Source organism: Grampus griseus (genome assembly GCF_964374135.1).
Source record: "Grampus griseus genome assembly, chromosome: 20".
Classification (NCBI taxonomy): Eukaryota; Metazoa; Chordata; class Mammalia; order Artiodactyla; family Delphinidae; genus Grampus; species Grampus griseus.
Genome location: NC_139014.1, coordinates 44,092,845 through 44,164,132, shown reverse-complemented (window position 1 = coordinate 44,164,132; position 71,288 = coordinate 44,092,845). Strand labels below are relative to the sequence as shown.

The 71,288-nt window shown below is 46.8% G+C and overlaps 1 protein-coding gene across 1 annotated transcript; it reads right to left on the bottom strand.

The window, feature by feature from the left end:
• Positions 1–30,723: 30,723 nt before the first annotated feature.
• On the bottom strand, positions 30,724–51,815 carry LOC309838815 (myosin-3). The gene is made up of 39 exons (XM_082680150.1): positions 51,609–51,815; positions 49,742–49,885; positions 49,142–49,298; positions 48,029–48,056; positions 47,554–47,662; positions 46,875–46,967; positions 46,134–46,197; positions 45,953–46,051; positions 45,008–45,111; positions 44,783–44,921; positions 44,043–44,161; positions 43,810–43,959; positions 42,927–43,097; positions 42,494–42,800; positions 42,309–42,379; positions 41,644–41,731; positions 41,442–41,559; positions 40,931–41,054; positions 40,706–40,842; positions 40,364–40,619; positions 39,935–40,177; positions 39,666–39,842; positions 39,411–39,556; positions 39,241–39,331; positions 38,460–38,849; positions 38,235–38,361; positions 37,046–37,164; positions 36,678–36,874; positions 36,124–36,307; positions 35,345–35,510; positions 34,933–35,057; positions 34,117–34,425; positions 33,798–34,001; positions 33,596–33,721; positions 32,551–32,721; positions 32,354–32,458; positions 32,093–32,188; positions 31,855–31,992; positions 30,724–31,371 (listed from the first exon to the last, which is right to left on the bottom strand). The coding sequence occupies exons 1-39, from the start codon at positions 51,810–51,812 to the stop codon at positions 31,345–31,347; spliced, it is 5,823 nt and encodes a 1,940-aa protein (XP_082536276.1). The 5' UTR covers positions 51,813–51,815; the 3' UTR covers positions 30,724–31,344.
• Positions 51,816–71,288: the final 19,473 nt, after the last annotated feature.

Sequence of the window (71,288 nt, the reverse complement as noted above, 5' to 3'; positions counted from 1 at the left end):
GTTTTCCCAGCACCACTTACTGAGGAGACTGTCTATTTTCCATTGTATATATTTGCCTCCTTTGTCATAGATTAGTTGACCATAGGTGCGTGGATTTATCTCTGGGCTTTCTGTCATGTTCCACTGATCTATGTTTCTGTTTTTGTGCCAGTACCATACTGTCTTGATAACTGTAGCTTTGTAGTATAGTCTGAAGTCAGGGAGTCTGACTCCTCCAGCTCCGTTTTTTTCCCTCAAGACTGCTTTGGCTATTCGGGATCATTTGTGTCTCCATACAAATTTTAAGATGATTTGTTCTATTGTAAAAAATGTGCTGTTGTAAAAAATGCCATTGGTAATTTGATAGGGATTGCATTGAATCTGTAGATTGCTTTGGGTAGTATAGTCATTTTCACAGTATTGATTATTCCAATCCAAGAACATGGTATCTCTCTCCATCTGTTGGTATCATCTTTATTTTCTTTCATCAGTGTCTTATTGTTTTCTGCATACAGGTCTTTTGTTTCCCTAGGTAGGTTTATTCCTAGGTATTTTATTCTTTTTGTTGCAATGGTAAATGGGAGTGTTTCCATAATTTCTCTTTCAGATTTTTCATCATTAGTGTATAGGAATGCAGGAGATTTCTGTGCATTAATTTTGTATCCTGCAACTTTACCAAATTCATTGATTAGCTCTAGTAGTTTTCTGGTGGCATTTTTAGGGTTTTCTATGTATAGTATCATGTCATGTGCAAGCAGTGACAGTTTTGCTTCTTCTTTTCCAGTCTGTATTCCTTTAATTTCTTTTTCTTCCCTGATTGTCATGGCTAGGACTTCCAAAACTATGTTGAATAATAGGGGTGAGAGTGGACATCCTTGTCTCGTTCCTGATCTTAGAGGAAATGCTTTCAGTTTTTCACCATTGCGAATGATGTTTGCTGTGGGTTTGTCGTATATGGCCTTTATTATGTTGATGTTCCCTCCATGCCCACTTTCTGGAGAGTAGTTATCAGAACTGGGTGTTGAATTTTGTCAAAAGCTTTTTCTGCATCTATTGATATGATCATTTGGTTTTTATTCTTTAATTTGTTAATATGGTGTATCACATTGATTGATTTGCGTATATTGAAGAATCCTTGCATCCCTGGGATAAATCCCACTTGATCATGGTGTATGATCCTTTTAATGTGTTGTTGGATTCTGTTTGATAGGATTTTGTTGAGGATTTTTGCATCTATATTCATCAGTGATACTGGTCTGTAATTTTCTTTTTTTGTAGTATCTTTGTCTGGTTTTGGTATCTGGGTGATGGTGGCCTCATAGAATGAGTTTGGGAGTGTTCCTTCCTCTGCAATATTTTGGAAGAGTTTGAGAAGGATGGGTGTTAGCTCTTCTCTAAATGTTTGATAGAGTTCACCTGTGAAGCCATCTGGTCCTGGACTTTTGTTTGTTGGAAGATTTTTAATTACAGTTTCAATTTCATTACTTGTGATTGGTCTGTTCATATTTTTTTTTCTTTCTGGTTCAGTCTTGGAAGGTTATACCTTTCTAAGAGTTTGTCCATTTCTTCCAGGTTGTCCGTTTTATTGGCATAGAGTTGCTTGTAGTAGTCTGTTAGGATGCTTTGTATTTCTGCGGTGTGTGTTGTAACTTCTCCTTTTTCATTTCTAATTTTATTGATTTGAGTCCTCTCCATCTTTTTCTTTATGAGTCTGGCTAATGGTTTATCAATTTTGTTTATCTTCTCAAAGAACCAACTTTTAGTTTTATTGATCTTTGCTATTGTTTTCTTTGTTTCCATTCCATTTATTTTTGCTCTGATCTTTATGATTTCTTTCCTGCTGCTAACTTTGGGTTTTGTTTGTTCTTCTTTCTCTAGTTCCTTTAGGTGTAAGGTTAGATTGTTTACTTGAGATTTTTCTTGTTTCTTGAGGTAGGCTTGTATAGCTATAAACTTCCCTCTTAGAACTGCTTTCGCTGCATCCCATAGGTTTTGGATTGCTGTGTTTTCATTGTCATTTGTCTGTAGGTATTTTTTGATTTCCTCTTTGATTTCTTCAGTGATCTCTTGGTTATTTAGTAACGTATTGTTTAGCCTCCATGTGTTTGTGTTTTTTATGTTTTTTTCCCTGTAATTCCTTTCTAATCTCATAGCATTGTGGTCAGAAAAGATGCTTGATATGATTTCAATTTTCTTAAATTTACTGAATCTTGATATGTGACCCATGATGTGATCTATCCTGGAGAATGTTCCATGTGCACTTGAGAAGAAAGTGTAATCTGCTGTTTTTGGATGGAATGTCCTATAAATATCAATTAAATCTATCTGGTCTATTGTGTCATTTAAAGCTTCTGTTTCTTATTTATTTTCATTTTGGATGATCTGTCCATTGGTGTAAGTGAGGTGTTAAAATCCCCCACACTATTATCGTGTTGCTGTCAAATTCCTCTTTTATAGCTGTTAGCAGTTGCCTTATGTATTGAGTTGCTGCTATGTTGGGTGCATATATATTTACAATTGTTATATCTTCTTCTTGGATTGATACCTTGATCATTATGTAGTGTCCTTCCTTGTCTCTTGTAACATTCTTTATTTTAAAGTCTATTTTATCTGATATGAGTATTGCTACTCCAGCTTTCTTTTGATTTCCATTTGCATGGAATATCTTTTTCCATCCCCTCACTTTCAGTCTGAATGTGTCCCTAGGTCTGAAGTGGGTACCTTGTAGACAGCATATATTGGGTCTTGTTTTTGTATCCATTCAGCAAGCCTGTGTCTTTTGGTTGGAGCATTTAATCCATTCACATTCAAGGTAATTATTGATATGTATGTTCCTATGCCCATTTTCTTTATTGTTTTGGGTTTGTTTTTGTAGGTCCTTTTCTTCTCTTGTGTTTCCCACTTAGAGAAGTTCCTTTAGCATTTGTTGTAGAGGTGGTTTGGTGGTGCTGAATTCTCTTAGCTTTTACTTGTCTGTAAAGGTTCTGATTTCTCCATGGAATCTGAATGAGATCCTTGCCAGGTAGAGTAATCTTGGTTGTAGGTTCTTCCCTTTCATCACTTTAAGTATATCATGCCACTCCCTTCTGGCTTGTAGAGTTTCTGCTGAGAAATCAGCTGTTAACCTTATGGGAGTTCCCTTGTATGTTATTTGTCATTTTTCCCTTTCAATAATTTTTCTTTGTCTTTAATTTTTGCCAATTTGATTACTATGTGTCTCGGCGTGTTTCTCCTTGGATTTATCCTGTATGGGACTCGCTGCACTTCCTGGACTTGGGTGGCTATTTCCTTTCCCATGTTAGGGAAGTTTTCGACTATAAGCTCTTCAGATATTTTCTCAGGTTCTTTCTCTCTCTCTTCTCCTTCTGGGACCCTATAATGCGAATGTTGTTGTGTTTAATGTCCCAGAGGTCTCTTAGGCTGTCTTCATTTCTTTTCATTCTTTTTTCTTTATTCTGTTCCGCAGCAGTGAATTCCACCATTCCGTCTTCTAGGTCACTTATCTGTTCTTCTGCCTCAGTTATTCTGCTATTGATTCCTTCTAGTGTAGTTTTCATTTCCGTTATTGTATTGTTCATCTCTGTTTTTTTGTTCTTTAATTCTTCTAAATCTTTATTAAACATTTCTTGCATCTTCTCGATCTTTGCCTCCATTATTTTTCCAAGGTCCTGGATTATCTTCACTATCATTATTCTGAATTCTTTTTCTGGAAGGTTTCCTATCTCCACTTCATTTAGTTGTTTTCCAGGGGTTTTATCTTGTTCCTTCATCTGGTACATAGTCCTCTGCCTTTTCATCTTGTCTGTCTTTCTGTGACTATGGTTTTGTTCCACAGGCTGCAGGATTGTAGTTCTTCTTGCTTCTGCTCTCTGCCCTCTGGTGGATGAGGCTATCTAAGAGGCTTGATGGGCGGGACCGGTGGTGGGTAGAGCTTACGGTTACTCTGGTGGGCAGAGCTCAGTAAAACTTTAATCCACTTGACTGTTGATGGGTGGGGCTGGGTTCCCTCCCTGTTGGTTGTTTGGCCTGACGCAACCCAACACTGGAGCCTCCCTGGGCTCTTTGGTGGGGTTAATGGCAGACTCTGGGAGGGCTCATGCCAAGGAGTACTTCCCAGAACTTCTGTTGTCAGTGTCCTTGTCCCCACGGTGAGCACAGCCCCCCCACCCCCGCCTCTGCAGGAGACCCTCCAACACTAGCAGGTAGGTCTGGTTCAGTCTCCTGTGGGGTCACTGCTCCTTTCCCTGGGTCCCGATGTGCACACTACTTTGTGTGTGCCCTCCAAGAGTGGAGTCTCTGTTTCCCCCAGTCCTGTCGAAGTCCTGCAGTCAAATCCCACTAGGCTTCAAAGTCTGACTCTCTAGGAATTCCTCCTCCCGTTGCTGGAACCCCAGGTTGGGAAGCCTGACGTGGGTCTCAGAACCTTCACTCCAGTGGGTGGACTTCTATGTTATAAATGTTCTCCAGTCTGTGAGTCACCCACCCAGCAGTTATGGGATTTGATTTTACTGTGATTGCGCCCCTCCTACCATCTCATTGTGGCTTCTCCTTCATCTTTGGATGTGGGGTACTTTTTTGGTGAGTTCCAGTGTCTTCCTGTCATTGATTGTCCAGCAGCTAGTTGTGATTCTGGTGTTCTCGCAAGAGGGCATGAGAGCACATCCTTCTACTCCGCCATCTTGGTTCCTCTCAGAAGGAAGGTTTTTATTTGCCCTTTTTTTTAGTGTCCTTTAAGCTGTGTTAAATGGCGGAGTCAGTTCTCAGAAAAGAAAGCTCCCTGGTCGCCTACTCCTTGTTAAGTCCAGGAGCTGCCGGTAGGTTTAGAGTCCTTATGTACTGAGTCTGACCCTAAATGTGCTGTGCATGCCTTTGCCATGAATGCCTTCCACATGGGTTCTCTGGGGAAGCACTTTGAACATTCTCTTTGCCCAGCGCAGATCCCTACCGCTCCACACACCGCGGCAGGTTTGGGAGAGCCCTGGAGAAGCCGGCTGTGGCTGGATTTATTCATCCTTTCCTTAGCTTCTCATTGATTTACTTGCATTCTAAGTAGGAAACGAGAGGCCTAAACACTGTGTAGACTTTTTTAAGAAATGTGACTTTTTAAGGTCACTTCTTTAAAATGACAGCAACAGCAACAGCAATGCACTGTGGGCTTTGTTCAGTAGGGATGCAGCTGAATATTCTTGAGTCCCTTCTCCTCTTGGAGAACGCTTTCTGCACCTGGCATTGAAGGCTCTCCATGGGCTGGTCTGACCTGTCTTCTCAGGCTCCCTGCTTGCTTCCATGAACTCTTGGGTCCAGCCACTCTTTTTTTTTTTACTTTATTTTTCTTCCACTTTTATTGAGGTATAATTGACATACAGCACTGTATACGTTTAAGGAGTACAGCATAATGATCTGATTTATATACATCATGAAGTGATTACCACAATAAGTTTAGTGAGCATCATCTCATATAGATGCAAAATGAAATAAACAGAAAAAAATTCTTTCTCTTGTGGAGAACTCTTAGGATTTGCTCTCTTCACAACTTTCATATGTAACATACAGCAGCATGAAGTATATTTATCATGTTGTACTTTACGTCTCTAGTACTTATTTATCTTATACCTGGAAGTTTGTGCCTTTTGACTGCCTTCATCCAATTGCCCCTTCCTCCAACCTCTGCCTCTGGGAACCACAAATCTGATCTCTTTTTATATGAGTGAGTTTGTTTGTTTGTTTCTTTTTCTTTTTCTTTTTAAAATTTACTTTATTTTTGGCTGCATTGGGTCTTTGTTGCTGCACAGGGGCTTTCTCTAGTTAGGTGAGCAAGGGCTACGCTTCGTTGCGGTGTGCGGGCTTCTCATTGCGGTGGCTTCTCTTGTTGCAGAGCATGGGCTTCAGTAGTTGTGGCTCGTGGGCTCTAGAGCACAGCCAGCCACTCTTTAAAAAACCCCTTCCTGCTTCTGAGTCTTTGCTCATGACTTTCTGACCCTCCCTCATATGGCCCCAGACACGTCTATCTTTTCTTTATTCATCGTGACCCAGATCCCAATCTAAGTTTTTCAGAGAGTGTTTGCAGATGAACCCAGATGACCATTCTCATTTGAGTGTTTACAAAACTTCCTCTTTTCTACTCACAAGGGACTTCTCTGTGGAATGTTTGTTGTGTTGTAGCTGCTGCTTGACAAATGTGTGTTGTTCGGTAAGATGCTTGGGAGGGTTTCTGTGAGGAGAAAGCATTTGAGTTGAAGTCTGCGTGATCAAAGGTACCAGCCATGCAAGAACCAGAGAAAGAGTGTTAGGTTGAAGGAACAGTAGGTGCTGAGGCCTTGAGGCAGGAAGGAGCTTAGCATGTGGGTGATCATAGGTTTCCTTTTAAAAAAAAAGGACTTTTATAAGAGGACTGCATTTCCCTACAGCATCTAGCATATAGTAAGGCAATCAGCTGCTACACTGTCATCTCCATGAGGGTCGATTCCACACCTGTCTCACTTTCCATGACCAGGACAGCGATTGGCACATACCAGACACTCAAACTGATGGAGGAATGGATGGCTGCTCATTGAGTAACTGAATGACTTATCTCTGGTCTGATGGCAACTTTGCATCAAAGCCAGAATGGACCAAAGATCTCCTTCACACCTAAATGTGGGCCCGTGCTGAGCCATCTCCCTTTAGCTCTCTGGGTGGTTTAGTGTCACTGTGCACTCAATGAAATAAGAACAGGGCACTTACTTCCTTTCTGGAGGAAAATTGTCCACATGAGTGAGATCTCATCTACTGAATGTTTGGGACTTTTGGAAGCTGCTCAGTAAATTCAGGCGATTCCTACAGTGTGGCTTAGCCGGTGCGCAGCCAGAAGTCACCATATATGAAGTTTTACCCCAGTGGCAGTGGGAATATGCTGCGACCAGTCCCTGTACTCGCCCCTGTAGGATTCCGAGGCTCGCACCTCTTTTAAGCTTTTGCAATGTGGATAAAGCATTCCGTCATGTTAGCAGGGCACTCTTACCTTCCGTGCTGCTCAGTTTATTGTTGTCCTTCCAAGGCTCCTTTCTGTCCCTTGTCTTGCATCCTCTCAAGGAGAAGCCTCTGCTACAGTCAGTCAAAGTAATCCCTAGTGGTGGTTTTTAGCATATTGAGGAGACCACCCATTCATAGAAGCAATACTGTAGTAAGATCAGTTTCCAAGAGCATCTGGTCTAACAAAGAGTATAATCAAAAGCTTTGTTAATAATGAGCCTCCCTGATACCTTCTCTCTGAAACAGCAGTAGCAACCACAGCATTTGAAACTATAGGCCTACGTCAGCATTCGGTATAAGGGTGAGGAGTGTAAAGTACTCTAAACATCTTTGAAATGCTAAGTGCAATGTATTCTTCCAGTGCTCTACTTTTCAGTATTACTCTATAGGATTATAAAATAGTAGAGATAGTGGCCACTTGTCCAAATAGGGAAGTGGGTGAAGCGCTTTGATGCTCTTCTTCCAATATATCAAGACACACCAGTTCACCCTACCAAGGGGTCAAATGTTTTCTAAACAGCAAAAGTAGGTACCTTTGGAGTGATATTTTTTGGAAAAAATTCTTAGCCCACTCCTATTTGCAAACCCATTCTGCTGCTATTACCACTGCCGATGGCCGGCCAGACCTGAGTACAAGTGCAGAGGCCATCTTTATGCTCACGGCCTATCCTGTGATTCACGAGCCAAGCTAAACTCATGGCTCAGCTTTATTTTTGCACAGCAACAGATGACCCAGGCTGAGTATTTCTCAGCCCACAACCTAGTTGTTTTCACCATTCAGCTTGAAGTGTCAGGTCCGACACTGACCTGGTAGAGTGGTCAGAGTTTCATGTTGTATGTATACTAATATATAACCGATGAGGGTGGGAAGAAGAGACAGGTTAGAATGGCAGGGTCCCTTTTACCAGCTCACAATTACTATCCAAGAGGACAGTGCCTGGGATGCAGTTTGACCTTAGACAGAAACATGGTAGCACTGGATCTACCATGTAGAGGTGAAAGACAAAGGGTCTTCACTTAGTCCAGTTCTGGACACTATGAAACAGGTAAACTGCTAGTAAAACCTGAAGGGCTCTCCCACACATTTTTACCCATAATATTACTGAGACCCAGAGAGCAGGATTGAAGAGGTAAGAGCATGGACCTTGGTGTGTGTCAGACGAGCTGTTTTTCTTCTTGGCTCCAAAACTCACTGTTACTGTGGTTTTAGAAAACTGTTAATGCTCCCTAAACCTCAGTTTCATTATCTGTAAAAGAGGGTAAGAGAAGCACCTCCTTAGCAAGGAACATAAGGAGCAAGTTGGAGAATATATAACACAGTCAACAAATGCCGTTGACTGGGGCACTGTGTGTACTCAGCAGATGTTGAGTTCGTGATGATCCAAGTATACTACCTGGTAAGTAACATATGCTGGATGATAACGTTTCCTTGCTCGGGTCAGCACAGAAGCCTGGGGTCGGGTAGATCAACTGAAGTTAGATGATCCCACCACTTGGTTTTTGAGAACAGCCCCACGGGGATTTACAGCTTCGGCCCCATCTCTCAGCCGGATTTGCAGTGTCAGGCGGACACTGAGCAGGCTCATTCTGTGCTCAGGTTTCTTTCCCTGTGGGGATTGAGGAGGGGGAGCCCAAGCCTTGGATCAGGAAGACATTCTTGCCGCTCCCTGTGTAAGATGATAATGCCAAGGGTGCCTGGCCCCAAGCAAGGGAACGTGTCCTCCCTCCAAGACTCCTTGACCCTACGCGATTACTAGGTGCCTGCTGGTATTAGACCCTGGGGACTCTCCTGAAAACCCGTGTTTCTCTCCCCTTTTTTCTTTGTTTAATTAGCTGTGTTGTACAGTGGGGTACGGGATGCATTTCTGCTTCCTGGCAGTGATTGTTACCGTAAACAATTTTTCATAGACTTTTTTTTTGGAGCAATTTTATGTTCATAGCAAATTGGGCAGAAAGCACAGAGAATGCCCATATACTCCCTACCCCTCAAACACACACAGCCTCCCCACTAGAGGGTACCTTTGTGACAGTCAGTGAACCTACAGTGACATGTCATTATCACCCAGATTCCATAGTTTACTTTAGGGTTCACTCTTGGTGTTATACCTTCTATAGGAGTTGTTGACTTTTTACCCCAGAAATTGTCCCAGGAAAGCCTATTCCAGTCATTTGGGGCAAGGCTGGTGATGCCAATCTGTTTTCAGATAACCTGTTTTGGAGAAGAACGTTTAAGATTGAGTAGAAGTAGAAAAGAAAGAAAGATACTATGGAAGGAAGGAAAGAGAGAGAAGAGAAAGGACCTTCCACTTACCCAGGCAAGTCCCACCCCCAATCTCTGAAGCTCATCACCAACAGCGGTTAATGATTGTTCTTACCTAAAATGTCCATACTTTTCCCCTGTTTCCTAAATCTGTGTCTAGCATCTCACAGTGTCTCTGGGCCTTCCTCTTCCTGGAGAGAGAATTCTACCTTTGAATCTTTTCCTTGAAGCTTTTTCCTGCACATCCTCCAGGGCTCCATGATGAGGGCCCCAAACTGTGAAAGGGGAAAGTTTTATTTTGAAATAGAAGGCTCAGAAATGGACGGGGGCAATTCTGCAGTCTTTTTCAGCACGTAAGATAACTTATTTTAATTGCTCTTGTAAAGTTCTTATAAGGAAATCTAAGTCAGCCTCCTGCACTGACATGAAACTTTGTGGGAAGTTGGCTGCCCCCGGAGCCCCGGGCAACGCTGAGATGTTCTTCCAAACAGGGACCCGGACAGCTGGAGGGCTCCAGTTACCCAAGACGTGAGTGACATGGACACTTGGGCAGTTGGAGAAAGGGAAGGAGGAGGGCAGGGGAGCTGGTGGAGAGGAGGACAGAGGAGAAAGAAGGGCAGTGACATGAGGGTGGGAGTGAGGAAGGAGGGAAGCAGGGCCGGCTGAGCCATGGCGGTCAAGCAGCCTGGGGGAGGAGAGTGAAACGTCCTCTTACCACACCCCCTGCTGGACTTTGGGGGACAAGGGTGGTGCCCTGCCTTGAACCTGAGGGTATGATTGGTGGTTTACCAACCCAAATCACGCCTGAAGTGGAAACCACTCTGGCCATCATCATTAAGGTCCCCTTATGGCAAGCGACTGTTGTAAACGAAGCTGGCCATCTTTGAGCTGGCAAGTGGAGTTTGTCCTAAACCTTTGATTCAGTGTTTAAAGATGTATTAAGATTTTTTCAAACAGTGAGTTAAAATGCACACCCATTTCCGTGTTTTTATTCTATGTCCTTTCTGCTCTTTTGCACTTCCTGTACTCTTCTAAAATAATAATGGGTGGCATTGGCAGTGATAAAAATTAATTATTTCCCATTATAAACATTGAATTGGTTTGAAAAAATTCACAAAATAATTTGTAAGATATTATAGAGAAAGGGGCGATAAATCAAAATTTTAACCTTGGTTAATGTGCGAGACGGAGGTGGAATTGGAAAAAGAGATGGGACTTACCAACTTTTTAAACTGTCTCTATATTGTTCGACCTGTTAAAATGAGTGTATATTACTTTTGTCATTTTTTTTTAAAGTAAACTGAAAATAATTTAAAAAATTTTGCCATGTGTTTTTTTTTTTAAAGCCTGCTTCATTAAGTGAAAACCTTTTAATTCACTCACTCTTTTTAATTGTATAACATTTTGTTAATTAAATGGTATTTTCTTAACTATTTAGCAAATCCTTTTGGCCATTTTTTTTTATTTATTTATTTTTGGCCGCATTGGGTCTTCGTTGCTGCACGCGGGCCTTCTTTAGTTGCGGCAAGCAGGGGCTACTCTTTGTTGCGGTGCGCAGGCTTCTCATTGCGGTGGCTTCTCGTTGCGGAGCATGGGATCTAGGTGCGGGGGCTTCAGTAGTTGTGGCACGTGGGCTCAGCAGTTGTGGCTCTCGGGCTCTAGAGCACAGGTTCAGTAGTTGTGGTGCATGGGCTTAGCTGCTCCGTGGCATGTGGGACCTTCCCAGACCAGGGATCTAAGTCGTGTCCCCTGCATTGGCAGGCAGATTCTTAACCACTTCACCAACAGGGAGGCCCCTTTCTGCCAATTTTATATGTCAGCCCCTCTGACAAAAGTTGAATTTGGCATTTGTCCCTTATATGGGCCATATAGGCCTTTCTGTCATGAGCAAATGTTCAGTGTATGAATTCATATGTGTGCATTTACTTCAGAGCTTCAATAGCTTAAATAACTTCTTTTCAACTATGAAGTTTCAAGCTGACAGAAAAGTCTGGAAAATAACAAATATCCATGATCCATGATTTAGATTTAACAAATATTTTTCCATATTTGCTTCAGATCCTTAAAAATAATCACAGTAGGGACTTGCCTGCTGGCATAGTGGTTGGGAATCTGCCTGCCAGTGCAGGGGACACGACTTAGATCCCTGGTCTGGGAAGGTCCCACATGCCGCGGAGCAGCTAAGCCCGTGTGCCACAACTACTGAACCTGTGCTCTAGAACCCGTGAGCCACAACCACTGAGCCCATGTGCCACAACTACTGAGCCCATGTGCCACAGCTACTGAAGCCCACACGCCTAGAGACCGTGCTCCGCAGCAAGGGAAGCCACCGCAATGAGAAGCACGCGCACCGCAACCAAGAGTAGCCCCCGCTCGCCACAATTAGAGAAAGCCCGTGCACAGCAACGAAGACCCAATGCAGCCAAAAAAAAAATTACAGTAATAATAATAATAATAAAATACTACAGTTATTTATCCTCTGCTTTCATCTCAGCAGCAGCTGTTTCCCTGAAGTTGGTCTGTATTTTCCTGTCCAGTGTTTTACACTTTTATTTTATGTGTGTATCCATAAACAATATGTACCATTATTTTATATTTTTAAATTAAACCAAAATATTTTGGTGCTGTATACATAATTACTTTTTGCTGTTTTTCGTCAACTTTTTTTTTTCTGATTTGTCCAAGTTAATTTATGGGTCCTTCACTTTCATTGCTGTATAGCTATTCCATTGTGTGACTACTACAGTTTATTTATCCATTTTGTTATTGATTCAAGACATTTCTGATTTTTCCCATTGTAAAAAATGCTGCAATGAACATCCTTGTCTGTGTCTTGTGCACTTGAATCAGAGTGCATCCCTGGGTTGTCCTAGCAGTGGAACCGACGGGTCCTTGAAACACCTTTCAGAATTTAAGAGGGAGAGACAAAGAGAGAAATGTGCAAAGTCTTAGGTTTTCTTCTGGAAGGTTGGTTTTAATAATGATTCTGGGTCATCTCCTCTCAGCTGAGGATGAATTCTCCACTTCCATTCACCACTTCTCTCCCAAATTTGAAAACTGGGAAACCTCTTAATCAAAGTCCTGATTATGAACAATATGTCAGTCAGAACTCAAAGAACTGGGAATTCCCTGGTGGCCCAGTAGTTAGGACTCCACGCTGTCTCACTGCCGAGGGCCTGGGTTCAATCCCTGGTCAGGGAACTAAGATCCCACAAGCCATGTGGCCAAAAAAACCCCCCAAAAACAAAAAAGAAAAACCTCAAATAACTAACTCATCCTGAAGCTGAACTAAAGAGGAGACTGGTGAATAAGTTACTTTTTCTTTCGTTTCTCCCAGAATATTGCACATCAATTTGGAATATATTAAAGAAGACACCAAGATCAATGAGCTTATTCAAAAAGAAGATAAATCTTGGTAAGTAGGATGATGAATTTAAAATCCTGAGTTGTTATGAATCAGACTGAAGGATGGCCCTGTGCTGTTACTTGACGGGCATCCCATGATGGTATTTTCCCCTCCTTCTAGATCAATTTCAGAGTGTGGGCATCATCAGATTCCAGGTGATGGATAGGCAACTTCATTTTAATAGACTGTTGGTTCCAAGTGACCTGTGGCCTTTCCAGGAGAGCTAAAATAAAACCTCTGGTCTTTGCCCCCTTCCTGCCTCATACCAACCCTGTCATGAATCAGGCCTCCCAATCTGAGTGCACCAAGGGCTGACAGACCCACGAGGACCAGCTGCTGCCTGGTACCTTTGCTCACCTGAGGTTTCTTCAGCCCCGTCCCCCCGTGTGAGCACCTGCTGTGAAGGTGTACAGCACCTGTTCCAGACCTTCCCAAGGCTTCCCAGTGCTGCCAATAACTCAGCCCTCTGGGTCCCAAAGAGTGCCACATGCCCTAGGTGTGCTGCAGCGTGGACTCAGCTGGCCTATGGCTAAATGTGCTGCATTACAATTATTAATTTCCAGGCATATTTCACAAATCTTACTGCTGAGGACAAGGCTGAAATAACACTTACATTTAAAAATCGTTAGTAAGTACATGAAAGTGCATGTGTCTGTCGCAAATACTATGAAGAGCATACACAGGTAACTAGATTTAAGAGACATCGCCTGGCCAAATAATAGTCTGGAGTAAGGGCTATAGCCCCTGAATTTCCATGGGCATCACAGTCGTGTGCGTGTTGGTTTGGGCCTGTCTCTTCAGTTCTTTGAGTCTCTTTTTATCCAGCAGGAAAATACGGGAGTTGGACTAATTTGTGATTCTCAGCCCGGTCTTTACCTTTGAATCCCCTGGACAGATTTTTTGAGCACTGATCCTGGCGTCCTCTCCAGGCCCACTCAGTTAGCATCTCTAGCTCACTGCTGTCTATGAGGTTCTCCAAGTAGTTGTAGGCAGGCAAGACTGAGACCCACTAGATATGATGATGTATGAGGTTCCTCCAGGTCTAGGATTAATTGATTTTCTGATCCCACGGATAGAAAATAAATACAAAGTAAGTGCTGATTCAGTAACAGTAGAGGACACTCATTGTCCCCTCAGTCTCAGCCACAGCAAGTGGGATTTTTAGCCACTGTCCAGGCCTGGGTCGCCACTGGGCTGGAAGGTCCCTGAGAGCGGGGCAATGCTGCTTTCTCTTCTCTCCTTTCTCTGGGTTTCACCAGTTCCTGCCACAGCACTTGGTGTGGAGGAGACGGTTAATAGATGTCATATGAAGGACTGAGAAACTGAAGTTAAGGAATGCGACTTTATCCTGGCCTCTAGGATTGGTCACGTGGTCAGAGATGAGTAACCACACGCACAAGAGATGATTTTTGTCCCAGAATTCCAGTCTATCAGTTTCTCAAGGGATCTCTCCTGGATCCAAGAAGTGGAACCAGCCTTTGTCCCAGTGTGGTCTCTTCCTGGTGAATGGGATCAGAAGGTTACTTGGTGAGCACAGAACCAAAGTTGGACCTTCTTATGTGCCTTTTCTCTCCAGTTCTGATGACCCAGTGGCCTGGCCTCCATTTCTTTAAGGCTATCTTTGTGTAAAGGGTCCGGATCAATCATCCAGAATCAGAGTGCCTGTTGGACCTGCTGGGGACACACTGATAGGTTTTCTTCTTCTATTTTCCCTTTTCGAATACTCATGCAGAGCCCCCCACCCCACCGTTTACACTCGTTTGTTACCACAACAGCGTCTCCTAAGTGTCAGATTGTTTTGCGTTGAGCTGGTCTGCTTGCTTATGACATACTTCGGACAGGCTCTTTAATCTCCTCAGTATGGCTGCTCAGATCACTCTGCAAGACAGGTTACTTCTGGAAAACTGTCCTGAGACAGCTAATCCCATCCTTCTCGCAGGCGTGACTTACGGGAGTGGCATGTGCTGACCTTACGTTTTGAGAGCTGTCGTAGTTTGAGGACTGCAGTGCTTCATCCACCTTCTACAATTACCACGACTAAAAATACTTCGAGGGTGAAGAGTCTTCAAGGGAACTTTGCAGCCTGGCCTGTCCTCCTTGTATCTTGATGCCATGTTATAAGGCAGTCGCCTTGTTACTGTGCTAAGCTGCATATTACCTGCTAGAGCAATATTTCAGGTGACAGTTGATTGTAGGCCAGCCCTTACACTGAGCTTTCTGATCATTTTGGCTTTTCCCTACAGACGTACCCAGTAGTCATGTTGCTGTGATGTTCTTGATTGCTGTAGTACCACCATTTGGCCTCCACATGCAGCATTAGCCACCTCCCCTGTGCCTCATGCCAAGGCTTCACTTTTCTCACACAAATGTGAGCTTCCATGCATGTGTGTCAGCCATGGTCCCCTACATGCCACCTCCCTCTCCCACCACCAATAGTATAACTTGGGGGCTTCCAGATAAACCTAAGACCAGAAGAACAAAGATGTATGTGTGTTCACAGGTGCTGGAGTTTTCTAGAGAAAAGTATGAAGCGTGCTGCGGCAGGTCCAAACTGAACTCTGGGTATGTTTACACGTTTGTTTGCCATTGATTCTGTTACTGAAAAGAACTTGGGTCAGCTCTCCTGACGTGCAGCAAACCCAATCTACTGCCACTGGGTTGTGCTGAAGGAAAGTACGGGGTGCCGAGCAAGGAGAGTGGGCAGCTCATGGTCAAAAGACCCGAACTCCCCGAAGGCTTTCAGGGAAGGGTTTTTAAAGACAGTGTGAGGGACGGGGCTGCAGGTGTGTGACCGGCTTGTGCATAGTTCTCTGATTGGTTGATGAGGAGGTAACAGGAAGATGTTTTGGGAATCTCAGTCTTCTGGTTGCAACCAGTCTGGGGTCTAGGTGCTGGTGGTCGGCACGCAGTGAATTTCTTCCACCTGGTGGGGGTTTCAGTATCTGCAAAACTGCTCAGGGACACGGCTCAGGATGTTATCTACAGCCCTTGCGGAGGAACTAAAGATCCTTGGCTTTGTTTTATGGCTAAACTATTATCGTTTTATCTTGCTTGACTACTTTCCTTTGTTTCTGCTCTTGTCACTTCTCTGATTAAACTCATTCTTTCAGACTCAGGGAAGGCCTAGGAGGCTAAAGCTTTTCTGCAAACAAGAGGTGGGGGACATGGGGGAGTCTGTCCCTGGGAAGGCTTCAGTCTGATGAGCGGTGTGAGTGTCGCTCAGAGTCACTCACATGCCAGTCAGTTGCCGGTCCTGGATTTCAGGCATATATTTGTCAGGCTCCACCCCTGGCCGCCCCTGTTTGTTAGTGTGCTTGAATGAAAGCAGGTGCTTCCACTGTACAGAAATGGTAGAGTAGCTTTAAGGACTTGCTCTTGTATTAAGGAAGCTCTTCCTTAAAATTAATTTCCATTTTTCTCCCTGCACTCACAGTCTAATTGCACTATAGGGTGTGCATGTGGTGCGTGTGTGTGTGTGTGTGTGTGTGTGTGTGTGTGTGTGTGTGTAGGTACTTGCACATGAATAGAACATTTACGGAAGGATATATAAGAAACTGGAAGCAGTGATTACTTCAGGGAAGAGTACTGATGAACTGGGGTAGGAAGAGATATCATTTTTTATTTTTAACCTTTTGTACTATTTTAGACTTCTTTATTCATTAAATAAGACATTATCTGAATGATCGTATGATCTCCTGAGTCCCTCCGCTAAGAGTCTTAATCCTCTTAGAGGGTATATTTTGTCCTTTCTTTCTCCAATCTCTTTACTAAATTCAATTCTGTTGCCTATATAGAAACCTCATTTTTCCAGCATTGCCTGAGAATGAAATTTTGCACACTGTGAATTCTCCTGGTAAGTGGTTCTAATTCCTTTATATTGTTGAAGTTTGGAGCAATTACTAATGGAATCTTTATAAGTTGTATTACATCATACCCTCCTGTCCTCTCCTTAAACAGCTTTACTGAGATACATTCACATACCACGACGTTCACTGAACGTTAAAGGTTCAGTGGTAGTTAGCACATTCACGGAGGTGTGCAGCCATCACCAGTCTGATTTTAGAACATTTCAACCCTCCAGAAAGAAACTCCGTACCCACGAAGCTCCTGCTAATCTAGTTCTGTCTCTGTGGATTTGCCTATTGGACATTTCACATAAATGAGATCATATAACACGGGGTCTTTTGTTCCTGTCCTCTTAAACTGAGCAGAGTTAACAGTGTTTTACCTTTTTCTGATCATTTAGGCTTATTATTATTGACAGTATGCTTATGATGACCTCAAGAAATACCGAGGCAGGGAGGCTGCTTGCCTTTGCATTCCGTGGTCCATTAGGATGTACATGACTCTCTCTGTTGCCCAGGCCATTAGGCGACTTCTTGAGTACCTTGTCTTTTGACTTTTTAACTCTTGTTTTAACCATCATTTCTGATTCTCCCATTTTTGCAAAGTTGGACCATTAGTACCTAAAACTAGATGAGACCCACAGTCTCATGCCTTCTCTTGACCCAGGCTTATAACATAACTCCAGTGTGAACCTCTTTCATGTGTTTCTCTCCTTCTGGAGTGATTAAACAGGCAGACACCTCCCCTTCTTTCACTGCTATCTTGAGCATCTTGTATCATTCAGTCAGCTAAATTCCACCTTAGCAATAAATCCCCCACAAGTATTTTATGATCTCTCTGGTTTCAGCGGTGTTAAACCCTTTGATTCCTTGTATGTTTCCTCTCCCTTTTCTTCAAATAGTTTGTAACCCTCATGTCAAGAATTGTGTCCACTTCCCTTTCTCTAAAATCGCCTAATTGTAAAGGAACACCTTCCTTTATTTCCCTTAAGAGCATGCATAATCAAAACATTCTTGAACGAAAACTTCCAGGCAGGGTGGGGCAGAGCAGCCCCTAAGTCAATGGGGCACTTGTCTGCGGAAGTCCAAGAGCATTTGCATGTTTGACAGGGAGAGAGGATATTTGACATCTGAACTGACCTGGGCAGTAGAGTCTCTGTAAGTATTTTCTTTATCTTTCGGTAGGATGGCGTGAGGAGGGGGAGTTTAACTTGGGGCACTATTTCTGGTCTGGGTCAGACTCTTACAGGGCTGTTTGGGGCTTGAGTCAGGGTGGCAGGGAGGGAGTTGTCACCATTCTGAATTTAGCCAGAGGAGCATGACAGTCTGACCAGGAGTATGTCACAGGAGTTTGAGATTTCGTGGCTTCTTATCTTTTGCTCGTTGTCAGGATAAGCCCAGAAGTTTGGGGCACCCTTGCTGACAGCAGTTCTGAGTCACATTGAATCTGGAGACCCAAGAAAATTCAGTCTATGTCAGGGAAACCAACCTTTCATCGGGCCTGACTTGGGCAGGGAAAGGATGACAAGTTGAAGAGTGCCTGGCACAGAGCAGACTCAGGAAGTATCTGCTGAATGACTGAGTCTCAGGTGTCAAGTGTGAGCAGTTGGTAGCGACTTTCTGACATGAGATGCTGAGAAAGATCTTCAGGCTAGGTTCGGTGGGAAATGCTGTAATTTAGGGCTGATCTGCCAGGGGTGCAGGTGAGCAAATGGAGAGAAGCAAATGTGCGTGTTAAGTCCTAGCATGGGAAGAACAGAATCCGAGCTTGAAAGCACTGAGGAGACCCTGAATTGCGGGGTGGCCACCAGGACGGAGTCTGGGTGCATCCAGCTCTGGCTGATCTGATAGCAGGGTACCCTGCTCATCTCAGACCTGGACAGAGAGGGCACGGTGGCTCAACCCGAGATAAGCAGAGTCCAGGCACTCCCCAGGCCGCTGTGCTTGGTGGGCTAGCATTTGACGGACCAGGAAGCAATCCCTCCATAAGTCACCCAGCACTCCCTCTGGCAGTAACCGCCATCAAACGCCCACTGGCTTAAACAGATTCCTTTGGGAGCCTCTTCTATTTACAGCCTCTTAGTGGATGCTCTCAGCATTTGGGCTTTGGCACTTACTTTGCTGACCTCCATGAACCCAGTCCTGCTGTGATGTGAGTATAATAATCAGGAAAAATGATGTACTTCATGCCTGGTTCCACCAATGGTCTGAGATAATTCAGTTAGCCCTTAAGAGCTCCCACCTAGTAAACACTTAGTGTGTGCTTACAGGATTGTGCTGGGCCCTTTACTTGTGTCATACTAGTTTGTAATCTCTAGGAAGGGCGCGCTAATTATTCACATGTTGCCGATGAATCACCTGAGCCTAAAGAGGAGCTCTCGCTCTTGCTGCAAGTATATGACCTTCAGTTCTGGGTGCTTCCAACCTCTGAACCACGGTAGCCGCACACAGCCCTCCCCCCCCCCCCGCCCCCAGCACAGGAATGAGAGGGGAATGGAGTGGCTGGGGACACTTGTATTTGACGTTTAGCTAACATATTTTTATAATGAGTATGTATTACTTCTCTATATATATTTTTAAATTTAGACTGAATTCTGGGTGTCCCGTGATGAAGGGATGTTGCCAGTCTAGCAAATCCAGACGAGGACAGCCAGGAAGAAGGGGCAGGAAAAGTAATGGGGCTCTTTCGCCTTGAGAGGCAGGGATCCAAAGGAGTTTGGCATCTGTTTTACGACCCCTGGAGAGCCGGGGTGGCGGGGTAGGTTTATTCTGTGTGTGTCTCCAGGGTGCAGACCCAGGGCCAGGGGAGCAGAGTTCTCAAGGCAGGTTTCAGCTGCATGTCAAAGCACGTTGCTAACCTGTAGGGGCTGCCCCACGCGTGAAAATGGTGGCTCTTGGAGGTGAGACACCTTTGCAAGGGCTTTGACTGGAGGCCACTGGGAAGTTTATACGGGAGACTCCTTGGTGGGGCAGGGGAGACTCATTAGAAGGTGGGCTCTCAGTCCTAAAGCCTCTGCTGTCTGTCTGCCCCTCCCATCTGCCCTCTTACCACTGGGCAGCAGTGCGCGCTCTCGCCTGTAGATGGCAGCCTAGGCTCAGTAGGGGCCCAGCCTGCTCCATGCAGGGGTTCTCACCCTTGGCCTGGTATCTTCTCACCTGAGAGGGCTTACAAACTCCTGATGCCTGGAGGGTGAGAGGTGGGAGAGGGGAGAAGGGCTGCACCCCCAGAGTGTGATTTAATTGCTTTTGGGTGTGGCCTGGGTCTGGGGATTTTTAGAGCTCCCAGGTAGCTCTAGAGGGAATGACTGAGTGCTTTGACTCTGCCATTTCTGTGGGTTCAATGGCTGGTTTGTTTCACATTCTGTGCTTTCACTGTACTCTGCAAGGGGTGCCTGGGTGCCCATGAGAAGAGGTGTCACCAGAAGCTATAAAAAATAGAGCTCATTACAGGAGAGAAAATAAAAAGATCCCCCCCCAAAACAAGAGGGAGAGAGGAAACAGGAGCCCACACAGTGCACAGGAGGGAGTGATAGGCATTTGATTCCCTCAGGAAATGAATTCAGCCAGGCCACGCAGGGGGCAGGGAACCCTCTGGAAGGCAGGTCTGGGGCCTGGAGACTGGTCTCCTCCAGTAGCAGGGGCTTTGGCTTGTGGCCAGGCGGTGGCATTTCTGGGATTCAGGACTCTATGGGAACTCGGCAGAAGTGGATTCACAGGGAGTTTGAGGGGCCTCCTGAGGCAGACCTTAGCCTGGGAGGAACTGGGCTCCCGCCATGATGGTGAACTGACCCCAGCGTCTGCCCTAAGATCTGCCGCAGCCTGGCGTCGGGATCCACAGAGAAGGTGCCCTCTGTCCATAGCAGCAGATGCAGCTATTTCCATAGCGCCTCGGGATACTGGGGCATAAACCACGCTGCTCTGGCCCAGGCTGGGACTACGGTGAGGCGAGTGAGTGCACAATTTAAGGAGGCAACAAAGGACTCGATCGTTAATGAGATTAATAATATTTCAATGCAATATTTTAAAAATCAAAATTAATGCAAAAGAATGCATGATGAACAAAATAGCAACATTTTAAATTAAGACGGGATGGGATTAGTGGGTCTTCTTTTGCCTTGGTTCCACTGTGGCACGGCTTTTCTCTGGGCTCTCTACCGAAGCGCAGGCAAAGGGCAGAGGGGGAGGCTTCTCCCACTTTCCACCTGCACTTTGCCAGAGCCACCCATCAGCTTTGGCCCCTGGAGAACTTTAGGTCTTTAGTCCTGCTGGGGACTGTTGTGGCCGGCAGAGCAGTGGTGCCACCTAGCGGGGACTCCAGGTAGAGCACCAGAGATGCCCAGATGCTGTCCACAAGAGGGCTTGTCAGGCATGTGGAAGACATGGCTTGGGGACTGGCACTGGTGGCAGTGGAAGCGGGTCAGCCGGGGGCATGGGAACAGATGGACCAGGAGGTGGGGAACTGTGAAGCAGTGTTGCTGAGATGCTGTTAGTTCTTCCGTGCTGGGTACCCCTAGGGGAGGGTATTCCCATTACACAGCACCAGGAATCTGAATTTTAAAATAGCTGCTTTAAGAGTTTACCTTTAGGGAGATCATTAGAATGAACAGGGGAGGCTTAAAAGCAGATCCCCAGGCTCTAGCCCAACCTACTGAATCAGACTCTCCAGGCAGAACTCTAAATTCTGTGTGTTTTAAAAAGTACACCAGGCAGCCTGATGTCCAGCTCGGTTAGGAACCCTGGGGTCGTGCGGATCGTTTGTTTCCCGGGTGAGGACCCGAAACCTGGAGAGTGAGCTGACCAAGATGATGAAAGAAACTGGAAGCAACGTTAAGACTGGAACTCATACTACCCAAAGCAATCTACAGATTCAGTGCAATCCCTATCAAACTACCACTGGCGTTTTTCACAGAACTAGGACAAAAAATTGCACAATTTGTATGGAAACACAAAAGACCCTGAACAGCCAAAGCAATCTGGAGAAAGAAAAACGGAGCTGGAGGAATCGGGCTCCCTGACTTCAGACTCTACTACAAAGCTACAGTAATCAACACAGTGTCAAGACTGGCACAAAAACAGAAATATAGATCAATGGAACAGGATAGAAAGCCCGGAGATAAACCCACGCACCTGTGGTCACCTTATCTTTGATAAAGCAGGCAAGAATATACAGTGCAGAAAAGACAGCCTCTTCAGTAAGTGGTGCTGGGAAAACTGGACAGCTACATGTAAAAGAATGAGATTAGAACACTCCCTAACACCATACACAAAAATAAACTCAAAATGGATTAAAGACCTAAACGTAAGGTCAGACACCACCAAACTCTTAGAGGATAACATAGGCAGAGCACTCTATGACATACATCACAGCAAGATCCTTTCTGACCCACCTCCTAGAGTAATGGAAATAAAAACAAAAATAAACAAATGGGACCTAATGAAACTTCAAAGCTTTTGCACAGCAAAGGAAACCATAAACAAGATGAAAAGACAACCCTCAGAATGGGAGAAAATATTTGCAAACGAAGCAACTGACAAAGGATTAATCTCTAAAATATACAAGCAGCTTATGCAGCTCAATGTCAAAAAAACAAACAACCCAATCCAAAAATGGGCAGAAGATCTAAATAGACATTTCTCCAAAGAAGACATACAGATGGCCAAGAAGCACATGAAAAGCTGCTCAACATCACTACTTACTAGAGAAATGCAAATCAAAACTACAATGAGGTATCACCTCACACTGGTCAGAATGGCCATCATCAAAAAATCTACAAACAGTAAATGCTGGAGAGGGTGTGGCGAAAAGGGAACCTTCTTGCACTGCTGGTGGGAATGTAAGTTGATACAGCCACTATGGAGAACAGTATGGAGGTTCCTTAAAAAACTAAAAACAGAACTACCATATGACCCAGCAATCCCACTACTGGGCATATACCCTGAGAAAACCATAATTTAAAAAGAATCATGCACCACAATGTTCATTGCAGCTCTATTTACGATAGCCAGGTCATGGAAGCAACCTAAGTGTCCATCCACAGACGAATGGATAAAGAAGATGTGGCACATGTATACAATGGAATATTACTCAGCCATATAAAGAAATGAAATTGAGTTATTTGTAGTCAGGTGGATGGACCTAGAGTCTGTCATACAGAGTGAAGTAAGTCAGGAAGAGAAAAACAAATACCGTATGCTAACACATATATATAGAATCTAGAAAAAAAAAAAAAGGTTCTGAAGAACCTAGGGGCAGGACAGGAATAAAGACACAGCCATAGAGAATGGACTTGAGGATATGGGGAGGGGGAAGGGTGAGCTGTGACAAAGTGAGAGAGTGGCATGGACATATATACACTACCAAACGTAAAATAGATAGCTAGTGGGAAGCAGCCGCATAGCACAGGGAGATCAGCTCGGTGCTTTGTGACCACCTAGAGGGGTGGGATAGGGTGGGAGGGAGGGAGGAGATATGGAGATATATGTATACGTATAGCTGATTCACTTTGTTACACAGCAGCGACTAACACACCATGTGAAGCAATTCTACTCCAATAGAGATGTTAAAAGAAAAAAAAGATGAACTGGAATTTTCTTACTCCTAGTTCTCACCCTAGTACTTCCAGTGACTAAGCTCGTGTGTGTGTGTGTGTGCGCGTGCATGTGCGTGCACGTGTGTGTTTGAAATACAAGGTATGGGGATAGGAACTGTGATACAAAGATGAGGAAGACAGGAAGTCGCAACTCCTCCTTAGGGAGAGCAGAGGGAATAAAAACGTACCCCTGGAAACGTGTGCCAGGTCTCAGGTCATGACCGCTGGTGGGTGCAGAGGACCAAGAGGGCCCGAGATAGGTTAGGGTTTCAACACGTGGAGGTGGCCGGGTGGGAGGAGCACGTTTGTGGGCATGTGGGGCATAGGCAGGGCGTGTGTGCTCAGCTGGTAGGCAGAGGGGAGCACTGATGGTGTCTGGGCAGAGCAGTGACAGACTGGAGTTGGGTTTCAGATAGGAGGACTCGGGAGGATGAAGCCCTATCGAGTAATTTGCGTGGACTTGGCTGTGGCTTTGGTTGCCTTGAACCCTATCTTTTGGCCACATGACTTGTGACCCGAGTGAACCTCAGATCCCACATCTTCACCTCACCAGCCTTCACAACTCAGGAGGGGTTTCCATGCAACCATGAAAGGCAGGAAGAGACAAAATTGCTTCTTCCTTTGCTGTAATGATTAATATTCAAACTGTCTTTTTATCTCAGGAGCTCACGATGATTTAAAACATGGAACTACTATTAATATTTCCTTTCAGAGATGGCTCGGGCCACAAAAACGGCCCGTGTTCATCTTTAACCCCATATTTCAGAGGATGAAATGACGGTAGTAGACCGCTCAGGATTACAAGGCAGGACAGGTCGAGCGAGCGTGAACTGAGTGTCAGCACCGAGCCACTCAGGCAGCGGAAATGTCCCTGGGACCAGAGCTGGGAATTCGAATCCCAGCTGTAGAGCTGTCTGGGGTCCAGAGGTTTGGGGGTCCCTCACGGCTGACAGGACTGATTGTAGGCCTGGGGGCAGCCCCGTGGGTGCTGCCACTCTGCCCCCTCCCTAGGGCGATACGGACGAAGGGGGAGAGGCAGGTGGCAGAAGACGCTATTCACGGCCCCTCCGATTGCACCAGGACCAGCTGATCCTCCCGGGGGGCCTCCCAGCGCCTGTGCTGCCGTATCCCTCAGAACCACTCAGAAGGCGAGGCTGGGCCCCGTGGGCTGCACGCTCTCGGCCGTGGGAGGTTGCTTGTGGCCACGTCACACTGACTCAGTGTATGTCTGTTGGTCACTCGTGACACTAGACCTGAGACCCTCTGTGGTCTGGATTTACCGTGGGACTGGAGGCAAGTCACTTAAACAGAGAAGAACTCGTGTCCTTTATTCTCCTTTCCAAAAGGGACCACCCCGCCTTCGCTGCCTCTGGGCTGCTGTGGGAATGACCTGGAGAGCACCTTTTAGAACAGAGCCTAAATGGTGTCCAGCCCCAGTCATGTTCCCCTCATCCCCACCGCTGGGCACCGGGACGTGACCACTGGGGTGGCTGGCGAGAAGGGTCCGACTTCTCTCTGCCTCCCTGACTTGACTCCACTTGGTGGGCGTCTCAAGCCAGCCTGGGGGTGGAGGGGAGACAGGCCAGTGGGCCCCTAGGGAGACAGAAGGAGGTGTTGGGTTTCTAGCTGCGGACCTTTATGTGAAAGGCTGGCTCTGACCGCTGGGCATGAGGCCAGGAAGCCCCGAAAATAAGCCCACGTAAATGCCTTCTTCCTCATGTCTCCACACCTGTTGCCCAGGGGACAGAGACCCCCCCAGGCCCAGAATAGGTGCAGCTGCCGCGATGCTAACCCCGCCCCGCGCTGGGGCTGCGCCGTATTTGGAAATGTTCGTGCCGCCAGACTTGGGACCTCAGAGCAGGAGGCCTCTCTCCCCTTTCGTGGTCTGGCTTTCTTGGAGACTTCTGTCCGCCCCTTTCCTGTTCCTGGGCACGTAGTAGGCAGCTGGTAAACGACAGGTGAATGTGTCAGTGTGTGAGACCACAGACCTGAGACGGGTGGCGGCAAAGCGTGGGGCGATGCCGGCTCCACACTGGGCACGGTCTTCACACGGCAGCACCTCGCCCCCCTGGGCCTCCTCGGGGGTACTTGACTCTTTCTCCAGGCTTCTGAGCCAGTGTGAGCTACAGATAGCCGTGCCCACAACCGTCGTTTCAGGAAGCCAAGAAATTCAAGTGTATGGTCAGGATTGCTGACAGATTGGTAAAGACCAGCTTCTGGGTTATTATTGTCTTTATTAGTGACAGGAGAAGCAGAAAATCAGAAGAACTGGTTTTCCCCAGGCACACAGAGTCCCCCACTCTTTTCCCTTCTTACTAGGAATTCAGTTCAGCACATGCGTTGAGCACCTGCTGGGTATAGAACACTACTCACTGCTAAGGGGATTGACTTTCTTTTGGTTTCTGATTATAAAAGCATGTCACCCGCTCACCTTCCTCAGTCTCCCATGCCTCTGTGTTTGGTTTTGATTTGTTTTCCATCATCATTATTTGAATACTTATATTTCCTTGACGGTCCTTGCGGTTCAAGGTTCTGTCTAATTTATTTGTGTATCTCTGGGTCGCTGAGTAACCCTCTGCTGATGACAATGGTCCATTTTCTTTATCTGAGATGCTCCTTCTCTCCACAAGCTGGTGTCAGGTTCTGACGAAGGTGGCCTAAGGGTGACTCTCATCTGCTCCCTGGACCTCCTCAGGGCTCCTCAGGACCACCTCTAAGTTGACAGAACGTGGAGAAGGCCACCAAATGCCCAGGCTTCTTGCCGCTCACTGCCGTGGAAAGCATGAAACATCTTAGCTAAAAATAATCGGTGCCCTCCTGGGCCGCAGCTGCTGCACCTGTGGGCACAGGGGCCTCCGGAATGTCTCGGCCTTGCTCAGCCGTAACCGGATCACGGCTCAGCCCCAGCAAGCAGCCTCGGGACCTCTCAGCCTCAGATGTTTTTAGCAGTGGGATTATTGGGAGGGGTGGAAATAGGCCTCTGTGTTCTGGGCAGCTTCCTCAGCCCACATTCCCAGGCACACTTTGCTTTATTAAAGCGCTCAGCTGTCGCGGGGACCAGGCGTGGAGGAAGGGAAGGCTGCCCTCCCCAGCAGGAGGAGGCTGCAGGCTGCAGCCAGTTGCTCCCCATGAGGACACGTTGCTCTTATTAGAAGCTGAATCCCTTGCATGTTGTTAAGAAGGGGGCCCTCTGCAAATCGTAAATCAAGATCTCATCACTTCCAAATAAAGGAGTCCTGGCCCGCGGTCTCTTTAGAGTTGACATATATGTTTTTTAAATCCTGTGTTGAGCACATATTTTTTGTATAATTAAAAAATTATAAAAGTAATAAAAAATAGAAATGTACTGCCAAGAGATTCGAGGCTCAGTAAAGAATCCAGGAAGAGTTTTCTGGATAGTGTAAGAATTACAGGGGAAAAAGTAAATTCTATGTCCAACTACCAGGAAAAATACAATAGAAGAGAAAAGTGAGTCTATTTAGAAAAAGGAAAAGTAACTTGAACTGGCCCTTAATCTGGAGGTCGTGGGATTCCACCCAGAGAACTTATCCAGAAGGGGGCACCTTCACCCTTTTTTGCCATCCTGTTTTGGGATTCATGTGCAAAAGGACCAGGAGATACTGCAAATGAGCTAAGTCACCCAAGTTCCTACTGAACTTGGTCTGTCTGAGGGGAGACTGTCTGAAGACGGGGTGGGCTGGGTTGGTGGTCGAGAGAAGGGCTATAGTGGAGGCCTGGAGGAAGTTAACGGAAATAGTCTAACAGTCAAAAGGAAAAACATTACACTGTGAGTTTATCCATCCAATTCTGATGGACCCTCACCCCTGAGCCCACCTCCTCAAGCTATTATATTTCTTGCATCTGTTTCCCAGCTGCTCAGGTAGGCGGCACTTTGTAGTGTAAAGCAGTCTTGGGATCTAGAGAGAATCCCAGCTCTGCCATCTTGACCTCGAGCAAGCTACTCTGTGGTTCCGTTTCTTCATCTGTAAAGCAGGGGCGGGACGATAGTCCTGTCTTGTCATCACTGAGTCAATATGCAGTGCTGAGAGCCCGGGGAAGGAGTTCAGGGACAGGGCCTGAGTCCACCCTCCTCCTCTCCGTTCCCAGACACACCTGCTCCCACGTGTGTCTATAGATTAAATAAGGCAGGGCCTTATTTGGAATGAGATTCGTGCTTTCTCTCCACAGTAACAGGGCTTATATTTTCTATAGTCACAGGCATCCTTTGCTTCATGGAATAAATGAACACTGGCACAGTTGGTCACAATATGAACTCACAGAAAATGAATTTTTCCATTTTATCCTTCACAAAATCAGAGCCTAAAAGAGATAGTTATGGATCGCTTCCAGAACCCATCTCCTCATCTTCTCCTTCATGGGAAATACTGCACTTTGCCAGTGTGTGGACGTGTCAGGTCCTACAGTCTCAGAGGTTTTCAGGTTTGTAGCCCAGTTCTGCATAAAATGCATCAGGGACCTCTTTTTTTTCAATCCTTTGTCTGAAATTCTGTGAAACAAGTTCACTGCAAAGGTGGCCATTCCTGCTTACCTGCCTTCTTTTTTTCTTTCTTTCTTCCTTTCTTACCTGTATTTTTTTTTTATATTTATTTATTTGGTTGCGCCGGGTCTTAGTTGCAGCAGGCAAGCTCCTTAGTTGTGGGAAGCGGGTTCCTTAGTTGCAGGCAGCACCAGCTCCTTAGTTGCGGCACTTGGGCTCATTAGTTGTGGCAGGTGGGTTCCTTAGTTGTGGCATGCATGTGGGATCTAGTTCCCTGAGCAGGGATTGAACCCTGGGCCCCCGCATTGGGAGCTCGGAGTCTTAACCATTGCGCCACCAGGGAAGTCCCTCTTACCTGTATTTTATTATGTATTTTTTAAAGATAAGGACTATTTTAGAAATCATAATCACAATATTACCTTGAAAATGAACAATAATCCCATATCATCGTTGAATATCCCGTCAGTATTCGAATTTTACCAGATGGGATATGCATGTGTGTGTCCTAACAAGGTCCAGGCAGAGCAGTTTGGGGGGTAGGTCTAAGTCTCCTTTAATCTATAGTGTCCCCCTTCCATTTCTTTAATGTATTTCTCCTTGCCATTTATGTATTGAAAAAACTAGATGTTGTGTTCAGTTGAGTTCCTCGTATCCTGGAGTTTATTGGTTGTATCTTGGTCTGTTTCTGCTTTTCCTGTAAGTTGGTGGACACATTTAGGGTCTTGATCAGACCCCTGTTAAATTGCTGGCAGGAATTCTTCCTGGGCGGTGGTGTATATACTTCTGTCAGGAGGCGTGTCATGTCCGGTTGTCTTATTTTTGTGACGCTAGTAGCCATAATTCATCAGGGGTTCATAATTCATATTACAGTGGTGACATACCAGGTCTTTCATTTTCATTCTTCATCTGCCAGTTTGAATACCTCTGTAATGAGAAGCTTCATTTTCTTTTTCTATTCCCCACTTTCCCCAGAAGGCAGCTTATAGCTGTCCTTGTACAGACTGAGAGGCTCTGAGCAACTGCAGCCCTTTGGGCCCAGCCTCAGGCCAGGGTCGGGACCAGGCCTGTTCTCATTGCTGTGATTTCCTCTCAGTAACAGCCACCACCAGGAGGCCACACCACTTTCTAGTCACATTGTTGCCAGAAAGCATTGAAAGCACATCAAAGAGATGTGGTGTTTGAGGTAAAATTATCTGAAATCACTGATAGGCCAAATCTGACATCCATAGTGACCTTCTTCCTGTAGAATGACAAATCCCAGGAGGTGCTGAACTCCCCTAGGCCTTGAACTCCTCCTGAGTCAAGCTGGGTCATCTAATCACCTAGAATCAGATAAAGAAGGGAACTTGACAACTATTTCTGATAACGACGAACAAATGATTCTACGTTTGAAGATGCTGTTTCCGGTAGTAGGTCGTCCAGGTAGTTTTCTGACTTCCTGCTGTATTTTCCCTTATGCTAAAGACAGTTTTACCCTGGATAAAGGGTGAGATTTTCTGTTGCGTGGCTTTGAAACAGTGGAGACTGAGCCAAGAACTCAGTAGTTTTTTAAAAAATTTTTTTAACATCTTTATTGGAGTATAATTGCTTTACAATAGTGTGTTAGTTTCTGCTGTATAACAAAGTGAATCAGTTGTACATATACATATATCCCCATATCCCCTCCCTCTTGCATCTCCCTCCCACCCTCCCTATGCCACCCCTCTAGGTGGTCACAAAGCACCGAGCTGATCTCCCTGTGCTATGCGGCTGCTTCTCACTAGCTATTTTACATTTGGTCGTGTATATATATGCCCATGCCACTCTCTCACTTTGTCCCAGATTACCCTGCTCCCTCCCCGTGTCCTCAAGTCCATTCTCTACTTCTGCATGTTTATTCCTGTCCTGCCCCTAGGTTCTTCAGAACCGTTTTTTGTTTTGTTTTGTTTTTTTACATTCCATATATATGTGTTAGCATATGGTATTTGTTTTTCTCTTTCTGACTTACTTCACTCTCTATGACAGACTCTAGGTCCATCCACCTGACTACAAATAACTCAATTTCGTTTCTTTTCATGGCTGAGTAATATTCCATTGTATATATGTGCCACATCTTCTTTATCCATTCATCTGTCGATGGACACTTAGGTGGCTTCCATGTCCTGGCTAATGTAAATAGAGCTGCAATGAACATTGTGGTATGTGACTCTTTTTGAATTATGGTTTTCTTAGGGTATATGCCCAGTAGTGGGATTGCTAGGTCATATGGTAGTTTTTAGTTTTTTAAGGAACCTCCATACTGTTCTCCATAGTGGCTGTATGAATTTACACTCCCACCAACAGTGCAAGAAGGTTCCCTTTTCTCCACACCCTCTCCAGCATTTATCGTTTCTAGATTTTTTGATGATGGCCATTCTGACTGGTGTGAGATGATATCTCATTGTAGTTTTGATTTGCATTTCTCTAATGATTAATGATGTTGAGCATTCTTTCATGTGTTTGTTGGCAATCTGTATATCTTCTTTGGAGAAACGTCTCTTTAGAGCTTCTGCCCATTTTTGGATTGGGTTGTTTTTTTGTTTTGTTTTGTTTTTTGCGATACACGGGACTCTCACTGTTGTGGCCTCTCCCGTTGCAGAGCACAGGCTCCGGACGCGCGGGCCCAGCCGCTCTGCGGCATGTGGGATCTTCCCGGACCAGGGCACGAACCCGCGTCCCCTGCATCGGCAGGCGGACTCTCAACCACTGTGCCACCAGGGGAGCCCGGGTTTTTTTTTTTTAATACTGAGCTGCATGAGCTGCTTGTATATTTTGGAGATTAATCCTTTGTCAGTTGCTTCATTTACAAATATTTTTTTCCCATTCTGAGGGTTGTCTTTTCGTCTTGCTTATGGTTTCCTTTGTTGTGCAAAAGCTTTGAAGTTTCATTAGGTCCCATTTGTTTATTTTGTTTTTATTTCCGTTTCTCTAGGAGGTGGGTCAAAAAGCATCTTGCTGTGATTTAGGTCATGGAGTGTTCTGCCTATGTTTTCCTCTAAGAGTTTTATAGTGTCTGGCCTTACATTTAGGTCTGTAATCCGTTTATTTTATTATTTGTGTGTATGGTGTTAGGGAGTGTTCTAATCTCACTCTTTTACATGTAGCTGTCCAGCTCTCCCAGCACCTCAGTGGTAGATTTACCGCGAGTTCTTGGAGGGACCAGATGCTGTTTTACTCATTTGTGTATTCCTAGTAGTTAGTTAGCACGGCACTGTGGGGAGCTGCCTGACAAACTTTTGTTAGATTCCAGGGTAGTTCTCTGAGAAGATGTAGGGGGACTCTGGCCTCTGCCTTAAAACGCTATTCAACTTGAGACGGGGCTTTCCTGAACCAAACCTTCGTGTGTCCCCCTTGTCATAGTTGGGAGATGACTCTTTGGACAATCTCCCCCTCCTCCCACCAAAGCAGTGGTTAACCTAGGAGTACTTTTTATTTCTGCCCTAATCTCAAATTTAAACCAAAAGCAGTCTCTCCCTGTCCCCACATACATGCACCTGAAAATAGGCCAAATGACTTTATTGAGTCATCTGCATACCGAGATTTCAACATTGGGCATAAATACCACCAACGAACCATTTCCACACCGGCAAGAGAAAACAAATACAATGACACAGCCCCAAATTGAAAACAAAGCAAAATTTATTGCATGTGAAAAGCAATCACATGGAAATTAAGGGTCAGGAACCATGAAAATACATATTTCGCATATTTTCTGTCCTGTTCCAGCGTAGGATCACTCACTCTTCGCTCTCATGGACCACCATCTGGGGAGAAAGTGGGCATCTTGAGTTCTGTCAGATGGCAGAGCCGCATTTCCGGCCACGCCCCCTCCCAGCGAGCATCTGGGGTTGCTTGCTTGTCTGTTTCAGCGGGACACGGGATATTCCTTGGATCGCAGGCGGATACACGAGTGCAGACGTGGCGGCAGTCACCCCACAGCCTGAGAGCCTGGTCCTCAGAATAGCCCAGGGATCTAGGAACCTACAGCTACAGTGGGCGCAGAGACGGCGGGCGGCCGGCAGAGGGCGCCCGAGCCCACGCAGGAACCGCTCGCTGCTTTTCAGGACGGTGTTCTACTGGGACTCACAGACCGGGGTTTAGCCGGGCTCTACGCCAGCTACGTGGCTTTGACCAGTTCTAAAGTCGAAGGTTCTCCAAGGTCCCGTCCATCACGGCGCGTTCCTCCCCGGGGGGGCCGCACCTCCCGCTGCATCGCCCTCCCCACCCAGTGCCGCAGGGCCACCTACTCGGCTGGAGGTGAAGTCTCTGGTCTTCGCGCGGAGCTTATTGACTTGAGATTCGGCAATATCGGCCCGTTCTTCAGCCTCCTCCAGCTCATGCTGAGCTTTCCGGAACTTGGTGAGATGAGCGTTGGCTTGTTCATCCTAAAAGCAAAGAGCCGGGGCGGGTACGATCAGCGAGCGCCTCTCTGGGGCTCGCAGGGGGAAACAGGCCAGGCGCTGTGCTGGGGTCCTGCGGACTTACAGCCTCCTCGGCCTGCCTCTTGTAGGACTTGACCTTCACTTGAAGTTTGTCCACCAGATCCTGTAATCTCACCACGTTCTTCCTGTCCTCTTCGCACTGAAAGAGAGAACATGGGACAGACTTAGCCAGGGGCCGGCAGGGATGCAAGAGGTCCCAGTTCTCTCTGGGGCTAAAGGATTTCTCCCTGTTTTCTGGAGAGAGGACCCGGGATGGTGTTCGCACTTCACAGAGGAAATGCCCGTGGGGTTTCTTTCCACTTGCCTGGTAAGTTAACTCCTTGACCCGCCGCTCATACTTCCTCAGGCCCTTGACAGACTCGGTGTTCTTCTTCTGCTCCCCTTCAAGCTCAAACTCCAGCTCTCGGATCTGGGGGAACGTGTGTAAATTAGTCTGGGGCTGGAGTACGAACGGGAGAGGCCAGAAAGCTCTGTGTAGGCTGGGGCCTGTCCTGCAAGTACCCGCGCCTCCAGCTTCTGGATCTGCTTCTTCCCGCCCTTCAGGGCCAGCTGCTCAGCCTCGTCCAGGCGGTGCTGCAGGTCCTTCACCGTCTGCTCCAGGTTCTTCTTCATCCGCTCCAGGTGGGCGCTGGTGTCCTGCTCCTTCTTCAGCTCCTCAGCCATCATGGCTGCCTGAAAAGCACATCATCCCACTCAGATGCAGACCAAGGTCAAGTGCTTGGAGCTGTTGAAATCTGGGTACCCGGAGGACCAGAGCCATGCTGATGACAAAGGACAATAGGTAACGGGATGACTGAGCCCACTGTTCCACCATGGGATCTGAGAAGAGCTGCACCAGGCGTGTAGCATAAACTAAGAAGTGAAACCTTCAAGGGCTGGATGGGAAATAGTTTCTTCCCTTTCTTAAACTGGCCTCCTTGGGACCTCCCTAGCTCCAAGGAGATTCCTTCTTTCCTTATCACCATTATCACCAACCCGTGACTTAGAGAATTCTGAGTTCATAACCTAGCATCACGGGTGTGGGGTAATGGGGCTAAGGGAAGGCCTCTAGGGAACTGGGGGTGCCTGAGCAAGCAGGGAGGAATCGTCACGAGGTTGTGCCCTCCATCGAGCAGCAGGTGGCGCTGTGGGGGCCAAGAGCCCAGAACCAAGGCCTCTGGAGCAGGAAGGCTGGGTGCCGGTGGGAGGGAAGCCAGCTTCCTGTAAGGTGACATTTGGTGGGATCCTGACGTCTGAGGGTCTCATTTTTATATTCGGAATCAGTCATACGTTGAAGGAAAGAAGAGCATACCTCTCCAAGGGCATAAGAAAGGAATATAATTCCTTCTGGTCTTTTTTTATCCACACTCCCTTATTTCTCATGTCCACTATTTAAACGTGTGGGAGGAGACATGCTGACTGTCCGGGGAGGTGGGGAGTGCTTCTGGAGCAGAACTCACACCACATGTGCCCTGGGAAGGCCCCACCCTGTCTAATGGGTTGGAGAGGAAGGGGGCTTGGATGAAATGCAATCCTGGCAGCCACGCAGGGCAGGGAGGAGCCTCACGTCCGTGATGGCCTTCTTCGCTTTCTCTTCAGCGCTCCTCGCGTCCCTGCTGGCATCCTCCACCTCGCTCTGGAGCTGCAGGAGGTCTGTCTCCAGCTTCTTCTTGGTGTGGATGAGACTGGTGTTCTGGGACGGGAGGAGGGGGTTTAGCCAGGCGCGCCCGAGCGCAGGGGCCCCGCCCCGCCCCCCTCCCCTCCCCCACCTGGGTGTGCAGGAGCTGGACGCGCTCGCTGGTGTCCAGGAGCTCCTGCTCCGCTGTCTTCCTGCTCCTCTCCGTCTGCTCCAGGGTGGCCCGCAGCTCCTCGATCTCGGCCTGCAGCAGGTTGGCTCTGCGCTCCACGATCGCCAGCTGCTCCTTCAGGTCCTCCTGGCCCCGGAGAGCATCATCCAGGTGGAGCTGGGTATCCTGGCCAGACAGTAACAGAAACGTCCGGCTGAAGTTGAGGCCTGAGGACCATGAGCCCAGGCGACAGCTGGCGTGTCTGAGAATGGGAGAGGTTTCCCACCGGGAGTGCGCAAACCTTCAGCTGCCCCTGGACGCTCCGGAGGTGTTTGAGGGTCTCTGCGGCCTGGCGGTTGGCGTGGCTCAGCTGGATCTCGATTTCGTTCAGGTCCCCCTCCATCTTCTTCTTGATCCTGATGGCCTCGTTCCGGCTCCGCACCTCGGCGTCCAGGGCGCTCTGCATCGTCTCTACTGCTCTCTGGTAGTTCCTCTTCAGCTGCTCGATCTCTTCGTCTTTCTCGGCCACCTTTCTATCGATTTCTGATTTCACTTGTGAGAGTTCCAGCTGGATTCGGAGGATCTTGGCCTCTTCATGCTCAAGAGCGGCCTTTGAAGAACAAGAACAAGACAGAAATGGTACCAGTGATGGGAGAGAGCCTGCTACGCTACTCTTTGGGGCAAAAAAACCTCCAATAGAATGTTTGTAATTCTAACTCTGCAATATTCAAAACTCTTTTTTAAAAAATCCCTAACTTACCTTCAGTGCAGAAATAAGATGTTTCATTGCACTTTGTTTTTATTATACTATCAAACAATAACATTTAAATCATCACATTTCTTAGGCGCTTAAGGCACTTTATAGATATTTTGAATTCATCTAAGATTTTTGTAAAATCTCATTTTTAGACCTATTTTAACATCATGATTTTCTCCAGTAAGTTCAAGATAATTCACAGGTATTCACAGGTATTAGTCCATGCAAGTTGATAGGAAAGGGGCCGGCGTTAGGACTGTGACTTTACAGACCCAGATCGGGGCCGCCTGGCCTCCCAAGCTGGAGCCCCACCATCATAGTCTCTGTTCCAGGCCAGTGCCTCGCCGGCGTTCTGCTCACCTCTGCTTCCTCGAGGGCCAGCTGGATATCAGCCTTTTCCAGCTCGATCTGCTTTCTTGATTTCTCCAGTTCATGGATGGTTTTACCGTTTTCGGCAATTTGTTCTGTGAGATCGGCTATCTCCTCTGCAAAGAAAGAGGTTTGGTTGCCTCGGAACGTTCTCCGTGCAGTTTTCCAGGCAGAGTAAGCACCAACCGAATGCTTTTAACTAGTTTATCATAGTTCTAAGGATGCTGTTTCCTAGAGATAAGATACTGTATATAGAGAGACTCAGAAACAATCCCTCGGATCTGAACACTCCGTGTGTGTGCAGTAACGGATTCTCGTGTAGGGGTTTGGGTCCTGCAGTCACGGACCTCCAGCCCCACGCTCTGGCAATAGCATGAAGCAGGATTTCAGACAAATTGCTTACGCTCTAAATTCTTATTTTCCCGTTTCACAGTTTCAAGTTGATCTAAGGCTTCTTCATAGGCATTTTTCAGTTTGAAGAGCTCAGTACTCAGGGAGCGGGATTCCTTCAGAGATGCCTCCAGCTCTGCCTGGCTCTCCTCACACTTGGTTTTCCATTCAGCGAGCACCTGCAGCACCGGGGAGGAAGGCGGCACCTCTGTTGACGAGCGCCTCTCGGCTAGTTTCTATCTAAGTACGCCCGCGAGGGGGAGCAGTCTGGGAGCTGGGGCCGCCTCTGCCATGTCGCTTGCCTAGCCCCTTGTTCCTGACTGCTGGCTAACCAAGATTTCCAGATCAGTCACTGGTCAGTAACAACTGCCCTCGATGAAAAGCAAGTGGATCCTTTGAGAAGGAATTAGCTGGGCCGAACTGCCCTTTCCCAATATGAAAACGGCCCTGTACTTCTAAGTATTTCATTAAAACTTTGTTTCAAAGCAACCTTACCTGTCATACTGAAGGGGACGCTGTCACAAAGCCTCGCAGTGGGACCCGAGTTGGATTCCCACATCAGCCCCCCAGACAGACCAGCCGTGTGGGGGTACAAAAACGCTCGGGACTGGACAGCACTGGAGGCGGTGGCTTGTTTCCACTGACAGTGTTTGAAAGGGACCCCCCCCCCCCGCATCCCACTCCCGTTCTGTTTCAGGGGCTTGCCTGAGGTCACACTGCTACTGGGGCAGTCAGGTACCACCAGGTACCCCTGTGTCACGGTGCTCAGCCGGCATGGAGCTCACCCCACACCTTGTCAAAGTTCCTCTGCTTCTTGTCCAGAGCGGCAGCCAGGGAGTTGGCTCTGTCCACATCGCCCATCAGGTCCTCCACCTCTGCTTGCAGCCTCTGCCTGGTCTTCTCCAGGGAAGCGCACTTAGCGTTCACCGCCTCAACCTGCTCCTCGGAATCCTGAAGGCGCTGAGCGAGCTTTTTCCTTGAAGAATGTGAAAGAGAAGCAGATGCTTTAAGTTTCAATCCTCCTGAACATCACTATTCACCAAGTTGGAATCACTAATTTATGTGATTCAAACGCCGATTTCCTTTCATAAGCCCAGGAGAACTTCCTGTCTGCTAAAAACCAGTGACCAATAACCTGCCTTTTCTCTAACCAAGGTCAAAGTCGTTTGTCTCAATGAAATGTGCTAACACCGGCTCCCTCTACTGGCAGAGAACTGCCTTAAAAGACATAGAAGGTGGGGAAACATTGTAACAAATTCACTCGCGAGTAGTTCTAAAGTCGGTGCCTTCTGTCACTTGATCATCTAGGAGTTCTATTTCTTCTGAAGACAGATAGGGTTGTGTACTTGGCCTCCTCCAGCTCCTCCGTGCGCTGGATGGCGTCCGTCTCGTATTTGGTCCTCCACTGGGCCACCTCACTGTTGGCCTTGGACAGCGCCCTCTGCATCTCAGCCTTGGCTTCCTGCTCCTCCTCATACTGTTCCCGCAGCAGGTCACAGTCGTGGCGGGAGGACTGCAGGGCGTGGGCCAGGGCGCTCTTGGCCTGCAAAAGTCAGGACAGAGGAGAGGCCCCAGTGGATGACCATTTTAGTGCCGTGTGCGTGATGCAATCCAAGTGTGCTCCCGCTGTCATCACCTATGAGTAGAGCTGCCTTTTGTTTCTGCAGGTGGTACTGGAAGGCTAGGTCGGGGAGCACTCCCTCTGCGGACGTACCTTGCTCTCTTCCTCCAACTGCCTCTTGAGCTCTTCTACTTGCTGGGTAAATGCTTGCTTGCTTCTGGAAAGCTGCGATACTATGCTCTCCTTTTCTTCCAGTTGACGACTCAGCTCACCTGCGTCCAGAAGGGAAATATTTTCACTTCATTCACTCACTCACCAGGTTCCTACTGTATGTAAGGCACTGTGCTGAGATCTGGGGAGAGAGTAAATTACAAGGTGTGGTCCTTTCTTGGGGGTGAAGGGATGTGTCCGTGAAGAGGAAACTGAAAGCACACCCTGGTGAGATACTGTTGTAAAATTCCAGAAGCGTGGAGTAACTTTTGTCCATAAAACTTAAGAAGAATTGTAAACCAAAACCTCACCACCTAAACACTCCCATCACCTTTCAGTGGCTGGCGCTTCCAGCAGCTTGCTGATTTATCACTGGGGGAAATACTGCATCTCTTCGCTGCGTTCCTTAGGACTTCTAGCTTCAGTAGTTTGAAGCTGGATTTTTGGGTGGCTACGGTGGTTCTGGTTTATATGCTTACGTAGAGGCAGGAGAAAAAGAAGGTGGGGGAGAGGCCTTCGGACTCCAGGGGTGAACTCCCAAGATCATGGCAGAAGTGGCCCCTGACCTTCTTTTTGTCACTGTCTCGGTCGAGCTGCTACAAAGGACTGGTTCACCTGTGATGATGGGCTGGAGGACCAGCGCGGGGGGAGCCACGTTTTCTAGGTGGAAGTCCCGGATAATGTTCCCCTGTATTTTTATCACACACCAAGAGCCTATACAAATTGGCCGTGTTTCTTTCTTTACTGTTTAAAATGCTCCATTGCAGACAACGAATCTGCATTAATGTGCAGCGAGAAGTAGAAAAGCCATGGGACTTGGTTCCTATCCCACTTCTGCCCTCTAGGTTCTTTTTGAGGCAGGGTTACATTAATTTTGAAAGCGCTTGAAGCAGGTGGTGTTTTGGGTCCCTCCTCATTCCAGTCCATGTCTCTCTCCTTCTTACTGAACTTTCAGTGCTCTCCTCCTTTGGGACATTCTAAATGGCGCTTTCGTGGGTTATTCTGATTGCCTCTCTCCTGAAAATCTGCTTCCCTAGAAATCCTCCCCCAAACAAACCCTGCCTTTCGTTCTGACCAGTTGCCCTCTGTGGGTGTCCAGGAGGCACCGCCCCCGCCGTTTCCCGGCGCTCACCGGCCTCCGTCTGCAGACGTGCCTTCTGTGCGGTCAGTTCGCTCAGGCTCCTCTGACATTCCTCGTTCTTGCCCCTGGCCTCGCTTAACTGATCCTCCAGAGTGCGGCAGATTTTCTCCAGATTCGCCTGCAGGGTTGAGAAGGGGGAGGAAGCTGAGTCAGCGATCAGGTGGGAAGGACGCAGGGTCCCCCTCACCTGAGGACGAGGCACCCCCCACCCCGCACCTTGGACTTGGACACGCTCTCCACGTTGCTGCCGAGGTCGTCGAGCTCCAGCTTGAACTCACTCTTCTCCTTCTCCAGCTTCTGCTTGACCCTCTGCAGGTTGTCAATCTGCTCCCCCAGCTCGGCCACACTGTCCGCGTGCTTCTTCCTCAGTGTGGCCGCCGTGGCCTCGTGCTGCAGGGTGGCCTCCTCCAGGTCCCGGCGCAGCTTCAGGAACTCGGCCTCCCGCTTCTTGTTGAGCTCTATCTGGGTGGATGTGACGCCGCCCGCCTCCTCCAGCCGCTCGCTGATCTCCTCCAGCTCCCGGGAGAGGTCCGAGCGCTGCTTCTCAGCTTTGGCGCGGGAGGCCCGCTCTGCCTCGATCTCCTCCTCCAGCTCCTCGATGCGGGCCTGTGAGGGCAGGCCGCCCCACGACACTCCTGACTTCCAGTGTTAACACCAGGCTAGTTTCCCCTCCCATTAGACAAACCGCTCTCGGACTGCTCCGCGAACGATACCAATGCTGCAAATTTCCTCTGACACGAGTTTTTCCTGCCTCGACACAGGCATTACCCCTGCAGCGGCCACCCAGGATATAGTCCATTCCAACTGCACGTGGACTTGAAATACTTCAATTGTGTGCTTTGTGAACAGTTACGGAAAAACTGTTCATCACTACTGTGTCAGCCTAGCAGAAAGGAGACCCACGGTCCTGCCCGCTTTGCTCTAATGACGTGCAATAGACACCCCCCACCCACTGTACGTGACCACGTGTGAAAGAAAAGTCCCAAACGCCTCCTACCTGTAGTTCTTTGATTTTCTTCTGAAACTGCAGGCCCAGAGTCTGCTCATCTTCTACTTTGCTTTGCAGCTGACTGTACTCGAAATCCTTCCTGTGAAGGGAAATGCAGAACGTGTGAAGACCAAATACCCGGGAATTGGAAAGCTGAACTCGGTGGTTTCGGGGCGCACTTCTTGAGCCTTTCATCCAGCTGTTGCTTGTCATTCTCCAGATCCAATATGGACTCGTGGGCAAGTTTCAGGTCTCCCTCAAGCTTCCTTTTGTTCCTTTCCAGGTCTACACGAAGCTTCTTTTCTTGTTCTAGGGAGTTTTCCAGCTGCAAAAGGCACCGTTTCCTTTTGAGAACAAATGCTTTGCACCAGAGGGTTCTCGGGGGCTCTTCCCACCCTGAGGCCCAGACCTCCCGACTAGCATCCTTTACTCACGTCATCCACCTGCTGTTCCAGTTTACTCTTGATTTTGCTCAAGGAATTGACTTTGTCTTCTTCAGCCTGGAGGTCATCCAGGGTCTGCTGGTGGGCCTCTTGGAGGGCTTTCTTCTCCCTGGTTAACTTTGCAATGGTTTCATCCAAACCAGCGAGTTCCTCAGTAAGGTTTTTAACCTAAGAAGAAGCCACAGGCAATTATAAGAAGAGATCAAGTCAGGTTTGCATTGACCACATCAAGCTGGAAGGGCCCACAGAGAGTGTACCACCTTGTTCTCTGTGGCATGTTTCTCCTTCTCAACCTTGGCCAGTGTCAGCTCAAGGTCATCTATGTCTTTCTTCAGTTCCGAACATTCGTCCTCCAGTTTCCTCTTCTTGGCCGTCAGCTCAGCATTGATCTCTTCCTCATCCTCAGCTCTCTCAGTCACCTCCTTGATCTTTGCCTCCAGCTGGAACTTGGCTTTGATCAGTTGATCACATCTTTCCTCTGCATCCAACAAGTTTTCACTTTCCTTAAAAAAAGAAAAAAATACATCATTTCCTTTAATGGTTAAAAGATTTGTGACATTCCAGTATTTTGTTATATATGAAGTCCTTTACGAAGAATTGCAACTAAAAAGCAAAACTCCCACCAGAAGTCATTTTCTTAAATAATCAAATCTAGAAGGAAAGTTTTAAAAAAATTCCTAAACACCTACAGCTTGTACTTGGAGCTGCAGGTCATTCTTCTCTTGTACTAGAGTCACCAGTTTTTCCTCCAATTCCTTCCTTTTGGCTTCTGACTTGGCGAGTTCATCTTTAGTTTTCTGGAACTCTTCCTTCATGGTGGCCATCTCCTTCTCAGTTTCTGCGCTCTTGAGAAGGGGCTTGATCTTGAAGAAGAGTTTCATCCAGGGCCAGTGCTTGACGTTCATGAAGGCTCGGATGTTGTACTGGATGCAGAAGATGGACTCCCTAAAAAACAAAACATCAGTGTTTTTCTAAGAGAGACTCCCCACTTCTCCCGAAGAGCTCAGGTCTGAGCACAGACCCCACTCGACCTTCTCTGCACCATCTTCTGGAATTCCACGCGCATGAGGAACCCTCTGCACACAGCTTGCGTCCGGGTGATCAGCTTGGCCAGGCGGTCATCCCGCATTTCCTCCAGGGTTCCCAGCAAGCCAGCCTTGAAGAACACCTTGAGGGGAGAAGGATGACTTGAGTCAGTTTTCCGGAGAAGTCTAACGGGGACCACCCGCCAACATCTGTCAGAGCTGATGCAGTACCTTGGTGTGTCCAAACTTGTACTGAGTGTGATCAATGTCGATGGATGCCAGCAGCTTTTCACACGCCTTCTTGCTGTCGATGAACTGCCCCTCAGGGATGGCGCTGGCATTCAGCACTCGGTATCTGCCGTTGTGGACACAGAAACATCGTAGACCATTAGCAAAGACGTGAACTTTGGAAACCAGTTCAGGTCTCTCTTCCAAGAGGCAAGAAGGCCAAGGTCCAGAGAGAGAAGGAAGCTTGCTCTTGGTCACAGGCCAGATAGTGGCCTAGAATCTAGGCCTACTGACTCTTAGGCCAGGTGTTTTTCTGACGTGTTGTATATCAGATAAGCTCCTGAGAAAATGTGGGAGAAACTGTATACCTTGGCCGAGTGGTAGGTTAATCATTCTACGTGGAGTCCATAGCTGTTCTTTTGAAACGGGTCTTTTCATACCACTATTCCTCCCTCTCAAGTTCCAGCATTTACACATCTTCTCAAGAAGCAAATAGAACATTTTTATCACACACCTTTGTTTAAAATCCCCATAGAGAATCCTGTTTGGGAACCCCTTCCTGCAGATGCGGATACCTTCCAGGACACCATTACAGCGCAGCTGGTGCAGGACAAGGCTGTGCTCCATGGCCCCTGAGAAGAGAAGCAACAAATATCAGCTTCACACAGAACCTCCTAAAACCTGAGTGCCACCTTCAGAGCCAGCGGGTGTCTTACCTGGAGTTTTGGTTTCGTTGGGAATTATACAGCGCACAAAGTGAGGGTGGGTTGTTCTTAAATTTGACATCAGCTTGTTCAGGTTTTCCTAAAAGAAAAGGATTAAGTTTGATAGTGAGCCTACTATAGGCTTTTACAGACACGGAGATATATTGTAACAAAAAAGTAAGGTATGTATTTTAAATTTATCATAAATTCTAAGGAATAAAGGTATTATTTAACTTTTTATTTTAATAATCTTTTGGCTAGAAGTGTAGGCAAATAACTGATATAACAGACTTTTGCTTCACAGTGAACCACCAGAGACTAACCAAGTACATAATGCCTCTGAAAGCAACTCAAGAGGAGTATCCAGCTCCACTGGGCACCGGACATGCTACTGCCTGTGTCCTTCAGGCAAGTCGGAAAGTCTGTACTGAGGACTTGCCTCCCAGGCCGGCCGGCACACGCAGCTGATGCCGTTTAAAGGGATAGTTCAGTTCTGGTCCTCCATTTATTAGACCTCATCTGTATATCATCATACTGCCACTCACCCTCCCTAAGTGACAGTAACCAGATTAAGGCCACATCACTGTTCTTGAGTGAGTCAAGTTTAGCATCTCTGCGTTGCTCGTTTTGAGATGACTTAAACCAATTACAAGCAAATAAATCTGTATCTTTCTTACCCTGAAAAGGGCAGAGACGGTCTGGAAGGAAGAGCCCTTTTTCTTGGCAGCTTTCTTTTTCCCACCGTCAGCTGAAAGAAAGAAAAGACGGCGTGTGCTGCTAGCAGACCTGCAGAGCCGCTCCAGCCCCGTGGGCTGGTGGAGTGAAAAAGTGCGGGTCCAAGGCACCCCGTGGAGTCTGTTACCGTCTGCCGTGGCGAAGGTGGCGTAGAGGTGTGCCAGGAGCCTGTTGGAGGACTTCTGGTACAGGCCGACCACCGTCTCGTTCAGGGGGTCCTTGTTCTTCTCCAGCCAGCCCGAGACGCTGTAGTCCACGGTGCCCGCATAGTGGATCAGCGAGAAGTGGGCCTCGGCCCTGCCCTTGACCGCCTTGGGCTTCTGGAAGTTGCTCGACTTGCCCAGGTGCTGGTCATACAGCTTGTTCTTGAAGGAGGTGTCTGTGGCCTTGGGGAACATGCACTCCTCTTCCAGGATGGAGAAGATGCCCATCGGCTGGAAGCAGACCACAGCACAAAGTTACAATTCTATATAAGCATTTTTCTTTGTCTATAGAATTAAACAAGGTGCAGTGAATAATTTAGTTCTCACAAAACATAGTTTCTAAAACTTGAAACGGACCTTCTCGATGAGCTCAATGCAGGCGGCCAGGTCCATCCCGAAGTCGATGAACTCCCACTCGATGCCCTCCTTCTTGTACTCCTCCTGCTCCAGCACGAACATGTGGTGGTTGAAGAACTGCTGCAGCTTCTCGTTGGTGAAGTTGATGCACAGCTGCTCCAGGCTGTTGTACTAACACCAAAACATAAGGTTCACATGAAAAGTTAGACTTCTTTCAAAACCAAACACGCATCAGCCTTCTTCCTCATGGTCTCGGGCTCTCGCCAGCTCGTTTATGCTTTCAGGAATGGGCACACTCTTGGGCTCAGCGGAGACCACACGTCCTTGGAGTCCTCTGATTTCCAGCTGGAAGATGCTTCTCCTGAGTCCACGGTCGGGGCCTCTCCTGGGCGCTGGCCACGGCCTGCCTTAGCTGTAGTTGGTCTTCTGTGTGCCTTACGTACTTCTCGTTGTCCTCTACAAACTACAAGCTCAACTTTTTTTCACCTGCAAGTCTTATACCTGGCAGACATCAAACATATGCTTCGATGAATGGCTACGTGCTTCTAACCCAGAGCCAGTAGGATATTTATGTAAAACATCGCATGGTTGGCTTATTGTCAACTTCTTCTCTGTTTCTGGCTCTCCCTATTGTCAGTAATTGCATTTGATTTTTTGTTTTCTTTTATCCATTTGAGGATGTCTTTAAAATTCCACTTGACACAAGCCTTCCTCTCTCTTAAAATAATACAAACCCTTCCACGTTCTCTTCTACCTGATCCACCCTCCGTCTCGTTTTCCTCCAAGATGTGATGCTGGATGACGTGTGGGCTGCCTTGACATCTTGCCTATAGGATCACGAAAACCAGCCCCCAGCACAAAGCCAAACGAGTATAACACAAACCTCAAAGATCTCAAAGCCCGCGATGTCCAGGACGCCAATGAAGTGCTGTCTGGGCAGTTTGGTGTCCAGCTGCTGGTTGATGCGGGTGACCATCCACAGGAACAGCTTCTCGTAGACGGACTTGGAGAGGGCGTTCACGGCATGGTGCACCTGTGCAGAGGGGCCGGCCGGTGAGTCTGGAGGCAGCGGCCGTCGGGTGCTGCGTCCTTTCCCAGCCTGCGGCAGCCACTTACCTGGTCCACAGTCTGGCCCTTGGTAACATACTCGTTCCCAACTTTCACTCTGGGGAAGCACAAAGCTTTCAGGAGGTCCGAAGAGTTCAGGCCCATCAGATAGGCTGTCTTGTCAGCCACTGGCAGGAAAAGAAGGCTGATTACAAGGGAAACCCCTGATGCTTGGCAAAGCGGAAGAACCACTCTGAAAGTCATCCGGATGTTTCCATGCTCGGCTCAGCCCATCTTCATGTGTTTACATTCCGTGTCTCTAAACTGCTTACCTGTGGCCGGTGGGAGCTGAGTCACTCAGAGAATATGATAGATTTTATGAAAAGGCGGCACTGGGTTCCAGAAAACCCTGGTCACTCCTTAACTGTATCTGAAGCAGGACCATTCTAGTGATTCAGCAGACGGGGCAGTAACCGTGCCTGTAGGCATCTGAGCCCTGAAGAGGTTCGCCTCTCTAGGCAGGAGGAGTAGTAAGCGCTTTCAAAAGAGGCCCTGAGGAGCTTCCCTGGTGGTGCAGTGGTTGAGAGTCCGCCTGCCGATGCAGGGGACTTGGGTTCATGCCCCGGTCCAGGAAGATCCCACATGCCGCGGAGTGGCTGGGCCTGTGCATTCGGAGCCTGTGCTCCGCAACGGGAGAGGCCACAACAGTGAGAGGCCCGTGTACCGCAAAAAAAAAAAAAAGAGGCCCCGAGCGACCTCAGCTGGACGCCCCCTGGCCCTGGCGCGCGGCCGCCGCGGTGACGTGGTACCTTCAGTGCCGTCTGGCTCTGCCTGCTCCTCCCGCTGCTTCTGCTTGAACTTCATGTTCCCGTAGTGCATCACGGCGCCTGTCAGCTTGTAGAGTCCACATTTCTCCTCCGGGGTGAAGCCCAGGATGTCAATGGCGCTCTGGCATCGGAGGACAGCACGTCAGCCGGTTGACCCCAGTGTTGGAGGAGCAGCCCCGCACCCACCCCTCCCCCCCGTCTGCTTACATCCGTAGCCAGCAGCTCCTCCGCATCGTCAATGCTGCCCACCAGGATCTCACCCTGGCTGATGAACGGGTAGTCATAAGGGTTGGTTGTAATAAGCAGCAGCTCTGCAACGATGACCATTTAAAGGAGGTCACATGGATGCAGAGAAAACATCCACTAGGGGCTTTCAGCTTGTGTCTTCAGCTGAGACTTTTGCTGCTGGGGCCCAGGCTGAGAGTAGAGTTAGAAATCTCTTAAACAGTCTCTCGATACTCAGGCTGTGGCTGAATATAAAGTCCAGGGAAGACTCTGCAGCCCGCCCAGGCCATGTAGGGTAAGAACCACAGAGAGAATATTGAAATTCTCTTGCTTTGCGTGCAAAGGGCGCAGATCCATGTCGGTGGGGAAAGGTTAATCGGGAAAACTGGCCAAGTGTGGGCCAGGACAGAGCCACGGGGAGGGAAGAACAGATCATTTGGTAGAATCAGTCTTTTCCAAAACCTGTTGAAAAGCTGCAGCCTATTTCCAGGCTTGGGCCCAGAAGGCTGAGCAGACACAGCCAGGGAGCAAAGAAGGGCACGAGGCCCCTGTTAGGTGCGGGACAAAGGGCAGGGTGGACATCCACCAGCTGGTTGTTCATCTGATTTTGCGTTGGCCTCACAGCATTTGGTGAAATGTTGGTTTCTGTGCTAGAACACAAGGGGGCGCTAGAGGACCACTACATGCTTGGTCATTCGGCCAGTTTCTATAAACCAGAGCTGAATAAACCATGTGCCTCAGCCTTTTACTGTCCATTGGATTGCGTTTTTCAAATTGGCACGTCACTGTCAAAACAGCCGCATCCCATTTCTAAAGCAAGCTTCCTCTGCTGGCTGCCGAGTCACCTGTGCATACACACAACTCTCTTTGGTCCACTCACCCAAAAGCCGAAATGCCTCAGACCAACCCCTCTGGGGACGTCCTCACCTATGAGCTCGGGCTTCTTGTTGGAAAGAATCTGGTAGAAGATGTGGTAGCTCCTCTCAGCCTTCAGCTGGAAGGTTACTCTTGATTTTTCCAGCAGATCTAGGAACACAAACACAGGACTGTTTTCCAAACTGCTCCCCTGATGTCCCGAGACATCATCTGATCCCAGGGATCTACTTACACGTTTCAATATCTGCAGAGGCCAGCTTGCCCGTGGTACCAAAATGGATTCGGATGAACTTGCCCTGTGGGGGAAGGGAGACCAGGTGTACCGTGACTCCAGGTGTTCCTACCCATCTCCTGGGTAATGTGAACGGGAACCTTATTCCCCAGTAATTTGAAGTGAAGCATGTCCTCCTCTCCCTCTCCTCTTTCCGGTTGGCTGCGTCTCCCTTCTCCATCCCCTTGTTCCACACTGCCTCCAAACGCCACTCCCCTACCCTCCCACCCCCAAGACGGTCAACAAAGTAAGAGAGATTGTGTTCAAGATGCGAATCACACCATATCACTTCCCTCTTAAAGGATCCCTCAGTAGCTTCCCGAATGAAACCCAAACCCCTTCTCCTGGCCTAGAGACTCCGAGGCTCCAGGTCCCTCCCTACCATCCCTCCCCACCTCCCCTCATGCTGCCTGCCTCGCTGCAGCCCCTCTGAGGTCCCTTGACCCCGCCAGTCCCCTGTCCTCATCCTGTGGATCTTGGGCTTCCCTGCCAGCCCTGTCTAAAGGAGACCTGGCTCACAGTTACACTACCACACGCCCTCTTTACTGCACTGTCTACCAAAGAATCCTTGTCCCAGACTGTCTTGTTGATTGGTTTCCTTCTTTCGCGGTCCACCCCCAGGACTGCAGCCTCTTGGAAGCAGGGCCCTCGCCTACTTGCGGGCCTCAGAGGAGCTCCCAGCTTGAGCCGGTGCAAACTCACAAAGCGGGACGAGTTGTCGTTCCTCACGGTCTTGGCGTTCCCGAAGGCCTCCAGCAGCGGGTTGGCGCTGATGATCTGGTCTTCCAGAGTCCCCTGGAGCAGGGGGTCGGGGCAGGAAGAGCCGCACGCGACAGTGAGCTCCGTGGCGCCTGCTGCCTTCGCTCCTGCAGCCCCGGGTCGCCAGACCCTCCCTGCCTTGCTTTCCAACCTGGGGCCCAGCCAAAGCATCAGCACGCCTCACGCTTGCCATTCTTAGATTTGGCTCAAGCTGGGTGTCTTGACCTAAACCTCCTCACTTAACCCTTCAGCTCCTTGATTCTCCAGGTAGCTAGGTCATCGGTGTTCATTTCATACTGTTATATTCGTTTTGAAAGGCAAGTAGACACTACAGTTCTCTCCAGTTGGTGTGTGTGATTCTGGTGTATGTGAGCTGCTCCCAAACTGACTTTTCTTAGTGGAGCCTTAGAAGCTTGTTTTCTAGGCAATCACAGGAGCTGGTCCTGTAACATCAACCACATGCTGGGTCGTCTAGGAGAACTGGCTGTCCTGCGAGACTTTAGATCCTGGCCTGCTCTCCCTTCCTTGTGGAGGTGGGGTGTCACCTCCCCGTGCCCCCTCGTTCTGAAGTTAAGACAAAGGTTGGCAGTGGAAGCAGAACAAGCCTTTCTCCTCTCCATACCCTCATTTTGGAGTCCTTCTTCTTGGCGAGGTCTCCAGTCGCTGCAATTGTTGCAAAGTACTGGATGACCCTTTTGGTGTTCACAGTCTTTCCTGCCCCGGATTCTCCGCTATTCAGAGCAGTCGAAAGAGAGAGAGACAGAGAAACAAGTTCCGTGAGTGTAAATTGGCCCCCTAAGATGTCACCCGAGCCACAGCAGACACACACCTCCCAACAAATGTGAGACCACTCGGAGAGGCAGGGGCCCCGGGGGAGACCGGCACGGCTGAGCGGGCTGGATGGGGAGCTCCAGCTTCCTGAGGCCTCACAGGCCTTCCTGCCCATCTCTCCCCAACGCCCAGCCCCACATAATTGCATCACAGACTTTGTTCTCGGTACTTTCTCATTAACAAAACAGAGCAAGTGGCATCTTCCTCTTCTGCACTGGGGACAAAGGGCCACAGCTATGAAAACACTCTACACCTTGGATACTTACGTGATCAGAATAGACTGGTTTTCACGATCTGCCAAAGGGAAAGATAAACTAGAGTTGAGAGCAATATAAAAAGAGCTTCCTCAACCTAAATGTCCATTGACAGAGGAATGGATAAAGAAGGTGTGGGGTGTGTGTGTGTGTATACACACACACACACACACTCTGGAATAGTACTCAGCCATACAAAAGAATGAAGTGTAATTTGCAGCAACACGGATGGACCTAGAGATTATCATACTAAGTGAGAAGTCAGAGAAAGACAAATGTCATATGATACCACCTATGTGTGATTATGTGATACAAATGAACTTATGTATAAAACAGAAACAGACTCACATAGGTAGAAAACAAACCTATGGTTACCAAAGGGGAAAGGGGGTGGGGGAGGGATAAATGAGGAGTTTGGGATTAGCAGATGCAAACGACTGTATATAAAATAAACAACAAGGTCCTACTGTATAGCACAGGGAGCTATATTCAGTATCCTATAATAAACCATAGTGGAAAAGAATCTGAAAAAGAATATATATATATATATATATATATATATATATATATATATATATATATATATATATATATATATATAACTGAATCACTTTGCTGTACACCAGAAACTAACACAACACTGTAAATCAACTATAGTCCAAGAAAAAAAATTGTAATAAAAAGAGCTTCCCAGTTTTCCGCCATGTCGCCAGCAGTCAGAGTTCACTGCACAGTTCACTTTCCCACTACCATCCTGTTTAGTCCTAGGTGGGAGCTTGAAGAGACTCCTCTTTGAGAATGAGGCCCAGAGAGGTTAAGCCCCCGCTTACAACCAGCCACGGGCTTCTCACTGTATTATGCTGAACCATATGAAATTGTCAGTCTTTGTTTTGGGCCCACAGAAATGTCAGTTTCGTATTCGGTAACCCATGCTTGCACTAAATCCAAACTTCTCACCAGGGCCTGCAAGCCCCTAAAATCTGTGGCCTCTTTCGTCTTTTTTAAGCACCTCTACCCTCCTGTCCTTTGTATGGAGGCTGCACACTGGACGGGGCGGGTGCAGGATCTCATGGCAGCTTCCCTGAGCCCTCCCCCCGCCTCCAGGCTTCCTCCTTGGAAACCTACCTGTGAGCATGAACTGATATGCATTGTCAGAGATGGAGAAGATGTGGGGCGGGGCCTCCTGGCGCTTTTTGCCCCGGTAGCCCTCCACCACCTCGGGGTTGTACACCGGCAGCCACTTGTAAGGGTTGACAGTGACACAGAAGAGGCCCGAGTAGGTCTGGGGGAGCGTAAAAAGTATATATGTATGTATACACGGGTGTGTGCCTGTACACATAAAACCTTCTTTTTGTTATTTCACTTTTCTTTACGAGAAACTTGTAAAGGAGGCAAGATACGACTTCTCTTTATAGGTGAGGCAGCTGAGACTCAAGAGGGTTGTAACGGACCTCCCACCGCTGGTGGGTGCCGGCGCCAGGACCCCAGCCTCGGACCCACCTCGCCTGCCCCCGCCCCTCCTTCCAGCTGCTCTCCTCCTGCCCCGTTCATCTCTCACCTTCTCATCCTGCATCACTCTTGTCGCTCTTTCTTCTTTTCATTCCCCCTCTTTTGCTGAGCAGCTCAGTCAGCACCAGTCCTTCTAGAGCCCATCCCACCACAAGCAGCTCAGCCCCACCCCACCCCATCAGAGGTCCCGGGAACCCAGCAAACGCGGGCACTGACGTAGATCATCCAGGAGGTGTAGCGGTCCTTGAGGTTGTACAGCACGGCCGGTTCATTCAGGTGCGTCAGCATGGCCATGTCCTCGATCCGGTCGAACTTGGGGGGGTTCATCGCGTACACGTCCTCTGGCTTCACCACCAGGGTCTGAAAGGGAAGAGGTACAGTGCACACCTGGGCTTCTCTGTGCGTTTTGCCCCTGCAGCTATCTGTCTCCCACGCCCAGATCAGAAGAAGCAGGTGCTGGAGAAAACGCCTGTTTGACAGGGAGGGAGACAGGGCTGGGGGCGGCTTGAAGTGGTGGTGATGGAATGGAATTTGTTTCTGTTACTTCGGCTTTTGTTTTTTTCCATCTCCGATGGGCCTGAGGTGAGGGAAGGATGCCAGAAATGAGAAGAGGGTCTCTGTGGGTGGGTGCGGGGATGACGCAGGCGCGGGTGCCAGCGGGAACCTCTCAGCTCCGTGATGCCGGCTGGGCCGAAACCCAGCTCCAGCAGCTCATGGGTTTCTGCTGTCTACTCAGGGAACACGGCAGGTCCACTGGTGTTCCTGAGGCAGGTACCGAAGAGGAGGCCGGTGGCCTTGGGTCAGCAGGCCGGTGCCCAGAGTCAGCCGGCCTTCTGAGCTCTCTGGAAGCAGCTGTCAAGCCCCCACCCTGCATCTTGCCCGTTCACCCCCTCTGGCCCTTGCTTGTGAAAGAGAACCAGCCCCGCTCCCTTTCTGGGGCGGGAGTGTTACAAGCCAGGAGGAGGAACCACGAGGCAGAGCGGTGGTTCCAGGCACTGGCAGGCGCCTTTGTGCTCCCCTCAAGAGAAGCCCCCTGCCCCAGTGCCCAGCGGGGCTGGAGGACCCTGGCATAGTGGGCGTGGAGCTCACCTTCCTCTCCCCTGCTCTGCCCTCACCTCCTTCCTGAGACCTCCTTTGAAGATGGTCATTTTCCCCACCCCGCCTCTGGGCAAGGCAGTGGAAAACCTGCCTTTAAGTAGAGATCCATTTAAACCACCCATGCCATCAGCCCTCCCTGTGAGGGTCTAGACGTCTTAGATTGTCATTCATCAGGTCTACCTTCCGTGTTTCCCTGTGGCTTCATAAGCCCGTTCTTAACTCCATCATCTGAAATGTACTGAGAGCTGCCCTCTGGAGCTCCAGTGCTTGCAAGCATCACAGGACAATTTCAGTGCCTTTTTCCTTCACATCCAACCCAATGACGCTATTTCCTTTACACTTCTCTTTTGGATACCACCCCCCCTGCCATTTTTTTTTTTTAACTTTTCTTAGAACATTTCCAGATTCTTCTGCTCTAGATTCCAGAGAGTAGTGAAGTCCAGAATTCCTCCCAGCATGCCCACAGTACCTGGGCCAGAATGTAGTGGGCTACACTGCTCATTGCCTTCATGATATGGGAAGGCTGCTATGTCACATTGAGCTTGTGGTCCACTAGGATCCTTTACTCGCTTTCCTTACTTCCTTAGATGGCTATTGCTAGAAGAACTAGGGGGAAACCTAGGCTACCAAAGGAGAGTGTTCTAACAGAGGTCCTCCTACTGTTGGACTCCCAACTCCACACCCCTGGGATGCACAGGGCTGGTCCCCTCTGACCTAGAGTGACACAAACATTAACAAAAGCACCCGAATATGGATTGTTTTGGCCAAACCACAACCAGGTGGTTCTCCCACCGTGCAACCTGAGGCCAGTGTTCACTCTGCTTCCTCCGAGGACACCTGGGACGCTAAGGCGGTGATGCCAGGTGAGGCATTCCGGTGCCAGAGCCACGTCTGGAGATGGCTGGGTATGGACCGGACGCACAGACTGGGCAGCCATGGGGAGCAGAGGCCTGGCCGGCCTGCAGAGGGTGTGGACGGGGCTTACCCTGTTGTCTTCGGTTTCCACCGTGACCTTCCCATCCTGGGTACTCTTAATTTTCCCCTTGGTGTATTCTTCCTTTGAGTCGACCACAAAGCAGTAGGTTTTGGCATCAAAAGGCTGGTTCTGAGCCTCGATCCTCTCCTTTTCTGACTTCCGGAGGAAGGGAGCGGCTATGCCGAACACTTCCATTTCGGTGCCGCTGCTCATGGTGTCGGCTGGAAGGCAAACCCACCAGGTGAGCCCTGCTGCCCCCAGGCTTCAGCCCTGCCCCGGAGGGAGCCCTTCAAGGCGGAGCCCCGGGAGCAAGGCTGCCCTCCATCGACCCCCAGGAAAATCAAATGCACACATATTTATTGAGCAGCTACTTTGTGCAAAGGGCACGGAGCGTATGCAATCCAAGCTCCCCCATTAGCCGGGGCTTGGACGGGCGAAGGGACCCTAGAGGCGGGTGCAGTTCTCAGGACTCACTTTCCTCTTCTGCAAAAACCCAGGTGTTGCTGAGGGAAGATTTAAAAATAAACACCATCAGAAATAAACGCCATTCTTCAAAGAGAGTGCGCTAAGTGGCAAATAGCTGAGGAATTTGGGGACCTTTCTGGCTCAAGGTGGCTACCTCCTCACAGGAGGAAACCGGCTTTTGCTTTCTTCGGTTCTGTTTTGAGAACAGAAGCAGCATCTGACATCAGCATCTACTCAGAGCATCTCCCCAGGTGCTGCCTCCTCTCCACTCCGCTCCAGCCTAACCTGTCCTGGTCTAAGCTCTACAGGGCTCTCACCCTCCAGGCCATCGGAGGTGGGAGGAACTGGTAGCCTAGAGACCTCTGAGCCAAGGGACCCGACCGGCTTCCTCACCTGAGGGTCACACCCACGGGAGATCAGCGGACAACAGCAGTCGTGGGAAATCAGACCTGCAATAAATACGCAGAAAGCAAGCTCAGGACACGGGAGTGTCTGGGTCGGTTCTGAATCGGGTCCTGATGAACTAACCAAATAAGGATAAAGGACTAATAACTTAAAAAGAGTCTTACCCCAGAGACAAGCTGGAGGAGCAGATGGGACGTGACCCACAGGTGAGCCACGAAGGTAGGAAAAGCCCCCAACCGCCCCAAACCTGGCTCCTACCAGCCCAGCACGGCACCCTCCTCAGTCTGCAGTGCCTCCCATTCAGAACTGGGCAGGAAGGACAGAATCCCTGTTATAAAGGCCAGTGGTTCCAAGCCGGGATCAGGCCCCCTGTCTTCGGTGAACAGGGAGAAATCTCAGATTGGCCGACGGACACCCGCCAGGCATGCAGCGCAGGTGGGGAAGGTGAGGGCAGGGTAGGCGGCGACCCCACTGGCCTCTGCACAGATCGGAGAGGCGAAGGGCAGGCCGTGGCCCACGGAGCGTCGAGGGGAGAGCGGGCCGGAGGACGGTGCTGCAGGCAGCGGGGTGGGCCTTTGGGCCCGAGGCCCAGCTCCGCCTCTAACTAACCTTACCAAAGCCAGACAGGCCCGCACCAGGTGGCGTCCTCCAAGCCGCACTTGGAAAAGAGCCAGCGAGGGGCGCTGCGACTCTCCTCCACCCACAGAGCAGCTACAGAGGGGCTGCTGCCCGCGGACTTTTATACCCCCCGCTAACGCCACCGCTCATTCCTTCTCTATATTTGGAAAGAGAATGACCGACACCACAAGCTGAGGACCAGCTCCTTCCTCACTTTTTTTTTTGTCGTTGCCAAGGGAGAGGTATATATAGAAATGAGCGGGATCCACAACCATTTTCCCATTGGGGAAAGCTGGAGGTTTGAGATGCCTTCCTTTGAACTTGGGCCCGGGGTGTCCTCACTCAGTGTGATGGGACAGCCTCGCTGGGGCTCCTGCCTAACTCCATCCTGCGGGCGCCACGGGCTCAGACATCAGTGTGCAGCCCTGGGCAGCAGGTACTTAGAAATCTTGTCCTGTGGGAAAAGAGAGGAAGCCAAGGACAAAACTATTAAAATCCTCTTGGAGTTTTGAGCAAGACTTTTGTCACAACACAGGGTGGTGTGATTGTAAAACTCAGCCAGAAACAACAACAACAACGATCCTCTTCCTCCTCCTCCTTTCACTGTGTAACTTTCTATCTCATTAGTATCATTATTAACTGAATCCTTTCTTAAGTGCCAGTAACACCAACAAGTAAATTAATGATGGGGGAGCTACCCGGCCAGACAGTATCCACAGCAACAGCTGCTTTAAGGACCTGTTGTTATTGAGATATACTATGGATTAGGAAAGACCAGCTGCTGGCCTGGGTGGGGGGTAGGGAGAAGGCATGGCCTGCAGAGAAACGGGGGGTGACTGGGGGGGCTGTCTAACAAGTCTGGTTGTTTCTAAGTCAGGGTTGGAAAAATGAAGCTTCCGGAGAAGAATGAAGCTTCTTCCCCTTCTACTTTATGTCTGTTTGTTTTTTCCCTATTTTTCCTGACAAATCTTTGGGAGGGTGGCCAGCAGGCACCCTCGTTAATTGGTCATTAATTTTAAAGAGTGTCAGCAGTTCCCACTTGAGAATAAAAGCTGCCCCTCCCAACGCACCCACACCAGGCGTGGATACGGAGACCACTCGAAGAGGTGTGGGTAGGGCAGGGGGAGCAGGACTGTGGTCCCCAAGGTGCAGGGACATTAAGCACCCACTGTATGCTGGCCCCAATGCAGAGCGCTTCAAGGAGGTACACAAGAAACGGAAGATGCAGCCTTTACCCTTAATGGTTTGTAGGATAAACGGTGACTCAATCGTTTTGACATTTAGGGGACTTTAGATCAAAGCGCACATTTATGAAGTGCCTGCTCTGTGAAGGCCAGAAAGGTGAGTGGCCACCAGCGGGGGAGTCAGGAAGTACGGAGCCCGCTCGCTTGCCCCCGCAGCCTGCTGTGGGCTTGCTGCCTGTCACACCCCCCCAGGCCACCTCCTTGCTCCAGCTGGGACTGAAACCCCCGTCCCTAGAGCCCCTCCCCATCCAAGAAGAGAGCCCGACCCTCCTAAAGGGTGCATGCGTGCTCTGAAGGGGAGCGGTCTGCCTGAGGTCCTGTCCTGCCTGCCCAGTGACCTCAGTCCAAGTCTCTGTGCCATTGGCCAGGCATCTCCTTGGAGGCCTGGTCAGGGCAGGTGCATGTCACCTGTGGGAGCAGAGGGTTAGCAAGCCCCACGGGGCTGAGGGACAGTGCGAGGGGCCCTGACCACACCTTGGGCAGTGACGTAGCAGGGTGGCCACGGGACAGGGAGAGGTGCTGGCGGCTCCTTCTTAAACACCTAGAGTTACGGCTGGGAGGGGCTCTGTGGGCAACGGGAAAAGGCTCTGTTTGCTCTTTGCCTTTTGTCACCAGTTTACCTATCTCTCTGTATAACCATATCCATACCCACCTCCAGGAAGCCGAAAGGATGTTTTCCATACAGGTCTTCCCTGAGTTCGCTGTAAAACAGCCCCAGGTCACATTACTGAGCCCAGCCCCAGCTCTGAAGTGCCGACGGCCTTCCACCCCAGCTTTTCCAAATCACGCAGCCTGTCGTCGTCCTTTCCATCACGCTTCTTCCTCCTGCAGGTATAGAGTGTTCAGCTGGGGGATCTCAGAGGTTGTTTGCTGGTCAGCCTGCTTTTGCATAGGAGGAGCTGGAAGGCAGTAGGGGTAGGAAGCTTGCCCAAGGCCAGAGAAGGAGGGTCAGGGTTAGGCAGAGAGCTCCACTCTCCAGAGGACAGAAATGACAACAATAACTGCCACAGAGAAAAGTTTTAAAACTAGATACCAGGAATCAAAAAGTACGGCCGTCTGGAAAATTATCTGTAGGAGGGAAGAACTGCACGTGCAGCAGCAGCTGCGGGCTGTGGAGCTTTGGAGTCAGACGGGCCTGGGTGTGAATCCCACCGCTTGCCCTCTCATTTACTGTGTGATGGCAGGCATTGTGCCTAACTTCTCTGAGCCTCTGTTTTCTCATCTGTAAAATGGGGATGATACAGCTGCCTCACAGACTAGTTATGTGCATTTGATAGGATATTAAAATGTCAGGCACGCCCTGCCCAGTGCTGTGTTTATAGCACATTGTAGATTTGAAGTTTTCTTCCCTGTCTGAAGGTTTCCATGTGTTACACACAGTACGACTGGTTATATTGATGACATTGAGTAGATCATATTGGATATTTGTTTTATCGATATGAGGAGGCAGAAGGGACATATATATATGTGTGTGTGTTAAAAAGATTTCCATCCAAAGAGAGAGAAATCTTAAAGAAGAAGACCTCTTGGTGCTTAAATAGGCAGCTTTCAGGGCTAACTGGACCCTCGGCTGGTGCGGAATTCCTCCTCTGATCAGCTGGGGGACAGATGACTTACCAGTGTATTATTAGCCAGCTTTATGGGAAAAGGAGGAGCCCTTGTTCTTTCAGCCATCACCCAGCGAGAACTAATCCCCACAGCCTGGACACAGAGCTGCGTTTATTCCTGGGTGCGCTGGAAGAAAATGTATTGTCTCAAGAATGCAGGCAGCTCCGGAGGCGCTATTTGGAGAGTGGCTGAGTCCCCTCGTCAGAGCCGGCAGCTTGCTCCTGAGCTATTTTCCTCTACTTCTGTTTGATGTCTGATCCACATGTGGACATGGAGCCCCTAGGACAGCGCTCTGTCAGAGCATGACGTCAGCCGCAGGAGCAGATGCCTCCGGGATCAAGTGCCTTCTCCATGTCCCGCTTGAGGGGGATTTGGTGTCAGTGGAAGCAGGGAACTTGGTTATTCTGAGCGAAGACCATTCCCTGCCAGTGAGGTGAAGGTGGAGGTCCTGAACCAGTGTCCAGAGCCCCAGGTAATAAATAAAGCCGAGAGGGCCCATAACTCTCCTTTAATTCAATTCAACAAACACCTGCTTTCCCCACCTTTCTATTAGGAACAAAGTCAAATCTGTAGGTAAGCACAAAGCACAGTCGTGCACATCCAGGGTTAAAATGCAGTTGGAGTTGATGCCAGAGCCACGCTACCGACCACCGCACTAATTATACGAGAGGGCTTCGGGAATGGATGCTTCCAGAATTATGACATGAGCCAGAAGTTTGTGAAGTCGATCAGAACAAACGTTTTAAAAGGTCAAACCCCAATCTGTGAGTGAAAGGGAGAGCTGGTGCTAAAAGGTGACCAGGAAAAGGGAGGATGCCACGCACAGAGAGTCAGAGGAGAAGACTAAAGATGAGAGTGAGAGAAGGTTTGAGAGACAGTCGCTGGCAAAGAAGAGACGAGTCCCATACCTGAGATGGGGCAGCTGCGGCTGCTGTCCGAAGTCTGCAGATGGTTCAGAAGATTGATGGGCCCGTGTGGTTGGGAGCTTGGAGCAACATGATTGAAGCAGGGAAGAATGCTTTGAGAGGGACAGGAGAAGACGGGCGTTCCAAGGAAAGGAGTTTATAAACAGCAGGCATGACCCAGGGCTTTGCCAGGGTATTTGAGGACAGGAAGGAAGAATAACATATGCATCTGAGCAATGCCACAGAGAAGGAGGCAAGCAAACTAGTCCACCAGGTGCATGTGGATGTGGAACGTAAAGATCAAAGATCACCAGGAGGTCACCACTGGGAGGAAGTAGAGAACAAATGGCTCCATAATAATAGAGAACTTGGAAGAAAGGTGGCCAATTTGAGGTGTGGTAGTTGATTAATATTTAAGCCATAACCTTCAAATTGAAGGATAACACTGAATTTTCATTTAAAGTCGTGCTTTTCGAGAGAAATGACCCAAATAAACAAAATAAGAGGAGAAATAACGACCAATACGGCAGAAATACAAAAAAAAAAAAAAAAAGTAAGAGAATACTATGAACAATTATATGCCAACAAATTGGACAACCTAGAAATGGGTAAGTTTCTAGAAACATACAGGCTGTCAAAACTGAATCAAGAAGAAATTGAACACACCAACCACCAGAAGTGAAATAGAATCTGTAATTTAAAAAACTCTCTGCAAACAAAAGTCTAGGACTGTATGGCTTCACTGGGGAATTCTACCAAACATACAAGGAAGAACTTATATCGATCCTTCTCAAACTCTTCCAGAAGACTGAAGGGGAGGGAACACTCCCAAAGTCATTTTATGAAGCCGCCATCACCCTGATACAAAACCAGACAAAGACACTACCAAAAAAGAAAATTACAGGACAATTCTTTGATGAAAATAGACGCAAAAATTCTCAACAAAATATTAGCAAACTGAATCCAACAGCACATAAAAGTGATCACGCACCATGATAAAGTTGGATTCATCCTAGGGTCGCAAGGATGGCCCAATATACACAAATCAATGTGATACACCATGTCAACCAAAAAAAAAAGACAAAAGCCACATGATCATCTCAATAGATGCAGAAAAAGCATTTGATAAAATTCAACATCCATTCATGGTAAAAACTCTCACCAAAATGGTTACACAGGGAACAAATCTCAACATAATAAAAACTATTTATGACAAACCCACAGCCAACATGATACTCAATAGTGAAAAGCTGAAAGCCTTCCTGCTAAAATCTGGAACAAGATAAGGATGCCCACTCTGACCACTTCTATTTAACATAGTATTGGAAGTCCTAGCTACAGCAATTAGACAAGAAAAAGAAATAAAAGGTATCCAAATTGGAAGGGAAGAGGTAAAACATGGAGATGACATGGTAACTCTACATAGAAAACCCTAAAGGCTCCACACAAAACTATTAGAACTGATAAACGAATTCAGCAAGGTAGCAGAATACAAGATTAACATACAGAAATCTGTTGCATTTCTTTACACTAACAATGAAGTATCAGAAAGAGAACGTGAAAGCTCCGGTGGAAGATGGCGGAAGAGTAAGACGTGGAGATCACCTTCCTCCCCACAGATACACCAGAAATACATCTACACGTGGAACAACTCCTACAGAACACCTACTGAATGCTGGCAGAAGACCTCAGACCTCCCAAAAGGCAAGAAACTCCCCAAGTACCTGGGTAGGGCAAAAGAAAAAAAGAAAAAACAGAGACAAAAGAATAGGCACGGGACCTGCACCAGTGGGAGGGAGCTGTGAAGGAGGAAAGGTTTCCACACACTAGGAAGCCCCTTCACGGGCAGAGACTGCAGGTGTCAGAGGGGGAAGCTTCGGAGCCGCGGAGGAGAGCGCAGCCACAGGGGTGCGGAGGGCAAAGCGGGGAGATTCCCGCACAGAGGATGGGTGCCGACCAGCACTCACCAGCCCTAGAGGCTTGTCTGCTCACCCGCCGGGGCGGGCGGGGCTGGGAGCTGAGGCTCGGGCTTCGGTCGGAGCGCATGGAGAGGACTGGGGTTGGCGGTGTGAACACAGCCTGCAGGGCGTTAGTGCACCACGGCTGGCCGGGAGGGAGTCCCGGCAAAAGGTCTGGAGCTGCCGAAGAGGCAAGAGACTTTTTCTTCCCTCTTTGTTTCCTGGTGCGCGAGGAGAGGGGATTAAGAGCGCTGCTTAAAGGAGCTCCAGAGACGGCCGCGAGCTGCGGCTAAAAGCACGGACCCCAGAGACGGGCAGGAGATGCTAAGGCTGCTGCTGCCACCACCAAGGGGCCTGTGTGCGAGCACAGGTCACTATCCACACCTCCCTTCCAGGGAGGCTGTGCAGCCCGCCACTGCCAGGTTCCCGGGATCCAGGGACAACTTCCCCGGGAGAACGCACGGCACGCCTCAGGCTGGTGCAACGTCATGCCGGCCTCTGCCGCCGCAGGCCCGCCCTGCACTCCGTGCCCATCCCTCCACCCGGCCTGAGTGAGCCAGAGCCCCCAAATCAGCAGCTCCTTTAACCCCGTGCTGTCTGAGCGAAAAACAGACGCCCTCTGGCGACCTACACGCAGAGGCGGGGCCAAATCCAAAGCTGAGACCCGGGAGCTGTGAGAACAAAGAAGAGAAAGGGAAATCTCTCCCAGCAGCCTCAGAAGCAGCGGATTAAAGTTCCACAATCAACTTGATGTACCCTAGATCTGTGGAATACATGAATAGACAATGAATCATCCCAAATTGAGGAGGTGGACTTTGGGAGCAAGATTTAGGATTTTTTCCCCTTTTCCTCTTTTTATGTGTATGTGTATGCTTCTGTGTGAGATTTTGTCTGTATAGCTTTGCTTCCACCATTTGTCCTAGGGTTCTATCCGTCCGTTTTTGTTTTTTTTTAAATTTTTTTCTTAATAATTACTTTTAATAACTATTTTATTTTACTTTATTTTCTTCCTTCCTTCCTTCCTCCCTTCCTCCCTTTCTTTCTTTCTTTCTTTCTTCCTACTTCTACTAATTCTTTCTCTCTACTTTTTCTCCCTTTTATTCTGAGCCGTGTGGATTACAGGCTCTGTTGGTGCTACAGCCGGGAGTCAGTGCTGTGCCTCTGAGGTGGGAGAGCCAACTTCACGACACTGGGCAACAAGAGACCTCCCAGCTCCACATAATATCAAATGGCGAAAATCTCCCAGAGATGTCCATCTCAACGCCAGCACCCAGCTTCACTCAACGACCAGCAAGCTACAGTGCTGGACACCCTATGCCAAACAACCAGCAAAACAGGAACACAACCCCACCCATTAGCAGAGAGGCTGCCTAAAATCATAATAAGTCCACAGACACCCCAAAACACACCACCAGACGTGGACCTGCCCACCAGAGAAACAAGATCCAGCCTCATCCACCAGAACACAGGCACTAGTCCCCTCCACCAGGAAGCCTACACAACCCACTGAACCAACCTTAGCCACTGGGGACAGACACTAAAAACAACGGAAACTACGAACCTGCAGCCTGAAAAAAGGAGACCCCAAACACAGTAAGATAAGCAAAATGAGAAGATAGAGAAACACATAGCAGATGAAGGAGCAAGATAAAAACCCACCAGACCTAACAAATGAAGAGGAAACAGGCAGTCTACCTGAAAAAGAATTCAGAGTAATGATAGTAAAGATGATCCAAAATCTTGGAGATAGAATAGAGAAAATGCAAGAAACATTTAACAAGGACCTAGAAGAACTAAAGATGAAACAAACAACGATGAACAACACAATAAAAGAAATGAAAAATACTCTAGATGGGATCAATAGCAGAATAACTGAGGCAGAAGAACAGATAAGTGACCTGGAAGATAAAATAGTGGAAATAACTACTGCAGAGCAGAATAAAGAAAAGAGAATGAAAAGAACCGAGGACAGTCTCAGAGACCTCTGGGACAAAATTAAACACACCAACATTCAAATTATAGGGGTTCCAGAAGAAGAAGAGAAAAAGAAAGGGACTGAGAAAATATTTGGAGAGATTATAGTTGAAAACTTCCCAAATATGGGAAAGGAAATAGTTAATCAAGTCCAGGAAGCACAGAGAGTCCCATACAGGATAAATCCAAGGAGAAATACGACAAGACACATATTAATCAAACTGTCAAAAATTAAATACAAAGAAAGCATATTAAAAGCAGCAAGGGAAAAACAACAAATAACACACAAGGGAATCCCCATAAGGTTAACAGCTGATCTCTCAGCAGAAACTCTGCAAGGCAGAAGGGAGTGGCAGGACATACTGAAAATGATGAAGGAGAAAAACCTGCAACCAAGATTACTCTACCCAGCAAGGATCTCATTCAGATTTGATGGAGAAATTAAAACCTTTACAGACAAGCAAAAGCTGAGAGAATTCAGCACCACCAAACCAGCTTTACAACAAATGCTAAAGGAACTTCTCTAGGCAAGAAACACAAGAGAAGGAAAAGATCTACAATAACGAACCCAAAACAATATAGAAAATGGGAATAGGAACATACATATCGATAATTACCTTAAATGTAAATGGACTAAATGCTCCCATCAAAAGACACAGATTGGCTGAATGGATACAAAAACAAGACCCATATATATGCTGTCTACAAGAGACCCACTTCAGACCTAGAGACACATACAGATTGAAAGTAAGGGGATGGAAAAAGATATTCCATGCAAATGGAAACCAAAAGAAAGCTGGAGTAGCAATTCTCATATCAGACAAAATAGACTTTAAAATAAAGACTATTAGAAGAGACAAAGAAGGACACTACATAATGATCAAGGGATCGATCCAAGAAGAAGATATAACAATTATAAATATTTATGCACCCAACATAGGAGCACCTCAATACATAAGGCAAATACTAACAGCCATAAAAGGGAAAATCGACAGTAACACATTCATAATAGGGGACTTTAACACCCCACTTTCACCAATAGACAGATCATCCAAAATGAAAATAAATAAGGAAACACGAGCTTTAAATGATACATTAAACAAGATAGACTTAATTGATATTTATAGGAAACTCCATCCAAAAACAACAGAATACACATTTTTCTCAAGTGCTCATGGAACATTCTCCAGGATAGATCATATCTTGGGTCACAAATCAAGCCTTGGTAAATTTAAGAAAATTGAAACTGTATCAAGTATCCTTTCTGACCACAACACTATGAGACTAGATATCAATTACAGGAAAAGATCTGTAAAAAATACAAACACATGAAGGCTAAAAAATACACTACTTAATAACGAAGTGATCACTGAAGAAATCAAAGAGGAAATCAAAAAATACCTAGAAACAAATGACAATGGAGACACGACGACCCAAAACCTATGGGATGCAGCAAAAGCAGTTCTAAGAGGGAAGTTTATAGCAATACAATCCTACCTTAAGAAACAGGAAACATCTCGAATAAACAACCTAACCTTGCACCTAAAGCAATTAGAGAAAGAAGAAAAAAAAAAAATCCAAAGTTAGCGAAGGAAAGAAATCATAGAGATCAGATCAGAAATAAATGAAAAAGAAATGAAGGAAACGATAGCAAAGATCAATAAAACTAAAAGCTGGTTCTTTGACAAGATAAACAAAATTGATAAACCATTAGCCAGACTCATCAAGAAAAAAAGGGAGAAGACTCAAATCAACAGAATTAGAAATGAAAAAGGAGAAGTAACAACTGACACTGCAGAAATACAAAAGATCATGAGAGATTACTACAAGCAACTCTATGCCAATAAAATGGACAACCTGGAAGAAATGGACAAATTCTTAGAAATGCACAACGTGCCAAGACTGAATCAGGAAGAAATAGAAAATATGAACAGACCAATCACAAGCACTGAAACTGAAACTCTGATTAAAAATCTTCCAACAAACAAAAGCACAGGACCAGATGGCTTCACAGGCCAATTCTATCAAACATGTAGAGAACAGCTAACACCTATCCTTCTCAAACTCTTCCAAAATATAGCAGAGGGAGGAAGACTCCCAAATTCATTCCATAAGGCCACCATCACCTTGATTCCAAAACCAGACAAGGATGTCACAAAGAAAGAAAACTACAGGCCAATATCACTGATGAACATAGATGCAAAAATCCTCAACAAAATACTAGCAAACAGAATCCAACAGCACATTAAAAGGATCATACACCATGATCAAGTGGGGTTTATCCCAGGAATGCAAGGATTCTTCAATATACGCAAATCAATCAACATGATACACCATATTAACAAATTGAAGGAGAAAAACCATATGATCATCTCAATAGATGCAGAGAAAGCTTTCAACAAAATTAAACACCCATTTATGATAAAAACCCTGCAGAAAGTAGGCACAGAGGGAACTTTCCTCAGCATAATAAAGGCCATATATGACAAACCCACAGCCAACATCATCCTCAATGGTGAAAAACTGAAAGCACTTCCACTAAGATCAGGAACAAGACAAGGTTGCGCACTCTCACCACTCTTATTCAACATATTTTTGGAAGTTTTAGCCACAGCAATCAGAAAAGAAAAGGAAATAAAAGGAATCCAAATCGGAAAAGAAGAAGTAAAGCTGTCACTGTTTGCAGATGACACGATACTATACATAGAGAATCCTAAAGATGCTACCAAAAACTACTAGGGCTAATCAATGAATTTGGTAAAGTGGCAGGATACAAAATTAATGCACAGAAATCTCTGGCATTCCTATACACTAATGATGAAAAATCTGAAAGTGAAATCAAGAAAACACTCCCATTTACCACTGCAACAAAAAGAATAAAATATCTAGGAATAAACCTACTTAAGGAGACAAAAGACCTACATGCAGAAAATTATAAGACACCGATGAAAGAAATTAAAGATGACACAAATAGATGGAGAGATATACCATGTTCTTGGATTGGAAGAATCAACATTGTGAAAATGACTATACTACCCAAAGCAGTCTACAGATTCAATGCAATCCCTAACAAACTACCACTGGCATTTTTCACAAAAGTGGAACAAAAAATTTCACAATTTGTACGGAAACACAAAAGACCCCGAATAGCCAAAGCAATCTTGAGAATGAAAAACAGAGCTGGAGGAATCAGGCTCCCTGACTTCAGACTATACTATAAAGCTACAGTAATCAAGACAGTATGGTACTGGCACAAAAACAGAAAGATAGATCAACAGAACAGGATAGAAAGCCCAGAGATAAACCCACGCATATATGGTCACCTTATCTTTGATAAAGGAGGCAGGAATGTACAGTGGAGAAAGGACAGCCTCTTCAATAAGTGGTGCTGGGAAAACAGGACAGGTACACATAAAAGTATGAGATTAGATTACTCCCTAACACCATCAGCAAAAAATCTAGAAACAATAAATGCTGGAGAGGGTGTGGAGAAAAGGGAACAGTCTTGCACTGCTTGTGGGAATGTGAATTGGTACAGCCACTATGGAGAACAGTATGGAGATTCCTTAAAAAACTACAAATAGAACTACCATATGACCCAGCAATCCCACTCCTGGGCATATACCCTGAGAAAACCATAATTCAAAAAGAGTCATGTACCAAAATGTTCATTGCAGCTCTATTTACAATAGCCCGGAGATGGAAACAACCTAAGTGCCCATCATCGGATGAATGGATAAAGAAGATGTGGCACATATATACAATGGAGTATTACTCAGCCATAAAAAGAAACGAAATTGAGCTATTTGTAATGAGGTGGATAGACCTAGAGTCTGTCATACAGAGTGAAGTAAGTCAGAATGAGAAAGACCAATACCGTATGCTAACACATATATATATGGAATTTAAGAAAAAAAATGTTATGAAGAACCTAGGGGTAAGACAGGAATAAAGACACATACCTACTAGAGAATCGACTTGAGGATATGGGGAGGGGGAAGGGTGAGCTGTGACAAAACAAGAAAGAGGCATGGACATATATACACTACCAAACGTAAGGTAGATAGCTAGTGGAAAGCAGCTGCATAGCACAGGGAGATCAGCTCGGTGCTTTGTGACCGCCTGGAGGGGTGGGATAGGGAGGGTGGGAGGGAGGGAGATGGAAGAGGGCAGAGATATGGGAACATATGTATATGTATAACTGATTCACTTTGTTATAAAGCAGAAACTAACACACCATTGTAAAGCAATTATACCCCAATAAAGATGTTAAAAAAAAAAAAAAAAGAGAATGTGAAAAAAGAATCCCTTTTAAAATTTCATCCAAAAAAAAAATACCTGGGAATAAAACTGACCAAGGAGGTGAAAGTCTTATATGTTGAGAACTATAAAACATTAATAAAGGAAACTAGGGCTTCCCTGGTGGTGCAGTGGTTGAGGGTCCGCCTGCCGATGCAGGGGACACGGGTTCGTGCCCCGGTCTGGGAAGATCCCATGTGCCGCAGAGCGGCTGGGCCCATGAGCCATGGCCCATGAGCCTGCGCGTCTGGAGCCTGTGGTCCGCAGCGGGAGAGGCCACAACAGTGAGAGGCCCGCATACCGCAAAAAAAATAAAAAAAAATAAAGGAAACTAAAGATGATTCAAAGAAATGGAAAGCTATCCCATGCTCTTGGATTGGAAGAATTAATATTGTTAAAATGGCCATACCACCCAAAGCAATCTATGGATTTATTGTGATCCCTATCTAATTACCCATGACATTTTTCACAGAACTAGAACAAATAATCCTAGTTTATATGGAACCACAAAAGATCCAGAATTGCCAAGGAAATCCTGAGGAAAAAAACAAAGCTGGAGGCATAACCCGCCCAGACTTCAGACAATACTACAAAGCTACAGTAATCAAAATAGTGTGATATTGGCACAAAAACAGATATTTGGATCAATAGAACAGAACAGAGAGCCCAGAAATAAACCCACATACCTAGAGTCGATTAATCTTCGACAAAGGACGCAAGAATACATAATGGAGAAAAGAAAGTCTCTTCAGCAAGTGATACTGGGAAAGCTGGACAGCCACATATAAATCAATGAAGTTAGAACACTGCCTCACACCATATACAAAAATAAACTCAGAATGGCTTAAAGACTTAAATATAAGACATGACACCGTAAAATTCCTAGAAGAGAACATAGGCAAAACATTCTGACATAAACTGTAGCAATGTTTTCTTAGGTCAGTCTCCCAAGGCAAAGGAAATAAAAGCAAAAATAAACAAATGGGACCTAATCAAACTTATAAGCTTTTGCACAGCAAAGGAAACCATAAACAAAAATACAACCTACAGAATGGGAGAAAATATTTGCAAACAATGCAACTGACAAGAGCTTAATTTCCAAAATATGCAAACAGCTCATACAGCTCAATATCAAAAAACAAACAACTGGGGACTTCCTTGGGGAGCAGTGGTTAAGAATCTGCCTGCCAATGCAGGGGACACTGGTTCGATCCCTGGTCCGGGAAGATCCCACATGCCGCGGAGCAACTAAGCCCATGCGCCACAACTACTGAGCCTGTGCTCTAGAACCCGTGAGCCACAACTACTGAGCCCGTGTGCCACAACTACTGAGCCCACGTGCCTAGAGCCTATGCTCCTCGATGAGAGAAGCCACTGCAATGAGAAGCCCGTGCACCACAACGAAGAGCAGCCTCCACTCGCTGCAACTAGAGAAAGCCTGCGTGGAGCAACGAAGACCCAACGCAGCCAAAAATAAAAAACCACACAAACAACCCACCCAATCAAAAAACAGGCAGAGGGCTTCCCTGGTGGCACAGTGGTTGAGAGTCCGCCTGCAGATGCAGGGGACTCGGGTTCGTGCCCTGGTCCGGGAGGATCCCCACATGCCGCGGAACGGCTGGGCCCGTGAGCCATGGCCGCTGGGCCTGCGCGTCCGGAGCCTGTGCTCCGCAATGGGAGAGGTCACGGCAGTGCCCACGTACCGCAAAAAAAAAAAAAAAAAAAAAAAACAGGTAGAAAAGCTAAATAGACATTTCTCCAAAGAAGACATGAAGATGGCCAACAGGCACATGAAAAGATGCTCAACATCACTAATTATTAGAGAAATGCAACTCAGAGCTACAATAAGGTTATCACCTTGCACCAGTCAGAACTGCCATCATCAAAAAGTCTTCAAATAACAAATGCTGGAGAGGGTGTGGAGAAAAGGGAAACCTCTTACACTGTTGGTGGGAATGTAAATTGGTGCAGCCACTATGGAGAACAGTATGGAGGTTCCTTAAAAAACTAAAAATAGAGTTACCATATGATGCAGCAATCCCACTTCTGGACATATATCCAGAAAAGACAAAAACTCTAGTTCAAAAAGATACATGCTTCCCAATGTTCATAGCAGCACTATTTACAATAGCCAAGACATGGAAGCAACCTAAGTGTCCAAAGACAGATGAATGAATAAAGAAGATGTGGTATATATATGCAAAATGGACTATTAGCCATAAAAAAGAATGAAATAATTCCATTTGCATCACAATGGATGGACCTAGAGATTATCATACTAAGTGAAGTCAGATAAAGACAAATATCATATATCACTTATGTGTGGAATCTAAAAAAAATGATAATACCAATGAACTTATTGACAAAACAGAAAAAGACTCACATACATAGAAAACAAACCTATGATTACCAAAGGGGAAAGGGTGGGGAGGGATAAATTAGGCGTTTGGGATGAACAGATACTCACCACTCTATATAAAATAGATAAATAACAAGGTCCTACAGTATAGTGCAGGGAACTATATTCAATAGCTTGTAATAACTTATAATGGAAAAGAATCTGAAAAAGTATATACATATGTGTGTGTGTATATCTGAATCACTTTGCTATATATCTGAAACTAACACAATAAATCAACTATACCTCAATAAAAAATAAATAAAGTTGTGCTTTTCAAATTTGGCTATACCTTAGAATCCCCTGAGGAGCTGTTTAAAAAAATTTGCATAGCCAACTGAAAGATATGACCTCCTATGGAAGAAAAGACTCCATTAGCAACAAATAAGATAAAATACTGAAGAATAAACTTAAGATATGTACAAAACCTTAAAATAATACTGAAAGACAAAAACATAGGTTTTCCTTGCTATTGGATAGGATGATTTAACATCATAAAGATGCCAATTATACCCAGATTAATATATGAATTTAATGTAATCTCAATAAAAATACCAACTTTATTTCTTTCTGGAGCTAAATAGTTAATTCTAAATTTCATACATGCACAATAAAGAAAACCCAGAAAAAAGGAAAGTCACAGGCAGGACATCCTACCAGATATTAACACATACACAATAAAGTCTACATAATGCAGAATGTTGTACTGATGCATGAAGAGACAGACTCACCAGAGGAACATACTAGAAAGGCCAGGAAAAGGACCAAATACATATGGAAATTTGATTCAAAATGAAGGGGGCATCTAAAGTCATCAGGGCAAAGATAGACTCTAGTAAGTGGTAGAGTGACAACTGGATGGCCAGTTGGAAAAAGATAAATTTGGATCCATGCCTCATACCACACACATACCACACATTAAATGACAAATGTATCAGGCCCAAATGTAAAGAAATGAAACAAGTACTAAAAGAAAACATGGGTGAATTCCTTTCTAATCTGGGAGTGGGAGAGGCCAACTATGACTCAAAATTCAGAACTGTAAAAAAATAAAGACAACATCATAGCAATTAAAAAGAACTTCATGGCAAAAAAAAAAAAAAAAATTAGAGCAAAAGATAAAATGGCAAATTGGGAGAAAATATCTGTAATTTGCATCACAAAAGACCAATGTCTTTAATATGTAAATAATTCTTAAACATTGAGAAGGATTTAAAAACTCTCAGATGGAAACAAGTGGCAAATAAACAAGCAGAAAACACACAAAAAGATACACAGGTGGTCTTTAAACATGAGAAAAAATGCTTATCATTACGAGAAATGTATATTGAAACCACACTTTCTCGCTAATTAGAATGGAACAAATCCAAATGCTGGGCAAAACATTCTGTTGGCAAAGCTGTGATGAAACACACACTCTCATGCTTTCCTAGTGGGTGAAAAATTCCATAGCAACTGCTATGGAGGGGAATTCAGAAAAAACTAATTAAATATGCGATTTCCCTTTGACTCAGCAAAACCACTTCTAGGAGTCATCCCCTAAGATGTAAGTCCACAAATACTAAAACGCTGTAAGTGCCAGGTTATTTATAGTGGCAGTATCATAATAGCAAAAGACTGAAAGTAGCCCAAGTATTGAGCAATAGAAAACTTATTGAATACATTATGCTCTACCCCTATGACAGAATATGTGGCTATATGGTGAGCCTGCCATGAAAAAGAATTAGAATGATCTCTAAAAGCTGAGATGGAGTCATTTCTAGGGTATATTGTTTGTAAAAAAAAGAAAGGCCCAGAACAGTGTATACAGAATTCTAACTTCCGTGTAAGAAAGAAGATATAAGAATATCTATACATATTTGCTCATTTTTGAAAAAAGAAACATAAGAAAGGTAAACCAGAAACTAAGCAAATGGTTCCCCATAGAGAGTGAATGCCTTCTTACACAGTTTTGACTTTTGAACCATGTAAATGGCTGATTCAAAAATAAATTTTAAGAAAAAGGAAGGAAAAAAGCAATTCCTAAAATTAAATTTTAAAAAGCACAAATAAACCTAATGCATATCAAATTAATAATATAATGACACTTAGAAAAGAGTTAATTCTTGTGAATTTTGAAAAGTACCCTGTACATTCTTCATGAGATGTATTCAAAGTGGAGAGAGAAGTACAAAGAAATTGGGAACCTTTCCCAGTAGGTTAATTATTAGTTGTACTCTGGATTAAAATGTGAAACAACTTATATATTTTTAGATAGTGCAAATAAATAAATTCATCTTACAAGAACCAAAATTTTCACTCTAAGAGAAAAAAAGACACAAGTATAAAATAAAAGAGGGTTAGAAAAACCCCATAATGTTAATTTGAACTGGACCTGTTTATCTGAATCAGTTTGAGCATCTGAAAGAATGACTGTATTTAAATATCAACACATTGAATAAGGAATAATTTGTGAGTCCTAAGGTGAGACAGGGTCGGGGGGGCGGGGGCAGCGAGGAAGGAAAGCTCTTCCTCTTTATAGAAGAACGCCACTAATAAGTGTAGACAGAATGAGAAAATGAGGAATATTATCATTTCCCCACCCCTGATATAATCAGTGATCCAGGCAAGGATCATCCACGACGCTAAAACCACTGGGTGAAAGGGTTTTAGGGAGAAAGATATTCACTATTTTAACCAGCTGAGGAAACAGCACCACCAATAATGGACAGCCTGCCATCCTAACAAGGATGATGCAGGATGCACTACCCAACATCCCCTAGGAAATAGTCTTGCCAGATGCTTAACCTGTGTCTATTCAAGCCTCTGTCCACAACCTCAGAAAGTAGAGAGAAGAACACATCAGTGACACCATGAAGAAGCCATCAGTCAAATCTAGAATGTAGGACATTCTGTAAGAAAACTGGCCTAGATAGTTCAAAATGAATCAATGTTATGTTTTAAAAATGTTTTAGGTGAAAAGAGATGACAAAGATAGAACCAAATGTAACACATGAACCTTGGTTAGATCCTAGATTGGAAAAGAGAACAGAAGGGAGGGAAATAAGAAAGAACAAACCTGAAAAGGGGACAAATTGAGGACAGAATTGCTGTTATTTTTCTTAGGTGTAAAAATGGAATTGTAGCTATGTAGAAAATTGACCTTATTTCTAGATGTTTCATACTGAAATATTTAGGGAGATAGCATCTTATACAATGAGTTTCAAATGGTGACCCTAGGGAAAGGGTAAATCTGTGTTCAGTAGGTTTGAAAATGTTCAAATAAAAGGCTGAGGGGAGAATAAAAAAAAAAAAAGGGCCTAGTCCCGCCCCTGCCCCAGACCAATGGAATCTCTAGGTTTGGGTGCCATCTGTGAGGCTCCCCCATCTAGTGCACCCCAGATACTTATGTACACCTGCAGCTGAGGACTAACCATTCAGAGTTCCAGGGGGTGTGGGCAAAAAAAAAAAAAGAACGATAGAATTCTGTAGTGAAGAGATGGCTTTGAGAGCATACAGATACTCCCCAAATAGTGACTGAAAAGGGCAGGAAGAGGACGCAGTTAGCAGGGCTGTGGGGTGTGTGTTGCGGGGGGGGGCGGTTCTGGAGGGAACGAGCATTAAGGAGAATCTCAAATAGCAGTGACTGAAGCTGAAGCCCCGGGGCCGGCGATGCTCAAACACTTCTCGTAAATTAAAATCATTGAACTAGATGAGGTTTCCTAACCCAGACCCCATGAAGTCAGAATCTCTGGGGGCTAGACTTGGGTGTGTGGGCTTTCCAAAGGCTCTCCAGGTCATTTTGAGGAAGGCCCTTGATTAGGAACTACTGTTAG

What these genes read in the sequence shown, in the direction of transcription:
- LOC309838815 (XM_082680150.1), bottom strand. Translation starts at nt 51,812, where the DNA reads ATGAGCAGCGGCACCGAAATGGAAGTGTTCGGCATAGCCGCTCCCTTC. An exon ending in ACGACAACTCGTCCCGCTTT is followed by an intron (nt 46,198 to 46,874) that starts GTGAGTTTGCAC and finishes CTTCCCCCACAG; the next exon opens with GGCAAGTTCATCCGAATCCA. An exon ending in TCCAGAAGCTGGAGGCGCGG is followed by an intron (nt 32,459 to 32,550) that starts GTACTTGCAGGA and finishes ACGTTCCCCCAG; the next exon opens with ATCCGAGAGCTGGAGTTTGA.